General features: G+C 40.6%; 1 protein-coding gene across 3 annotated transcripts; it reads left to right on the top strand.

Annotated features, from left to right (window-relative positions):
• Nucleotides 1-12650: 12650 nt before the first annotated feature.
• On the top strand, nucleotides 12651-62568 carry ctif (CBP80/20-dependent translation initiation factor). Of its 3 annotated transcripts, none has more exons than XM_061062154.1 (14): nucleotides 12651-12808; nucleotides 21336-21561; nucleotides 21839-21910; nucleotides 23869-23991; nucleotides 25482-25555; nucleotides 27605-27709; nucleotides 27862-27940; nucleotides 39368-39444; nucleotides 43311-43391; nucleotides 46585-47191; nucleotides 49174-49470; nucleotides 52975-53130; nucleotides 58600-58653; nucleotides 59616-62568. In XM_061062154.1, the coding sequence occupies exons 2-14, from the start codon at nucleotides 21394-21396 to the stop codon at nucleotides 59847-59849; spliced, it is 2127 nt and encodes a 708-aa protein (XP_060918137.1). In that variant the 5' UTR covers nucleotides 12651-12808; nucleotides 21336-21393; the 3' UTR covers nucleotides 59850-62568. The 3 variants fall into 3 exon arrangements, with proteins under 3 accessions (XP_060918137.1, XP_060918136.1, XP_060918138.1); XM_061062153.1 differs by having other exon boundaries at nucleotides 12652-12808; nucleotides 21336-21570; XM_061062155.1 differs by lacking the exon at nucleotides 43311-43391 and having other exon boundaries at nucleotides 12652-12808; nucleotides 21336-21570.
• The last annotated feature ends 9521 nt before the right edge of the window (nucleotides 62569-72089 follow it).

Raw genomic sequence — 72089 nt, 5'->3', positions numbered from 1 at the left:
CCCATGTGTTACACGTTTTATCCATGTGTGAACACATGTGTGAGCAGTGCGTGCTTGTGCTATGTGACTGTGTGTGTAATTATGTGTGTGTAATTCTGGGCCTATTTGAGTAAGTGTGTGTGTGTGTGTGTGAGAGAGTGTGTATGTGTATGTGTGTGTATGTGTGTGTCTGTGTGTAGGGTAATTATACAGTAGTGGACTGGTGGTGGGACAGTAAATCAACTGTAGAATGACTTGGATAGGTCCGCTTTGCCGGCAGAACTCCTTACCCTAACCGGTCATCAGGGAGGGATGCACTCTTAGAATAAATACTGTGCATGTGTGTGTATGTTTGGGCTTATGTGTGTAAGTGTCTGTGTGTGTGTTTTGGAGCAGGCATTTATGCGTGTCTGTATACATCCATGCTCTGACTTTAATGTATGTATTTCTGCACATTTAGGCACCTGATCTGTCGGTATAAAATGTTTTGACTGTGCGCGCGTCATGCCGTGTGTGTTTCTGTGTGAATATATGTGCACGTGCAGCATGGGCGTGTCCGCGCATAAGTGTAGTTGTACGTGCATAAATGTCGGTTGTGTGTGAGCAGAGCTCCTCATCCAAACAGGTCATGAAAAAGGGACTCTTGACTGCTGCCTTGCCACCGCAGCGGCCACTCGGCCTGCAGCCACACAGTGAACTGTGAATTAAAAACACTCTCCACAAACCCCGAGTGAAGGAAATATTTCAGTGCGTCACTCACAATCTAAAAGCATTTCTCAAATTTTATGAGACGGCCCGGCCTACACGAGTGCAGCCAGTAACTGTATATCTTTTTGTTGTTGTTTTAATCTTGAAGGATCGGTTCACCGAAATTACAAAAATAACAACACATTTCTTGACTTACCTCATGTTGTATCTTATTCTGGGGATAGTTTTTTCTTTTGTTAGTCCAGGTTTACGATACTGAAACTGTCCAGTGGGTACACTTTGTTGGGGCGGGGTTTCTCACAAAGGGCTAGTTCATGGGTAAGTTGGTGCGAGGTATGATATTCAGAATTAGAATCAGAATCAGAATCGGGTTTTATTGCCGAGTACATTTACACATACAAGGAATTTGACTTGGTGTATTGGTGCTAAACAATTATCAAGGAAATAACGCAGAACTAGCAACAACTTAAATAATACAGTATAAGAAGCTATTACAATATATTTAAAATATAATTTAAAAATGTAAAATATAGAAAATAAAAAATAAAAAACACAAAATGTACAAAATTTATTAATATGTGTATTTCCATATTTCCATTCTAGTCAAAATTATTGGTAAATAAAGCTTTAAATTGGTGAAAATGGTGAAAAAGTACCACATTTTACTCAGAAATGTAGTTTAACAAGCTAAAGTCTGCAAGTTAATGAAAGACCAGCTGCAGTAAGAGGTCACTGCCATTCAACACCAAAATGGCAAAATGATTCTTAGTGGGTGCATTTTAAAGCCTACAGCCTTTTTTTTATGTTCTCATCAGGAAATACTAATACCACAGTTTTGCACGACAAGACTAGCTAAGAGATGTGACGTACATGATGTTTACACGTTGCATTAACGTCTGTCAGTCCTGATAACTGGTGGACAGCCTTTAGTAGGGGCGTTTACACTTTGCATGAACAATGCGTCTCCAATGAGTATCTAAGATTAGAACTAACTTACCTGCCTCCCATGTAATTAAATGCCCCTACATCAATCTCGTTTCAATTGACTGACTGTGTTGTTGTTTACACCTGGTATGAGGCATTATTGTTCTCCACTTTGAGGGGGAGGTCTTAATGTTGCCCATGATGCACCAGCGTTTAGACAGCTAACCCAATTTGGACAAATGCGTGCCAGACCAAATCTGTATGTGGATCTCAATCTGTCCCCAGGACGCATTGGGGTTTGGTCACCCCCGCTATTAAGGCTTTTTACTTCTTATTAGATGACCTAGGATTGATATTATTGCAAAGTGTAAACAGCCTCACCTTGCGTTTGTCCACAGGGGACGCCAAGAATGACACAAAATAAAACCTTCACAGTAGCTTTAAACGGTCCATGCTTTGTTTGTCACTTGCTGGTTCCTGACATTATTTAACTTCTTTTAACATTTGAACACTTTAACTTTAAAAATTGAAGTAAAAGTACAGATAACGTCAGAAAAGCACTGAAGTGCGGTATTAAAAGTTTAAAATCAAATGTTAGTACATGTAATGAATGAAAAAGAAAATGTCCTGACAGCTTCATGGTGTCACTGTCATCTGTTTTTTTTTTTTTTGGCCCTACATCTGAAGAAGAAAACCTGATTAAAACCTGTCGACTGTGTTTGCGTATCTGTGTGTACTTGTGATGACAAAACTACCACTTCTGCCAAAAACACGAACGTGACTGATAACAAAACTCTAAAATCTAAAACACAGGCATGTTCCAGTGTGAGTCACAAACGCACACACACATGTACACACACACTGTCCAAAAAGGAATTATTGGCAAAAACACCGATTAGCTCATACTTACCCATCCTGTCGGTGTATGTTTAAATTGTCCTTTGCACAACAGGAATGGTCAAACTTGGGCTGTGGCTCCTTGCTCATTGTGTATGTTTTTGTCGAGTTTATTGAGCGTCAACAAACTTAACTACTTGTCTTGAGCATCAATCAGCATCTGGTGGTCTTGTTGTCTTTGCATGCGCTTGGAAAGATTTGAGGTCGAGTTCACAGCAGTGGAGAGTTGTTTCTGACCTCGGCACAGTTTACACTTTACCATCATATTCTTGTCCTTTTAAGGAAATAAATCGAAGTGGTGTGCATATCTCCAAGCCTCAAAAGATGTCTTGATCTGAACAGCTCTGCCATTTTCCTCCTCCACGACCTCCAGTAAGTAATGTCAGAGTTGCATATAAGGCCGTATAAAAGGGATTTGATTTGATTTGTTTTTCTGTCCTTCTGTTATGCACATACCAGTAGATAAAGAACTTAAAGTAAAGCAAGTAACGAGATAATTGTTTATTTTGTAACAGTAATGTGATCACTGTTACTTTGTAGCTTGTATTGAGTTATTCCCAACACTGCTTTTTAATCACATCTTCTGCCACAGCTACAGTGCGGCCCCCACCCTTCCGATGTCAAACCCCTAACACATACACATATTCACACACACACGCTCTCATACACTCACGTCCAAGGTCTCTAGAGAGCTGTTATTAGGGGTCTGGATTTGGGTTCACGCCCCACAGGTGCTTCAGTACTTAAACTTTGTCCAGCAGCCATGTCCATCTATGATTGAACACTTACTGTCTCCTTGCATTCATGTTGGAATACATTGTGTTTAATACGTAAATGAAACCCTTTTTTTCCTAAAAGAACCTCAAAGCATGTAATTAAATGTTTCATCAGTGGTCAGTGTTGTTGAAAACTTTGATTTGAAAAGTCTTTTTAGTATTCTTCTCTTCTCGTGTATGTGACAATATGTCATCATGCAAGTTTTTGAACGTGTTCTTTTATCTGCTTTTCTGTTATTTGTGAAACACCTTGTGAAGAAAAGTACCGGTATTACAATATATTTTTAGAATTGTAAAATATCAACATCTATTCTGCATCCCAGTTCAACACCAATGCAAACTAAAACCTTAGATAAAAATATGTAGTGAAATAAAGAGCTCTCTTCAGCAAAACAAAAAAAAGGTTAAATAAGCTTCACAAAAGTACACTACATGGCAGAGGTGTTGTATTGAATCACATCAGATTGTACAGGTGAACCGGTGCTTGTGTGTCTTACATTGACGCAGGAAACGGGTGTAAAAATAACTTCACTAACTAAAGATAGGTTTTCTGTTCTAGCGAATACCATAGCAACTCTGAGCTTTAAGAGCTCACCTGAGCGAGTTCAACGTGCATTTGAACCTTCTCATGACAGCGCTTGATCCGGAAACTTTTATTTGTGTTATTTTAAGAGCTCAGCCTGACATAAAAAAAAATAAAAAAAATCAAGTGTTATAAAACAGTTGATACCTGCACTTAAAAAAAGGGAGATGAAGACAATAAGGTGAACTGTGGAGCTGATAGAAGTTAGTGTGGGTTTTTTGGGGTATGCGGAAACTGAATGAAACAAAACTTCACTGACAGAATTTGATGGAAACAAAATCAATGATAGAGTATGTATTTGGAAACACAGCTGTCATTTTATTCTGAAGACATATTTCCTTTATTGTTATCTATCTTTGGAATAGATTCACTCGGTTTAATTATCAATGGTTTTTATTCTTTTTTTCTATGTTTTTTAATTGAACTAAAGATGATGAACACAAAAATGACTTTAGCGTATCAGTGATCTGTACAATTTGACCTTTTAATCTAACAATATATTTTTTAATTAAAAGTGACAGTAGTTCATTTAGTTTCAGCACGTACCACACTCACAGCCTTTTAAAGGCTGGAAAGTTATGATATCTCGGCATCAGTGCAAACTGAATGCATTAAAATAATTAAAGCCATGACACATACACACTCACACATTTTACACACACACACACACACACACACACACACACACACACACACACACACACACACACACACACACACACACAGTGAGAAGAAAGTGAGGAGTTTTAATTAAAAAAAGGTCCAGAGGAGCCCACAGTCTCTCAGCCTTGTGTGGGATGGAGTTTGACTGGGCATGAACGCGACATAACCAGACACACTTGTTTCATTTTCCCCTCCTAGAAAAGACACAAACAAGCACACACACATATCTATCCAAACACACACACAGATGTTATGTTGGGTAATTCTAACACCCTTCTCTGACCTGAAGGCACCTCATGCTATCACTGTGTGCACTGTACAGTTCAGACAAGGTCAGTCAGTAGGCTGAGATTTCTGTTTTAACACCCCTAGTTGGATTCCTCAACTCGCACACTTACACACTTATCTGTCCTTGCATGCTCGCGCACACACACATACACACCCATGCAATCAGGGAAGGAGTGAAACCATGTAGCCACATCATGCAAAAAAATATGCATGGGAGAGCAAGTTACTGTAAGACGAAAAGCAACTTTTTCAACAAAATGCAAGACAGCACAATAAACCACGTTCATGACAATAAACAAAAGGGAAAAGGGACAATGAGAAACTACTTGACAGACATTAAAAACAGATTTATCTACCCAATGTTTTTTTTTTAATTTAAAGAGAACTAAAAAAAATATGATTACATGCTTTCCAAGAATTCCAAAATCACTTTTTCTATAGTATTGTAACGTGGCTGTAAATGTTCCTCACATTGTTTTTCCCTTTTCCTTTGTCTCCAAATGGCTGAAATTACTCCGGCAATTACTCACGTCCAGACAGTATAATGCACACTCCATAGCCCATAAATGAGAAAGACTAGACTAGATTGAACTGCCAGCGCATTGACACGGGGGAGTGGGTATAATGAAAAATCCCCACAGAGTGACGTAAATGAACAGGAAACGTGTCATCGACATCTGTCACAAATGTTCAGACACACAAGTTAGTTAAATAGATTTGAACAAACACATGACACTGTATTGGGTAGTGTCTGTTTTTGAAATGTGGTAACTTAAGAAAACAGATCTGGAAGGTTCTATGGTTAAGTACAACATGTGCTTTCTCAGTGGATCGTTTAGCTTCACACGGCAGAATGATTTTTGTTGACTTCAGCTGAGTATAGGGCTGGGCGTTATGGCCATTTAAATTTTTTTTTTAAAGACAAATAAATGACTAAAATCAAGTTTGCATATATTTTATCAATACAATTCAACAAAAGCCAGCTGAATTTCCCTTTGAGGATGAATAAAGTAACCTGAATTTTTCTTTTGGGGTTGAAATGCAAGCCGTAAACCTGTAAGTAAAAGTGCACTATGCAGTTTCAGGGTACAGCAAAAGATAGATAAGGCAGAGTAACTTCAGCAAAATACTTGTGGCTGGTTGTCACATACAATCTGCAGGAAGTAAAAGAGGGCGGGAGGATGGGAACTACGGGAGCCCAAGGCGAGAGGTGGAGTAAATTAAAGAGAAAATCTCGATTTTGTCTCTTTGAGCTTGTTTACATCCAGGGGCTAGAGCAGAGAGAACAGGCCCATTAACTGGAGCTACAGCCAGTCTTTGCTACAGCCTCCTCTGGTAGTGACTGCATTGCAGTCTGAATATAAATTTGACCGGCATCAAAGGCCAACATATAGTAATATTAATCAATCAACTAAATACAATCAGAGATTATATACAAATCCTTGAATTTTCAATAATGGTGGCGGACAAATATATTTGTAAAAGTTTTTTAAAGGTCAATTTACCATTTTTATTTTTTACTGGAAAAAAATAACTGGTCAGCAGAGCAGCCTAGATACATTACATGTTCAGGCTACAGTTTCAGGTTTGAATCTCAGGTTTGGCCTTTTAATGCAACTCTAACTCTCTCCACATTTTCTGTCTCTCTTCAGCTGTCTTATCAATGAAGGCAAAAGAGCATTAAAGATAATTAAACAAAACGCATTTATGTTATTAATACAAGTTTTTTTTATGTGCTTTTGTTCATTTATTTCAATATATTTTTTATGTCTTCAACACAATAAATAACATTTGGACTTGACTGCCATTTGTACTTTTTGTTTGAGAATATTTCAGTTTTACATTTTGCTTACATCCAACTTTTGTTGAAGGTCAGAAGAGCGTCCGCCCCTCCCTCCTGTCCTCCCATCATCCACCCATCCCAGCACCCACCTGCACCTGATATCATTATCACCCCTCAAAGCCCGACTCCTCCACCCTCCACCCCTACCTGCCACCATCCCTCCTCCATCCCCCCTGCTGCTCGTCTCCTCTCTCACCTCTACCCACTGGTACCTGACATATCTCTCACCTCTCCTTCTCTCCTCTCCACCCTCTCTCCTCGCATGTGGCCCCCTCATTCTCTCCACCTTTCTCCGTCCCTAGTGTCTCTCTCTGACCCCCCCCCCCTCTCCGTCCCTCTCCACTTTCTTACACTCTATACGTGTCGCTGATGAACTTCCTTCTGTGTTCCATCTGCCCCTTTCCCACCTCTCCCACTCCCTTCCAGCAGACCCACCTACTCAACGGGTGCTCAGTGCACACGCAGGCGGGTGCACACACAGCCCGGAGCTGTCAACACACAGCTCAGACGGTCCTGAGCTCTACCGCTCTTCAACAGCAGGGGGAGCAGCAGGCTGAGGAGGGGGTGAGAGGAGGGTGGACTCTCTGATCCATATGGAAGCTGAAGGACAAAGAAAAGAGCACATAAGTTATGCCATTTATTTTGGAAGAGTTATGAAAACAATTGCAATCTTTAAACTTGAATTATCAAATGTAAACTTTTGATGAATGAATTGTGAATTGTTGTGTTCTTTCAAGCTCTCCTCATCTTCCCCACTAACCTGACAGTAACATCCATCCATCCAATGCTGACTGACCAAAACAAACACACTCACATTTACACCGACGGGCAATTTTGAGTCACTAAGTAACCTAACGAGCATGTCTTTGGATTGTGTGAGGAAGACAGAGTACCGACACGGGGAGAACATACAAACTCCACACAGACAGACCCTTATCCGATTGGTGATTCTAACCAGGAACCTTCCTGCAGTAAAGCAACAGCGCCAGCCACGACACCAGCGGGCAGCCCAGACAATCAAATACCAAAAATCAAAAGAGCTGCAAAAAAACTTCTGTTAATCAAATTTATTTTTATATAAACGAATGGAACCTATTCTACAGGCTAAAGCATTAACGGCCTAAAATTATTTTTAACGCCCTTATAGATCAACCTTTAAAATGCACATCCAGACAGTACAAAATATAAATTAGACATCAATATATATATATAATGTTTTCTTTTTAAACAAAAACTTCATCACTTGTTAAAAAACATTAACTGTTTAATCGTTTAATTCTTTATGTCATTATTTGATCAAAAAATGCTTTAACAAAAAATAATGGTTGCAACAAAATTTGACAATTTTATTGAGCATTTCAGTAAATATATATATATTTTTTAAGAATTGGTCTGTTAATTCACTCAAAACAAACTATAAGCCATCTCATGTTCTATGTGATTTTTTTTCTTGCCTCTCTGGCTCTCTTGTGACTAAATAAATAGACTGAATGTTAAATGGTAATAAAGAATTTAACCAGCATTTGAATCAGTTTTCAAAATGATTGTATGTTGAAGTGTTTGCTTTTAGTGATTAGGATCTGTTCTAAAAGTTTACCCTATAGCAACCAAACCTAAGAATAACTGAAACTGACCCATATATATGCACAAGCTTTGCAGAAAATATACACATTTCCACCTATTTCCATTTGTTTTTATGTTCTGTTAAAAAAGCCCTGTTGTTACAAAATAAGAAACTGTTGTCACTGGGATTTTTTGGATCCATAAAAGATTAACATGGTTAGACTTTTTGAGCGATTGCGATTTTAAAGGATTAGTTTGAGTAGAGATTTCTTGTCAGTTTGTTCTTAATAAATAAGTTGAAATCAGTCTTAAAGTTGTATTATTTGAACTAAAGAATTGAATCAATCCACCTCTGACAGTCTGAACAAAAATATAGTTCAGTTGCACAACAGCAGAGTTTATTTCAGGGATACAGTTTTAAATAGATTGCATTGAATGTTAAGTATTTCATGATTTTCTTTTCCAGCCCCTGTGTATGTGGGATAAGTTATAATAGCACTGCTCCGTGCTATGATCTGTCTGCTGCCCCCACCTGCTGGTTAGAACGCTATCATGTTTTTGTTACTCAACAAATTGAACCCTGGCCAACATCAGTGTGTTTATTTGAGCGTTATATTGTGTGTTTGAGAAGCTGTGTGTGTTGTTTTTTTTTTTTACACAAAGACATGTTCAGTCACTTCCACCCACTTAGTTTCTCTCTTTCTAGTTCCCAGTGATCTTTCTCCCACACCTTTCTCCTGCACTTGCTCCACCTAACAATAAAAAGAACAGAATCATCGCGGACCTCTGCAGCACCTAATGAACTTCACAAACTAATGAGCACAAATAATCAGCCCACCGACAGTTTTCTGACCGGTGTTGTTTATATCACACCGTTGCCCTTAAAGCCACAGGAGGGGGAGAGTCTGTGACCTTAAGAGCTGCGGGGCCTGCAGCGTCTAATTCCATGTTTATGGTTTTGCCTTTTATAACACACAGACGGAGCTGCCCCGGCCACAAGCACACGGAAATATCATCATGCACCCTCTCAACTTCTAATTGGTGCCTTGGTACCATCCCTCTGGTGGGGACTGAGTTTTGTGCAGGGCGACCTGGGGAGACGGGCCAATTTCAGCCTCATGCTTCTCTTTCAAGCCTTTGCCTCTGGCGGCTCAGAATTTACTGTACCGACCATAAAACAACATGAGAGAGGACATAAACTGCAAAGATCACTCTAAAGGGAAGAAACCTCACAACTAGTTACATGATTCATGATAATGTTTCAAAAACTTAAGTTATCCAAAGACATTATCGTCATACTTAAGATGTGAATGAACTTCTGTGTTGGTGGACATTTACTTTTCATGTGTCAGATCTATAAAGCTAGGAATTCAAAGTTTAACAGTGCATTTTTACAGTCTTGTATATTGTTGTTTTAAATGACAGTGTCAAATTGAAAATGTATATTTAGTTTGACTCTCCGAAATCACGTCTACTTTATCTGCCTGAGTTACTTATTTTAACAAAATATTCATTTCTGTGCTTCAAATAACCTAATAGTGCAATGATGAGTTCATAATCTATCCCAGCAATTTACTGATGTATGAACAGATGTTGGTTCTGCAGTCTCTTATTGGAATTAAAAACTCTAAAACATAGATTTATTCAGTCCTGTTTTAGATATTTGTAGATTTTCTTTTATGTGTATAAAGGCTCCAATTAAAATAAATTTGTTCCACAGGCATTCGATCTAATAGATCAGCTATAGTCCTACATATGTGACTGGACACAATCATTTTTTTTAAAGGAGTATCTTTTGTGTGGATGTCTCAACATCATTAAAACACAATACACTAAGAAGAGGTCAATTTGGATTTTTTTCCCCCAGTATTGCCTAAATTGCATCAAGTGTTGGAATTTTTAGAACAAGGAAGTTTAACATAATGGTTTCCTTGGCAACAAACTAAAAATAAACGTAACAACTCTTTCACCATAACTTCACATACGCCTTAAATACCCTATTCAGTAAATGCATTGATTGAAAACTAATCTGCAGCTGACTTTTGCTGAGCTCAGAAACAATGATTGTTTCACATATCAGGCATATCAAAAGAATGTGTCTTTTGGTGAGTGCGTGTGAGCTGATGTGAAAGGAAAAGGAGCAGGAGCACAGCAGTATGGGAGGGGAAAAGGGAGATGAATAGCTTGTGGTACTGTGGGTGATGTGAGGAGGACAACAAAGTAATTATGGGACTACTAAGGATAGACAGAAGACTGGGCGAGGCAGCTGAGAGGAGAGGGAGACAGAGAAGGAAAGGAAGATGAGGGTGTGTGTGTGTGTGGGGGGGGGGGGGGGGGGGTGGGGTGGGGTGGGGGCGTTGAAGTTACCTGCTGGAGTCCTCATCACACCATAGTTGTTAATTAGCCTCTGACTGTGGTGGGGGACATTGTGCAGCTACCGTGAGAAGGGAGGTTTGAGTTGAGTTGATATGTTTCTGTTTTCTGTGTCTGACTGACTCTAATTTAAGTTCTGTTCAATGTTTATATGCAGGTCTATTATATTTAAAAGTGACACTTATGAAACCCTGTTTTTTAATATGCACACGTTCAAACAACTACAGAATAACCCAAACACTGAGAAATGTAGCAGCCTAGTCCACCAACTGTGCTTTTCTGTTTGTCCACAAGGGGTCATAATTACATCAAGATATTGTTCAGTGGGTCATTTGTATTTGCTTGGAGGTGTAATCAGAGTCAGTGGATTTTAGTCTGAACAAAGATGTTTACATTTCTCTTTCTATGAGAGGATGTATAGGTCAGGATTTTAGACGGATAAATCATTTTTAATTGTTTTACGTTTTATTTGATAGGTACAGATACAATATACATAGACAAACTGAAAACAGCAATCCAATGCAAGTATCATAGTGTTTATAGCGGGTGCTAATTTGCAACACTTGTTCCCTATAAATGAAACAACATCTTTGAAAGTCAGTTTTAATGTTTATTACATTCACGTGTTTTGTTGTTTGAGCAAACTACCAAATTTATTACTTTTAACAACTACAAAAAAAAAAGACCCTTCATAAATTTGAAAGAGGGGAAATAATTCACACAGTGGGACTGGATTCAAACCCGTTACAAGCACTAGATAATCTTTGCTTCTGTGATACATTAAAGAAGGTAAATAATTTCACATTATAGGCTTTTTAACTTAAGGGGCTGCCATCATATGTGTGTATTTTTTCGCTTATTTTATTTAACACATATGAAGAAACTCTTGAGAACGAAATATGCCCAAATATGTTTTGAACTAATTCCCAATTTCCTATTTTCAAAAAAGGGTAGATCATAGTTTGTGAAATTGTCCGTTTCAGATAAAAATGTAGGCTACAAATATAATTTTGATGATTGTGATAGATACTTCTGTCTTTTTTTCTTGTAAACTGGTAAGATGTTTGGCTTAGACTGACATGCCAGGGCACTGTATCATAATATAATAAGCTGGTCTCATAGATAGATAGATAGATAGATACATAGATAATACTTTATTGTCAGACGTAGTTTTAAATTTGCCTTGCGTCACAGCGGCTCCGTTTGCGGCACAACAATTAAGACAGGAAACAAAGATACAAACATTTGACACAACACTCAAACACAACACAACGCTCAAGATACAAACATTTGAAACAACACTCAAACACAACACAACACTCAAGATACAAACATTTGAAACAACACTCAAACACAACACAACACTCAAGATACAAACATTTGACACAACACTCAAACACAACACAACGCTCAAGATACAAACATTTGACACAACACTCAAACACAACACAACGCTCAAGATACAAACATTTGAAACAACACTCAAACACAACACAACACTCAAGATACAAACATTTGAAACAACACTCAAACGGCAAACAAATGCCCAGAGGCCCTAAACGTGCTTTGGTTGAGGATTCAGCTCCACATTCAATTTTAGGATTGATTGGTGAACAAAAAAGTGTTTCAGTCTGACCTTATTAAAACGTGGGACCCTGTATCTCCACGAGGGACCCTGTATTATGTTTGATCATTTTCCCAAACAATGATAGGCTATATTATTCTCTGGCCTTTCATGATTGGTTTAGGCTATATTACATTTAGATCCATGTGAGGGTTAGTAGCTGGTGAAGTTTAAAATTAGCCTATATGGAAAGTTTTGTTAATTTTTCATATAATAGAGTAAATCAGTTTGAACTGTATCAAAACTATCATCCTATCAGGTAGTGAGGCAACAATACTGGGTGTGTAACAGCTATAACCAGTTATTCATCAATTACCTTCTCAAGTAGTGCTCTCTTTGTTATTGAACCACGTTTCCCACAATGCTTCACTCTAGAGTGCACGTGTCAACGCGGCCAGCAAACCGGACTGAACGTCACATTCCTGCATTCCCCTTTTGCCTCTGCCTGGGACGTCGGAGTTAGCCGCCTCTAGACACCTAATCCTCTTCCCCACTTTTCTTGTGGAAAAAAAACACACCCATGACAAGGCGGAATTGAACCCGGGTGGTGAACCCAGCTTCCCCAAAGGAGTCGAAGCTCACTTCGGGTAAGGATTTATCCCTCTTAAAGCCGGGGGGAGGTATCTGTCGGTATGAATGCTTTAGCTGTGGGTACCATAACAGTTTCAGCTAGACGACGTTGTTAGCTGTGACTGACGTGTTTTTTTGTCTTTGTCATCCACCGACAGACCTGTTGATATGAGCAAAGCTGACGGAGAGTCGGTTTTAGTCGTATTGGGCGACCTGTTGTTTACTGTTTGACTTAAGAGCTTGCTAACGGGTAGCCCCGGCTGGTTAGCCCGCAAAGCTTGCGTCACCTTTGTTACCCGGTGATACTCGGGCGGACACGCGAGGTTGTGGAGGCGCCTCCAGATGTGGCTTTGTTATTAGTTGACAGGGACATTATGGTGCTTAAGTTCATGTGCTCACCGTTAATACCTACCATGGTATACCCCCTTGACTAGAGGAGGCATGCACTGCTAGCATCCCAGGCAGCATGGGCGTGGTTACACGAGTGCAACAGAAAGGGAAAACTACAGCGTGTGTTGTGATTGAATAATAACGGGGCAGTCGTAAAAGATCATCTTCACACCCAGTTTTTTGGGAACACGTCGTGTTATAATAGCCGGGGATGGAATGACAGGAATGGCCATTTAAAAAAAAATGCAACAATATGTCAGCATTGCCCTGGAAAGGAGCTGAGCTAGCTGCAGATCAGCAGCCTGTCAGCTGTTGACCCTAAACGACAAAGAGTGGATCACATATGCTGCTGGACTGTGGCAGGACTGGACTGTCGAGAGAAGTCAGTAACATACCCTGAATCGTATCTGACAAAAGAACAATCATCTCTTACAGAAGTGGAGCAAACACAAGCAGTTGTTTGGGTGTAGTTGATTTGTATAATGCTTCATTAATAAGCAGTTGATTGGACAAGCTTGAACCATGTTCAGTGTGAGCCGGAAAGGAAAAAAAAAACACCCTAACACATTGATGCAAGTAGGTTTAAATTCTAAGCTCACAATCTTTAAACCAAGTTGTGCCCACTGGTGCTTTTAAGTTTTATTTAAGGCAAGTTTGCTCATAACATTCCTGGGATTCCTACTGTTCACAGACTGATTGGATCAGAGTGACTTTACTGAGGTGAAGGAACGTTTGCGTGCCACCGCACAAGTCACACGACAGAGACCCTCCTGACTTACGAAACACGAATGTGCCCCAGTATGAAACAGCGACATCAAATTTGCCCGATCTACATAGCGTTTTGGGTGAAGAGGGTTTTCTGCATCAATGAAATCCAATCCAATCCTGAAAATGGAGCATATCTGTTTACCCTGTGTGATCCTGGCCCAAGTTGCCCACACAGCTGCGGTGCCTCAACTTGAGGCGTCTGCTATTTCATCAGACTGCCTTGTTGCAAGTCAGGTTCTGCCAGTGTCTGTCACCCTTATTTATCTTGGTGTGTCTATCATCTAAAGCCTACCCAAGTTGATGAAGTCATAGTTAACTGGATTCACCAATTGTGATCATGGTTCTGTCAAACCTGTGTTAATTATTTACAAATCTATTATTTATGAACTCGTGTTACTTCCTCTATTTTGATTTTACACGGACAAAGGTATGCCTAGCAAAAGAAGAAAGTTTTGATGTTGCATGCAGTGACATGTTTGTGTGTGACAGTGTCAGTGCTGGAACAATGGGCCTGTACTTGCAGGAAATTATAGTGTATAGCAGGATACAAGAATGTAAGAGAGCACTGAAAACATTTTGTGACACAACTTAATAACCAACTGCTAACTTAACAAGATCCAAGGATTTTTTTTTCTTCCTGCGAGACGGTAGCCTCATCCTGAAAAAAATAAAATTCCTTGAAGAAAGCCATTATTGTCAATGAATCAGGATTCAGTTAAATCAAGATTATGCTGACAATCTTGATTTGCATAGAGTGCCCTTGTGGCTGCTCAATAAAAAAAATGACTTAACCACATATTAACAGGTTTTTTAAAACCTTGAAGTTACAGTGTGTGCTTGATTACAGAACTGCTTAATCCCATCACAGTTAAAGTGTGAAATGAAAATAAAGTAGCACTTTGGTAAGTGTCCTCCTCACAAATAAAACTGATCTAATCTGTCATCTTATCTCTGACATGGCTATGAGTGGTTGATCAATAAACTCCACTGTATCATGTTTCCTTTAAGTGATTACATTGCAGCAAAAGAAGAGTTTAATTATGAAAGTTAACAATGAGCAATCGAAAACTTAAACTATCATGGCCTTGTCACCGTTAAAGAACTATGGGTATGCCTGGTGGTTGAAATTGGCTAGAAATACAGCCTCATTTGGGACTTGTAAGCAGACACAGTGCAGTGCATCATCAGACCAGTAAACTGCAGCCCAAGCACATGAGTGCTACATTGATGTGATGATTATGTCTGTGAACTATTCCCTCAGAGGTCAAATAGAAATAGGACATAGAAGAATGATCCAAGATAACCCGGAAATAGTAGTGCCGGAATTGATTTCAGTAGCAGCATGTTACTTTTACCTCTGTATTTTAGGCTTGAGGAAGCGCTGTTATGTGGGGTAGTTTTAGGGGATTGGACTGTGACGCATCCTTAGTTCAACGCATGCAGTATTTTGTAGAGAGTGGGGGAGTAACAAAAACAGCTTCATGTTATAGAGAGTGTGGGAGTAGCCTGTAGAAAACTGGAACACCCTGACTCAGCCTGTATAGCAGAAATCTAGCCTCATTTCAGTGGGAACTGCTGCTCATTATGGGGCCTGAAGTGTATGGATGAGTGAGTGTGAAATGAGGAAAGATAGAAACCGAGTAATGATGAGGGAAACATACAGGAGCTCTGTATGAGGTGAGATAACAGGAGGTGGCTTTAAGCTGAGGAAATAAGGCCTCAAGCAGAAATGTAGTTCTCAGCAAACGACATAGCCTGTATGTTTCAATGACTAACTATCATAGGACTATTGGTGCAGTTTTGGTTTTTCTATTGCTTACCTTTTTGTTCTCAGCTACGTGTTTTGACATCAGCTTATGTGTTCAACAAATAATGGCCACCATGGCTTTGCTGCACACTGACCTTTGTTGTTTCTCTTTTCACTTTTGTTCAGCTTTGAGGGCTCAGAACTTCTACTTTCACTCCATATATGTTGTAAAGCTTTCAAACCCCCCCTGTGTGTTTGTCAGGATTTTTGTGGATTTGGACAGAAAAGCATTGTTTGGCTATTGTCCTTAACAGTTCCAGACTTTTGAACATGCCCAATCCTCTCCCATTCGGTCACTACAGGGGCAAAGGGGCACAATGGGTCTATTGTTTTAAGTGTACACTCACATGCACATGCTCTTGGACCCCCCCTCTGCAGCATGAGCAGACTCTCTTCTACTGGCCCAAGCATCTAGAATCAGGGCACCCGGCCCACACTGTGTGAGTAAACACAGTCACTCACAACAGCTTGTTACAGTGAATGGATACAATTGATTCGCTCTCCCAGCAGAGGAGTATTTTATTTTACACGTATTTCAGTGACATTCTGCATGTAAACTGTGATTTTTAAATGATAAAGAACTGAGGATTTCATATCCTGCCTATAACCGTTGAATTCAACAGTTCAGTTTCACTCTTTATGTCCTCAGGCTTTTTGCAGGACTAGGATCAGGTTCAGTGAAAGTTTGGGAAGGATACTTTGGAGAAAGAAGTCAAGATTAAGAGCAATGTAGAAATTTTCCAAATGGAAAAATATCAAAGAAAATTGCCCAAACATTTAAACATGCACTTCCCTCTACCGTTCTCTGCCCTCCTCGTGGAACTAGCTCGCTAGCTTTTGCTTTTTAAATTGTAATCAGGCCCAGGCAACACAGATATCAGTTTTGTCCCTGCTCAGGATGTAGATAGAATTGCAAGAAAAATAAAATGAATGCAGTGGCTACATAAAGCCTGATATCCCCGTCAAGCAAAAAGGCTGCAAGCAACTCAAACGTAGCCCCTTTAAAACTATTTCAACATTTTGTATGGGCACCACCCACCAAAATCACACTTTGCACTTAATATCAAATGAGCTCATAAACAACAAGGTTCATGTACTTTTAGTCACAACATCATACAGAATGCATTATGTGAGTTTTTCCCAACCAAATTTTCCCACAGCTGTCACACTTATACACCTGCTTTATTGCTATAGGGCTTTCATAAGTAGACTACTCCCGATTATATTTAAGTCCATGTGTGAGTTTGTTAAGCCCGCCAGTCAGTAGTAGACCAGATTAGCTGTATGAGCTGCTCACGCTGCATGGGGTGAGAACATTGACTTGGTCTCCTACTGGGGGTGACTGGGTCTCATGTTGTCTCTGTTTGGGTTGTCTGGATTATGGTATTTAACTCTTTTAGTTGTTGTGTAACCACTTCAAAGGTTGTGAAAGGCTGTAAAACGTTGCCTATGATATGTTATGTTGTTTTACTCTGCCATGATAACTTATGTTTATAGGCATACTGTATACAGCAGCAACATTGTTTTAACCCTAGGTGACAATTATTTACATCGCTGTCATGTCTTTTGTTGTAGAATTATGCAGAAGTGAATACTTTATTTTTTATTAAATGTATAGAATAGTAAATTGATTTCATTATTCACAAACACAACATTTTCTTCAACATTTGAATCACAGAAACATGATCATTGAAGACAATATAATCCTTAACATAAAAAACAATGGGCAGTCTATATATTTCAAAACTATTAGTTGAGCAATTTTTTTATTTAAGTTATCGATCTACTGTCTCACCTATATGTTGATTTATCCTATCATGAAGTACAGATGGTATGTATTGGTGCTTGTCTCTGCCTCTCAAACAAAGGAAACAGTGTGTAGTCCAGTGCCACGCTGTGTCTGTCTGGCCAGTTTAATATGTGCAGCCTGGATGGTGCTTGGCTCGGGCAGATTCTTCAGCTAGGCTATACAGCCATACATGCTGCTCTGCATTTTACAGTCAGTCATCGACCTACCTGGGCCTTCCAAGGCGTTGATAAGTGTGTTTAGTTTTGAAGGTTGACGACAACAAAGATCAGGCTTTCTCGGCATAAAAGTGTTGCATGTTGATATCATTAATATGCCAGTTTGTCGTCTACAGCAACATTGAAGCTAAAGTGTGCAGGCAGCTCTTTGTTGGAACAGCTGGTAGAACTGAGGGAGGAACAGAAAAGGGTGGAGACAGGAAGAGGCAGGGGAGGAGTCAGGGTCTGTGGGATGTAGAACTGAAAGATGTTGTTTGTGCAGGGGAAAAGATGGTGGGACGGACAGACAAAGATCAATGCTTTGACCCACTTCCAAGCCAAATAAAAATGCTCGCAGTGTGATGAAAACTGCAACATATTTCATCTTCAGACTAGAGCAATGTCTGACTGACTTTGTCTTACTCAGACACAGTGAGATAAGGGCACTGGTACTCTCTAAAGAACCTATTTTGAACGGCCTTTAAATGTTAGGATTAGCTGATAATTGAAAAAAACAACAAGGATATGTTTTATTTTTTTGGCGACATTAATTGATCTACAAAAAATGGATCAAGGAGTACAAAGCTAAGCACTGACTTTTATAATCTTGTGGCACTCACGATTAACAGTTTAATAAAAAGATATCCTTCATATAACTCTTACACTTCCCCATTAATCAAGAAGACAAATAATGGATAGTTGAAATTATGTTTTGTTGCAAGACTTACTCATGTCATTATTTTAAAATGGTAGGCTTAAGTCATAAAACTGTTTTTATAATGCGTCTGCTTTCCCTGCTCATTGCATCAGTATCTTATAACTTGAGAACCCGTATCACTGCTTTCTCTTATAAGTGTGTCTGTTGGCCTTTTCTTTGATTTAGGTCTGATGAAATCTTTGCCTTAATCTCAACCACAACATCAGCCTACCATTAGCACGCTACAGGGTTGACTGTGTTTTGTGTTGTTGACTGTTGCATTAGCTATGATGTGCTACTCTGGAACATCAGTCTCATATAGGGGTAGCACAGCAACGTGTTTGCTCATCCACCAGAAGAAAATCAAAGCTAAAATGACAAGCATAAAGGTTTTTTGAAAGAGCATTGCAGGTTTAGAATTATGTGTTGTGAAACGCAGCTTGGTGAAAAGGACTTTGAGTCAAGATAAAGACACAGAAAAAGTATTTTTTGGGTATTGACTATGATGTTATTGTGGTTGACCAAAATCCTTGTACATACCTTGTGATTTGTTGGCTCAGCACATGATTCTCTTGGAAAGTCTCACTTAAGGTTGATGTGAAAAAAAACCTAACTAAGACCGAAAGACAGAGGTTTAGATGAGAGCTGCATTAATGGACGGGTCAATATGTCTATTGGCAGCAGTTTCCCCTCAGGCAGTAACTCTATACTACATGTCAAGGACAGAGGAGGACATCTGACTGAGCTGCCTGCAACCACCTCCACTTTGCATCAAAGAGTTACAAAATCCAGACTTCTATTATCGAATGCGTCTCTATTCATGTGCTGTGATAAAAGGAGCTTTATAGTCGACACAAAAAAGTTTGAATCCATGTGAAATGGTCACAGAGTTTATCTCTGCACCTACAACCTTACATTGGTTAGGAGTGGACAAAATTAAAAACAGAAGACAAAGCAAGTCCACTACTGAATGTTGTACACATCCATCAAAACCTCCCCGACACTATGAAATATTGAATTGAATCCTTTAAACCTAGTGTGACAAGATTCAAAGCTAGATCTCTGCTTTAAATGGCATTACAATGTATAAAAATAGTTCATAAACTGCTTACCAAGTATTCTGTATGATTAAATCAAGTTTTTATTTTATTTTAAAATGATTTAACCGGGAAAGCCTCATCGAGATTAAGAATCTCATTTATCAGAGTGTACTGGCCACTCCTGGAGACGCTGCAAAATAAAAAAGTAACGGTCAACTGAAAAAAGACACTTTACTTTGTCAAGCTGTGAAGGCAGCAAGCGTACATTTTTGGGGATATATATTTTTTCGCCATGTGCACAGTTCTCTAAGGAAGCTTTTAGTACTGAGACCGGAATGGCTGAGAAACTGTATTGGCATTGAACTGGTTATTATACATATCTAAAATATATTAGAAAATGTGTTTAAATTAGTCTGACATTTGGTGCATTGCCTTAGACAATTTTTGAGGCAGCACAGGAGCTTCGAGTTTATGAGAATAGTTCCTGTGTATGTTTGTGAAGACATACTGTATATGCTATACTGTTGTGCTTTTTTTTTATTTGCCATATGCAGCAACTCATGAGTGTCATGCATCCTGTGTGCTGTTTGTTATTTAGAAAATGCTGCAGCCTGACCCAGAGCTAATGCTTGTGTAGCTGGCTAACTGTGATCAGGCTAATCAGCGCACCGGCATCAATGTATGGATGGATTATACTACTGACACTACAGTAGGTCAGATTAGGACATGTTGACCCTGCTACATACTATTCAGAGATTAAAGCATTAGTTCTATTTGTACGTAAAGAAAATCAGCAGGGTTGCGATTAATAGGGAGATTCTGAAGTGCAGATAATGTCCTGATTCAGATTCCAGGTTCTTGCTCAGCAGGGAAGCTGGTGCTGGCCTTTCACTGAACCTGAAGTCAGATTTCCCAAACGAGTGTTTACTCAGTAGTTGTGAAAGTGTTAAAATTGTTATTAGTCTTTAAAAAGTACAACTGAGAACTTATTATTTTTAATGTTGTACTTTTTGGTTTATTTGGCTTGCTGTTTTATTATTATACATAGTGCAGCAGTTAAAGACATCATATTTGATGTAAAAAAACATAGACCAAAGACAATCTGTAAGCACTCCTCGTGATCATGGCATTAGTAATTCATGTGGCCCAAACCAAGACAAAGGGTTTAAACTTGTGTGAGGCGACTTGTTGGCTACAAATGTACCGGGCTCCCCCAGGCGAGTCCCCAGGGCTCAGCAGATACAATTCTGCGTGCTCCAGGGCCATAAATCCTCTTTGCATGGCCGGTGATCAAGCCATGGTGTAAAGGAGCTTAGTAGCAATAGACAGGCAGGCTGGAGTGAAGCTGCTTCCCTGTTGGCCAGGAGTCAGGTGATCACAAGCACTGACAGGAGAGACAGACAGCAGGGAAGAGGTGGAAAAACAAGGAGGGAAATGGACATACAGCGGTGTATGAGTGGCAACACCAGAGGAAGTTTGGGGAGAGGAATTAGCAGAGATGAGTTGAAGGTTTATCAAAAATATTGATTGGAAATAATCTGGATGAAAACACCGGCTGTGCCTGCAGTAGCGTCACACCAGCACAGTCTACCTTGAAGCAAGCATTGCATATGATTGTGTTGAGAGCAGTGAGATCATGTGCCTCATTGAAGTGTTAAAAAGTTGAGGAGGACCAAAGTAAGAGATGTGTGAATTATTATTGTAGTACTTTCAGATGCATCAAGGATTATTGGGTTTAATGTAATCAAAGAAAGTAGACGTCTTAACATGTAAGATACTTCTCATGCAGGACTGTTATTTTACCTTTCTCTGTATCTCTCTTTCCCTCTTCCTCACAGGTCACTCTCCTCCTTCCCTCCCCCTCCTCCCGGTCCACCCGTCACAGCGCCAGTTGCCATGGAAAACTCCTCCGTGGCGTCTGCATCCTCTGAGGCTGGGAGCACACGCTCGCAGGAGATAGAGGAGCTGGAGCGCTTCATTGACAGCTATGTGCTGGAGTACCAGGTGCAAGGGCTTCTGGGAGACAAAGCAGATGGAGAGTTAGAGTTGGACAATAGTGACAAGGTGCCACAGGTCAGAGTCTTATTACTTAAATGGATGACCTGCTCTTACTGGGCTCATATCTGATAAAAGCAGTGGCTTTATCTGGTAGAGTCCCTGATTTTATCAGCTCTCTGTTTTAATGTAATTGTGATCTTCCATCACTGCTGCTATATACTGTCCTTTTTAAATCGGTTATAAAATAAATAAAGCCCAAGAAAATTGCTGTTTTTCATTTCATTTTTTATTTACCCTACCTCTGTGTTTGGTTGACTATAAACACCTTTTTTCTCTCCTTCAGTGGACTGATGACTGTAACAACAAGAAAGATGGCAGCTGGACGTCTTCACGGGGGAGAGGCTCATTCAAGCCAGTAAGTGTGTTTGTCAGCATTCTGTTCATTCCACAGCTTTACCCTTTAATCCATAAATGTTAATAATCACTTACTCTGAAGTTTTGCGTAGATTCATTTAGATTCTGATCATGGGCTGTAGAGGCAAAGAAAGGGGCCGGGAACACTATTCCAGAACATCCATTAAGAGGGCTTTATGGTTTCTATTAAAGATCAATGTTTGGACAATGACTGACACATGAACTCTAAAGTCACCCTTTGAGAAGAAAAATGAACATTAAAAATAGCTTTTTGTGTGTTCCTCAACTGATAATGAATTAAACCTAACTGGGTCTACTGCTTTGTTTACAAACATGACTGATTTTGTGTCAGTTTCTCTCTCTTGTTTGAATCCTTTCTTTTACGTCCTGGAGATGTAAAAAAGCTGTATTATTGGCATTGACAAAACAAGACTTAAACATTCTTAGTTAAACTTGAATGAAATATTAAAACACAATTTTGTTATGGTGTGTGACTGTAGATCATACTACATTAATCTACATTACATCAGCAACAAGTAGATATAATCAACAAGTGGCAAAACAGCACAAAGGACCTGATCGTTAATGTTTTGCTTTTAAAGCCTAGCACATATCTGATAATGTCCTTCATTCATCAATTGAGGAGTGATTCATTTGTCTGACCCTGAGACAGCTTCTCTGACTGCCAGCTTTAGTGCAGAGGGTATGTTGGGTTTGTTGTACGTTTTGTCTTGCAAAAGTTGGTGGTTAATGCGATTTGGCAGAAACTTCAGGATCCAGCCTTAAAACATGTAAAGTAGTCATCCTCCACTACATCCCTCATTCTACTGCCCTGTCTTCTCTCTGCTCATCCACGCAGCGTGATCACTGGAGCATCGCATTAACTAAAATGTTCTGTGGTCTGAGTTCTGGATGTTTGTGTTCATCTCTCCCTCTCCATCAGCCGTTGAAGTGTATGATTAGAAGAGACTGTAACAGGCTCTTTGAAGCTACCCACAGCTTCACTGCTTGCTTGTGGTTACTGCAGGCCAAGTGCATTCTTAATGGGAAACATGGGATAAAGTGAGGCTGGAATCAGTAATTGAATAATCCTAAATGTATTATAGGTTAGTTAGTCTGCTAAACATCACTATGTCAGTGTGTGTGCTCTGCTCTGCTGTATCCTGACTCTTTGGTCTGCATTGAGGAATAATTACTCCCTTGAGATTCAATGGTATGATTCCTCAGGAAGTGAGTGGTGGGAGAGAAACAGCATGGGTGAGAGGCTCACAGGGGAGTGATCAAAAATATCAGGGTGGTAAAGGGAGAGGCTGAAATTAAAATGTCAGTATTAATATAAATTAGGGCTGTCACAGGGTATGTTTTTTTAAAATTGCGGTTAATGCTGAAATTAAAAAAAGTTAATCTCAATTCATCATGTTTTTAATCCAATGTTTAAAATTCTATTATTTTGTATTTCAAACAACAATTGTTTCCCGGAGCAGTAAGGCATATAACTGGTCGTAAAGCTGTAGTTGACTTATTGGAGTTTTTAAATGGTCTGTTGTGATTTGCGCACTACAGAATAGTTGTCTTTGGGGATGCAGTTACCCGCTGACATCAGCCTGATTAGCTGCACCTGTATGTTGATGCTGCTGTTACACTTCTTATATGCACACAAAACACATGTACAAATAGAGGAAAGGAAGAGCAGCAAGCAAATTGATTTTAGTTTTCCATAAAGCAACCATTCTGTAAATGTGCCAGTTTAGCAAACTTACTCATTTATTATCTTCAGTCCTTAAAAAAAACAGAGAAAGAAGACACCAGGAGAGGCGGAGAGGTGTTTCCGGTTAACTGCAAAATTAGAATTACAAATGAATTAAATATTTATGTGTTAAATATTAAATAAATTGACAAACACTTTACTCAAACATAAAACTCAGCCCTTGTGTTTTGTATCTTCTTTTAACTCTGCAGGACGAGTGGGAACACAGCAGTAACGGCAGCACAGGTTCCAGACCCAGTTCAGGGTCTAGACCAGGATCTGGCTCCCGCTCCGGCAGCAGAGGCAGAAACAACCAGTTCAAAGGCCCTGCAAAGGTACAGATACATCTGTGTGTATGCTAAATGAGTTTATCACCTCTGAAAGAAATTAAAGGGAAGATGTTGGAGACTCTGAGTCTCATACTGTAGCTAAGTCACATGCTCATTGTACTCGGCAAGCACTCTGGTCCAAAATGACCTCAACATGTGACCACAAGTCACCACAATGTGGGCATCTACCATGCAAGATGGTTTAATGTGTGGTTGTATTATGGGAAGCAGTGATTCCCACAGAATGACACTGTACTGGTTCAGTGTCTTTCTGTGGCTGTGGTGACCGGGGGTGAGGTTATCAATTAAAATGAGATTAGCTTTTAATAATAATGTTGCTTTTTTCTCCTACTTATTAAAGTAATTGTTCATAAACAACTTTAATCTGCTCACCTTACCATCTATCAGTTTTATTATTAAAACACACACACACACACACACACACACACACACACACACACACACACACACACACACACACACACACACACACACACACACACACACACACACACACACACACACACACACACACACACACACACACACACACACACACACACACACACACACACACACACACACACACAGGCAGACATTTGCACTTCTCCTCTCTAAACACACAGTAGCATGCCCCGCCCTGCCTCCTGCTGTTTATCTATACTTGTAATCATCCAATCCTGTGGCATTAGGCTACTCATCGGTAAAGACGCCCAATTAACACAACTCACATTATGAACATTTTCACTTAATATTCCGTTATCACAACTGGGGGTCCCTGTGTGGTTGAGGCTTTTTAATAACATAGTGAATCAAAATGATCTAAAACCTTTGAGTGCAGACTGAAATCAGCAGCACGAAACTGCACAAAATCAATTAAGACAGTGGAATGAGATGGTTCATAATATACGTGAGACGTTGTTCCTCAATCAGTGCACTGACAGGAGAAGACGTCTCTGTCTCTTATCTCCTGCACAGCATGTGTCAGGCACGGCAGGTTATCAGACCTGATAGAAGAGAGGAGGGGAGTTTGTGATCACTGATGTGGATCTGATATGGATATAAAAAAAATGGTTGGGAAATATGCTTGTCGGCCTGCCCTGGTATTGTGTGGGAGAAACGCTTGGAAGTGTTTTCAGAGTTTGCCCTGTAATAGGGACTAAAAGTCAGGTTTTATTTAATTTTACATTGTTTTTGTGTGACCGTTGTCTTTTTCCATTTGTCTCCCTCAATCACCCCAATCTTTTTAAAGGATAACTGTATGTGTACAGATACAACCCACAGTCTCAGGAACATTTTTCTAGGTAATTTAGTTGAAAAAAATCTACTTCAGGATCTATTATTTGCACCTTTTTTAAATTGAAAGGATTTACCAAAGGTGTGTCTGTTTCAAAATGTTGAGAACAACTTATTCAAGCTAGGGATGTCATAGATTGGTAAGAAGTGTTTTGTAGGCATAAATTAAATATCCACCTTTCTTTTTTCTTCTTCTCTAGAATGGTAACAGAGAAGGATCCTTTGACATCCTGGGGACGGACATATGGGCTGCTAACACAATGGACTCACACGGGTATGTGCCTTTATAATAACTCAAACTTGATATGATGTACAGTCTGCTGGGTCTTATGTCTATCTATAGTTACTTGAGTGCCTCAGTGAGTATCATGGCGTTTTCCTCTAGTTATGATGTAGATTATCATTTAAGCCTTCTTTTCATCCGACTTGGACTACTGTAATTCAATTTTCACCTGGTTTAAGTAAAACATCCCACAATCCCACAATGCCACAATTATTACAAAAGTCATCCATAAGTCCACATGTAACACCAACTCTGTTGTCACTACACTGGCTTCCCATACATTTTAGAATCCAGTTCAAGGTTCTTATTTTCACTTTTGAAGCCCTGCATTGACAGGCACCTGTCTGCCTCAAAGTTCTTCTACAGCCTTACATTCCAGCAGGACCCTGAGGTCCTCTAATCAGGACTTGTTGGTTTTCAGCTCTTCAGACTTAAAACCAAAGGAGACTGTACATTTGAGGTTGTAGCTCCAACACTCCCTTAGGGTTTAAGATCTGTGGACACTGTTGACACTTTTAAAAAGCAACTTAAGACCCTTTTGTTTGAACTTGCTCATGCTTAAACTGTTATGTATATGGTGCTTCTGGCTGCTTTTGTTTTTATCTTGTATCTGGCTTTCTGTGGCTTGCATGTGTTTCTTTCATCTTCTTTGTATAACACTTTGTGACATCAGGTCTTTGACTTCATGTCAGCTTGAACTTGCTAGTCTTAACTAAAATGTATTTCCCTTTTTTTCATTAAGATCAGAATAATTGCTGGCATTCAAAGAAAATAATATTCAGAAAATGAACCTTTAGGTGGCTCAGTAAACTCTGACTCTAACTGAACTGTGGACTTTGTGCTGATGTTGAAACGGTTTTAGTTTCAGCGTGTCTGCCAACAGCCACATTTACAGAACATCAATTCACCAGAGGCTTGAGTGCTTCCTCTGAAAACACCAAGTGTCAGTGCTTGAAATCTTGTTAGCAAGGCGTAATCTGTGTGAGAAAACACTTTCTCGACTCCTGTGTGATGAAATAATTTCTCAAACAAGAGCTAGACATAAAATTTAGACGAGGGAAAGAGGAGGAAAGAAAGAAAATGAGTGAGACACAAATCAGTTACACTGAAGGGAGGATCTGGTTGCCATGGTAACAGCTGAACAGCAGCTTCTGCTACCTAAGATCCGGCCACGTTGGCACATCTGAGCACAGAGTGAAGGAGCCGGCACAGTGGGATGATGTAAGCAGCCCCCCCTCCATGCAGACAGAGATTAACTGTAGTTCAGATTGAATACTGAATAAAAATGGACACTGGTTAGATTTGAAAACGAGTTATTTCTGTCCTCCTAGTTAGAGGTTTGTTGTGGCTTCAAGAAGCAGAGGTAGAAAATGATGTTTGGAAGTTATATTATAACTGAGTTGATATTGTTTGGTTGGCCGTTTGTTGTAGTGTTAGTGATTTTCTACTCAGCTCTTTCAGTCAGTGTGCTGAAGTGTTTATTACCAACCTGTTCGACCATAAACTTCTCTCCATGTGTTTGTACAGTATGAGTAAAGTGTCATGGACAAAAGTGTTAGCTCAATTGAGGAAATGTAGAAAAAGAATACATGTCTAGTTAAGATACTACACCAAACAGTGGCACGGATACATATTTCCACATGTTAAAATCTGCTTAAGTTTGATTTCTATATCAGTGTTTATCAACTGATTATGGAAATTACAGTCCCTGTTAACCTACTGTTATCAATCAGCTTCATACTATAAATAATGTGAACTCACCTGCCTAAAGTTTGAATAGTTTTGGCTATTGCACATTGAGTCGTTTCTGTATTTATGTACTTCCTTTGTTTGGTGAACAAAGGAAGTGAAACAAATGATATGAATGTCTTCGCTTTAAATATAACTGTTCCAATTTGAAACCAATTTCTGGAGGGATTTTAAGGCTTTCCATCTGAGATTAACTAACTAGACAGTGTCTGGAAGAATTTTCTGCACAAACCTTGTAGCAATGCGTGGATGCAAGATGTATCTAATCTTTACCTTGGCTCTTGGTTACAGAGGTGCAGGCTGGGACGTGCAGCCAGAGAAGCTGGACTTCAGCCATTTCCACAGGAAACACTTAAGAGGAACGCCAAAACACCTGCCTCACATTGACAGAGAGGGGTAAGACTCTGCTTTAGGCCTTGGGCTTTTATGTCAGTGTGAAGTTGTACTGTAGTTTTGTGTATAGGATTAAGACTTTCTGAGTTTTGTATTCCTGATGGCTGCAATCCACTGATTCTGAATTTGTCTCTGTTTGTTTTTTTCTGATTTAGGATGAACAGGAACAAGTTTGAAGAGGATGACGGTATAGACATGAATGACATAGAAAGGTTTCTTCCAAATCTGCGCTCTGTAAGTCACTTCTTTTTTTTTTATTATTCTTTGTAGATTGTTGTCTCACTCAGATCACCTCGTTCTCATAGCAACTTCTCTGTTGCACAGAGAAAAAGCCTCTTACCAGTCTAACAATTGATAAGTTGTTAGAGAGCGACCTCTGCTGGTGTAATGAAAGCATAACAACATAATTCTGGGGCTGTACTGAGGTTCATAGAGAAATCACGACAATGTAAAATATACAATACAGCAAAAATAAATAATATAAAAACATAGTAGTGTTGACCTTTTCTACATAAGGGGGAAAACATCATGTAGGGCCTTCTTTCTGTTGAGGAATAAAGATGATATTAGTCCATTTAGATGACCATAATCTTGTGAATGGGACTTGTCTATTATAAATAATCCTTTGCTGCCACCTGGTGGTGAGATGATGTAGTGAGTTGGAAGAGGCATAACCATGCATAGAATGTTACTCTGATCATGGGGTTGGTTTATGTATGTAGAGCATTTACTAAACAAGCCTGTCGTATCAACAGAAAAGTAATGTAGACTGTTTCTGTGTCAGTTTAAGCCTTTTTAAAGTTATGTATCATTTGAAGTTGATTTAAAACATGTACATGCTCTTCTGATAGAGTTATGATTAGTAAATGCAGTTGTTTCTCTCATTTACTTTCTCCATGAATGTAGGCCTTACTTCAGAGAAGTTAGGAACATGTCTTTGTGCAAACAAATATTCTTAGTTAAGATGAAGATAATGTGGCTATAGGAGTCCGAGTTAGCTACAAAGTCTGCCCTTTTATCTTTCTCCAGACACTGTCTCCTAACCTACAGTTTACTTAGACTAACATTGTAGTAAAGAAACTGAACTATAACTGATTTTTCACTTGAATGGCAGGGTCAGACTTTGACTTTCTTGTCGATTATAGTTTCTCTAAATTTGCCCTCTGTAGTCAAATAGTTGTCAAAAATATTTGTGTTGAGTTTTGCAGCTGGTTAGACCACTATGGGCAGCCAAGTATTAAGCATTGTGTTTTCAATGTGATTTGTTTTTCATTTCGGTGGCAGAGTTCACTCGGGTTCACCGATGTCACCCTCGTCTCTTCCTTCCCTGTGTTCCGAGCCAAAATGTCTTCCATCTTTCATAGTGTTTGAGCCACAGTTTCTTCCTCTTTCCTTCCCCTCTTGGCTGCTGAGCGGAGCAGCGTTTTTTAATGGCATTCTGTTTCAGATGGCCTAGCAGTGCTACCAAAATGGCTTCCTTATTGTATAGTTTCTGGGCCGAGATTTTCCATTTCCGTTTATTCAGTTAGGGCGAAATGAAAGATGGGGTCAACTGGGTTTGTCTGGTTGGCTTTGGATCGGACGTGTGGTAGCATGGGGACACAGCAAGGTCAGAGACACGGAGCTGCATCCATTGTGTTATCCACAATTTCTCTCCTTTTGTCGCTCACATTCCTGAGCTTTTCCCAACCTCAGGCTGACTCATATAGTTTCTCATTATATCCCATCTGTACCCGATATCACTCTCTGCCATCTTAAAATTTATCCCAGAAGCTCTGCCAGCTGAGTATGGGCATAGGTGATGTCAGGCCGGTCACTTACCTTTTTTTATTTAGTTTATATTTTTTTTCTGCCTTCCAATGAAAACATCTTTCTTTGTCCAGGACAGCTCTCAGGACAAAATGAGGGCACTTAAGTTTGAATTCTACGTCCAGGGCTAGTTGTAGAGGAACCACACTGTAATAAAAAAACCTACTCTTGATTATAGAACATAGTGTGGATCATCTCCAAAAGTTATTCTTAGTGTCATGCCAGTTGAGCAAATGGATATGTTTACCTGTACCAATGTCAAATGTATCAACAGGAATCACATCTGAAATGAGAGAAACATTTTATAAATCTAAGAAGAGATGGAAATCTTAAGTTTTACACAGGGATGTTAGCTCTATTTTGTATAAGGAAAAGTATCATCCCACATTTATACATGTATAAACAAAACACATCTCTTTCCCCGAGTCACCAACTCCAGCTCCTGTATGCCCGAGCTACATCATCCTGAGTCCCTGTCTGCGTTCCACACTATGTGCCAACGTTCACTTCCTCTTTCCAGCAGCCAGAATAGACTTCCAAATAGCCCTGGGATGTGGAAAAAAATCTTGTGTGTGTGTGTGTGGGGGTGTGGGTGTGTGAGCAGCACTGAGAACAGGGCATCCTAATTTTGCCCTCAGATTCTGCTGCACCCTCTCCGGCCTCTCTGGAATGCCAACTTGCAAATACAACACTGCCATCTTCACGTCCAGTGTCAGGTTGTCTCATCAAAAGCATTCATATATATATTAAACTGAATCCTCCACTGGACTGTAAATTTTCAGGAGACGGCAAGTTTTTTTTTTTACGTTTTCCTAGGAAAAGGATTCAGTTTGGTCATTAATAATTTCAAGCCACAAAACAAAATTGAAAAGGAGAATGAAGAGAAACAAGATGACACAGATGATTGAGATAATAACTTAAGGATTCTTTACAGTTGATATCAACCCCATTGGATGACAACAAATCTTGAGCAGAGGCTTTCTATCTCCCAAAAGAAAAAACAGGATTAAACTGGCACATTTAAGAGACGTTTTCCCACTTAAAACAGGAGATTTTTTCTAATATCCCCCTCACTATTTCCACCTTCATGACACATACTGTACACTGGTGTGGACACTCAATCCCCCTCACATGCTGTTTGGCTCATCAACACGATCATATCAGCACGATCCTCGGTGTTGTGACAGACACAACTCGTGGGCCTGTGTGTGGGCCTTCTTAACACTCCCACTGCTTCTGAAATAATGCTAGCAAGTGATTGCTTTTTCCACTCACCAACAGCTTTGTGTGACTAATTATCTGTGCACAGCATGTTGTTCATTTTTATGGTAACATTTAAATAGTTTGTTACTAAAATGTTATTAGTTCACGATTCACAAACATTTTCTTGACCTATTTTGATGAAAATCTGTATTCAGTCATAAAACTTGAACTTGTGGGTGGTTGAAATCGAGTGGGTGCTTCTGTTTCAGTACAACATGTGCAACTGTTTTGACCTGATGTTCTTTCCTGTGATGTAATGTGATGGCAGCCGAGCTCATGTCAGCTCAGTGTTACACGGAGTAGTGATAAGGGTCAGTCTCAGCTGGGTTACAGTATATCTAAAAGACATTTAGTGATCAACATACAGTGTGTTAAAGAGTTGTTGTTTTTACTTTTTGGAAACACTCATTTATCAGGGCATTGTTTCGCGATTGCGAGGTGCATATGTGCTATAGTTACAACGCAGGATGTGCAGTGTCAGTCAAGGGTTACTTGTGGCTCGTCATGCTGCCATTTTTGATGCAAACCAAAACAGACAATTTTCTCATTTCCATGACTAATACAAAATAAAGATCCGTCTGATATCAGTCTAAATAGTCACAGAACTGACCACTATGCCGAGTCTGTGATTCCAATTATGTGAACATGTAGGCTACAGGCGACGCTGCTCCTGTCACAGATGCACCGGCATGACACTCCAGCCGCTTTGGCAAGTACCTCCATATCCACATTCTCCAGTGAGTTCACTATGTGTTACCCTTTTTTTTAGAAAATGTGATTCCTTGATGCTCCCTCTGATGAGATTGGGGACAGCTGGTTTATTTGTTGACTCTCTCATCTTGGTTGACAGTGGGGTTGTTGTTGGGACGTCCTCTCTACAGACACTCAATTACAGATTTGAAATGAGTGTAGTTCCACTATCAGCAGCTCCTCCTCACGGTGCTCGTTAATGATGTGGCCACATATACAGATTGTTGATGGAGCAGATGTGCCGCTGATTGTTTGCTTTTAGCGGTTATACCTGCAGCGCACACAGAGAAGTGTTGTATGAGTCACCGGCAGCTCAAGACGGTGAACTTTCATTTAATAAGATATAACAACCACGGGGCTGGTCATGTAGGATTAGGGTTTATGAAGAAGCGATGTCAATTTTTCCAATAAGGTTCGCCTCTATTATTTATACCTTCTTGAATAGAATCAACTGAAGAGATCCCTTTAAGCTTCAGCCACCAGCTGGTTAGTTTAGCTTAGCATAAAGACTGAAAACCAGTCAAAAAGTAAAACAACATGAAGACAACAAAAAGAACCGCCCCAATAAGTCAATAAGTTAGAGTCAGGAAAGCTGTCTTTTCATGCTTCCAGTTCATGCTAAAGCTAAATTCAGTTAGCCTTACGTGGATATAGCTTCATATTTATTGAACAAATAGGAGAGGAAACTAGCCTCTCATTTAACCTCAAAACGTGAGTCTAGTTTCCTGTTGATGCAATATGAGTCGTAACATATATGGACGTATACTCTTGAGTTAATGTCAATTCTGAGAGAATTTCCTTTCAAAATGGTTGAAATCAACAGTGTTTTTTTTACTTCAACATCATCTGTGACTTAATTCAAAATATCCTCCTTCAAGAATGGAGGGCACCAGAAAAGGAAGAGAAGGGCAGGGGGAGACCACGTAGAGAGGGAGAAAGCGTCTAGTCATTTAGGAGACATCCGGTCCCTGCTCTGTGAACAAAGCAGTCCAACAGGGGAACAAAGCCGGAGCCTGGAGCTGGGATATTACAGACTGGTTGGCCCCTGTGTCTGGAAGTGTACGTGCCGCAGAGCAGGACTCCGGTTGTGAAGCGACACTGGGGGCGGGTTGAGCTTTTTTGGCTGCCTGTCTGTCAGCTGTCAGTCTGTTGGCGACCTGCATTCCACTCCTAGTTATTACTCGCGCACACATTTACCGCTTTTGTATGTTTCTGCTGACTGACTGCATGTCCATTCTCTCTTCCTCCTTATCTCCCTCGTTCTTCCTATTCGCTATTTCCTTTTTTTTTATACCCCCACTCTTACCACCATCATTACCCTCCTCATCCTCACACGTCGTCCTTCACTCCTCCCCTCCATCCTTCAAATGTTGGTGGGCAGCAGAACAATATCCAGGGGGTCACGGCGACCGGCAGCCCCTTCCCTGCGCTCTCTTCCTGCTATTGTCCCTGGACCCACTGCTGCTTGGCTCCCTACACTCTATTAACCGCACACATTCAGGCTTAATCACCACCGCACACTGTTCTCCTCTGGCCTCAATCATGGGAGACACACTGGAGACCTGAGAACTTGCATGAAGGCAGGATATCTTGGGAAATTTATGACTGATTCCACAGAGGAATTCAATAAAAGTTCCTGAGTGACCTCATAGGTTAAATTTATAATTTGAAGCCAGAATATGTAAATATGTACAAATAAACCACATTAGCTAAGTTATTTACATCGCAAACACAAATTAAGGAAACTTTGTTAACGGTGGAAGATGAGAAATAATGAGACTAAAAATGTTATGCTATTTTCCTTTTCCTCCTCTTGAATTATTTAACGGATTTAAGTACGGAGCATATAACTGGTAGTAATGTTGTAGATTTATATTGATATAAATGCAGTAAAATCATCTTGTCCCTCTGGAAGTAGTGAGTTAAATTCACTCACAAGAAGAACTGTCATTAAATACGTACTCTTCTCAAGCATAATTCAAAATCAGACCACCCACGTACACACAAAGCATCAGGCTGCGCCCTGCAGAGAGGATGAGGTGACTGTCAATGGAATGTAACACAGAGCACTTTTGATTGAAGTCTTTTTTTCATCATTGGGTGGGATGGCTAGGACAGAGCAGTAAACACGTAAAACCTGCTGCTGCAGCACTGGTTGTCGCATGATTACATTTCTATAGGGTACTACAGGCTTTTTTCCATTTTCCCCCGTGACACTTTGATCCCACAATGGCTCCATCTCCTCCTGTAGCTAGACCTCCGAGTTCTTTGATGTACCTGTCTATCTGTCTGTGCTCTGCTGTGGCCCCAGCCTCAGATCACTTATTAAATGAGACAAGGATGTCAGGACCTCACATCTTTGCCTCTTATCAACGATCAGCCATCATACCTGACTGTGGCAGCTTTAAATCTCTGCTTTTGGCGCTGTTGGCAGGCATCAAGCTGCAGAGTAATCAAAGGCCCAAAGGAGGGATCGTGAAACAGGGAGCTGTATCCTTTACTGCAGGGATTTAACAGGAATACAAATGTAGAAACCCTTAATTTAACGTTTATTTCAGAGCTGAGAACGCTAGACAGATCCAGGATCACAACATCATTATGTCTTGTCAATATGGAACGTTGTAGCTTAATCCTGAGGGGAGAAATGAACATGCTGTCGTCACTTTGATCATCATCATCATTTGATCAAGATCCGTTTATTACTGCGGCTCTGCTGATGAATCATTGGATGTCATTTTTGATTTGAGTTTGATAAACTACAGACTGGGCTCAATACATTTGGAAATTGGAGTTTTTATCTTGGGCAACTTAACTTTAGCATGCTAGATCAATGCCTTGTAGCAATATTTCCTAAAGAAGCCATTGTGACTTGCACTCAAACAATCGGCAACTCTACTTCAAAATATTTATTAAGTATACATTTAAAAAAAATTAAGACAAGACCAAGAGAAGCTCTACAGCTTAATAAAACACGTGTTGCATGTTGCTGTTTCTAATATTAAAGAAAGTGAAGAGGTACAAATATTTTTCACAGTTGCACAACTCCACAACATATGAAGAAGATGAATGGCTATATTTTATTCAGGAGAAAGAACAGCGCTACATTATTCATTGAGGCTTAGTAAGTGGGCAAAAAAAAATATATATATATATATTAACATATATTCAGGCAAATCATTAATTCCTCCCTCTCAGTATTTAACATGCTTACTCTCATGTATTGACAGTCTCTCATGACTGCTCTCTCTCTCCTCGGCGCTCAACAACCTGTCCTGTTATGCCACCCCTGGGGCAGTTTTAAATTTATTGCTTTTGGCCCAGGGCCCTCGCAACATAAATAAGCCAAGAGAAACAATAGAGTGTCTGAATGAGCATCATACCAGAATTGTTACTTACTAGAAGAGACAGGAAGGCTTGGCACTTCACTTTCCATGCTATTGCAGAGAAAGTTCTATAATAGTTATTCTCCGTTTCTATTCTTCCCATTTCCATCCCCGTACGCATTCCTCATTTCCCCACTTTCCTGCCTTGTTAGTCAGACCCCCTTCACACTCAAGCAACGTCATTGTTATGAGTGGATCAACAATGGTATCTGACACGGGTCAATGATCTTTTTGGCAAACCCTTTCGAAAAATGAAAACCCTTTTTATTTGCTACTGAGGGTAAGTCGTAGCGTTTGACAGAAGTAAGCTGCTTCAAACCTTTATGATCTTCAGAGTGAAGATGGAGCTCAGGAGCTATGTGGCTAATGGAGTGTTTGTAATAAGAACATATCCTCCCTGTTTCCGTCCAGGTAGCCTCTCCTAGTGACCTCTGATTTTTTCCTGTAATGCTACGGGGTTTGTCAATTTCATTTCAACGTGCGACACCCCAACGCATAGTACGAGGCACAAAAAAAGTTATTTAAATACTCTTCAATTCAAACTGGAAATGCTATATTTAAGCATTGGCTGAAACAAATACTTGTTCTGCATTTCTTTTTAGCTAGAATCTACTTACTAACTAATCTGATAATTATCACCAGCTGCTCCATCATACTTGACTTTCTGAAGAACCTGGATGAAAAACGTCTCACATTAAACCATCATGAATCTGAAGTCATCACTGTTGGTCCTTTCTTCCTCAACAATTGGAATTCCCCCACCTCCAGTCATTTGTTTCCTCTTGTTTTTTTCCATCTCAATTGAAGTCAAATTGTCCAAACTCTCCCTTATATTGAAAAAAAAAACCCATCTACATTCATTCCTTCATTTTCTGCTCCTACAACTTTCATCGTTTTACTAATCTTTGTCCCGGAATCCCCTTGGTGAAAACCAATCAAATACGTGCCAGCGCACATTGATGCTAGATTACTTTGTAGAATTAATGGGGTAATTCCAGTGTTTACCTTGTAATTGCAGAGATTAATGACAGAAATATTGTAGCTGTGATAACTTCCAAGCATTATAAAATCTGGACCTTGTGCTATTAAATATCATGCACTTTTAATATTCTAATTTCTACATCTGCAGTTCAATTTTAGAGCTATAAAACATAAACGGTGCTACTGTTCTACCTTTTCTTCCCCAGCTTTTTTCATCACTCACCACTCCAACTTATTCTGCTATTTTAAAGAGAGGGCTCAGAAACACTCAGCTTTCCCTTAAAGAATCTTTTTGTTTTAAGTCTTCGATCCAGCACTTTTACTTCAAACATCCAAATAGAAACAAAACCACAGAGAAAAACTATCTTTCTGTCCGTTTCTATCTCCTCATGGTCCCTCACAACCCTCCCTCGCCATCCTTGTCACGTCCACAGGGCTCGTGCTGGCTGCCACGAGGTGAGAGGTCCTCTGGCTGGGGACCAGGGCAGCACACAACTCTCTTTGATCTTTTCCGCAGTGACTGCTACCTGCAGATAGCATATTCACGCACACACCCTGAGCACTCTCCGTTCCAGCCATAAAGACAACTCCTCATCTCCAGCTTCCTTCCTCTCTGATTCTGTGGGATGCATTATAGACCGTGTGGGTCGGGAGCGTCTCTCTAGTGCACTGCTAGTTTCCAAATTAAGCTCTCATTTGAGAACTATTTATTTTTATTTTTTAAATCTGAAAACGAGTGGTGAATGTAACGAAGGGAACGACTTGAAGGGATTTCGTTCAAATGTGTAGAGTGCATCGTTTTGCCCTCAGTGTGTTTGTGTGTGTGTGTGTGAGTCTGTGCTCGCCTGCGCTCGCTGTCATCTGGTTACCATTTGAAGGCAGAATTACAGCTAATGATATCCTAGAGGAAAACTACAGTAGCTAAACGTGCAACAGCTCCTCCGCTTCTTTCTTTCTCTCTCTCCGCCTACTTTTCCTCCCCGTCGGACTGGTCGACTGGCAAGAAGTCAAAATATGGAGAAGAAAAAGACAAATTCACTGTCAGGAATACTTTTTATTTAAATTTGAGGTATTTAATACAATTCTGGTAAAGCTTTGTACTACTAGACAGTTTAAGTGCGTCTGCCTTTTTTTTAGATATTACTTTGCCACACGAATAGAGTACCCTCCCACACTTTGTGTCTCTCACATCTGGATTCAATCAGAACCCAATGATCCCCCAGCAGCCGCTCTAAGAGAGAAGTAGGTTATAGCAGCAGTGTCAAATATCAAGCTCTCTCTTAAATTCATTTGAATATCTACAGCATGTTTTTCTGAAAAGTCTGAATGAACGGTTTGCAAAAAGAGGAAAATCAAAGAAGAATGATTCCCAGTGCTTTAGAAAGAAATGTTTTCCCCATTGATGCGCATCGTCTGTATGTATGTACACAAGAATGCTGTCCTTTGAGATTGTGGTCAGCTTAAAACGATTTCCTGTGGCTCTCCATTCCTCTCATCTTTCTCTGTCTATTTAAACTGTAGGGGTTAGTATAAAAAAAAATACTTTTTCATGTGTTTAAAATCAACCACAACCTCTTGTTATTTCTTTACAATTGCCCCCTCCGAAAAAAAACCCCATCATCTTCAAACATGTGTCTGATTGAGATAACAAACTGTAAATAATCTTAATGTGCATGTAGGCAAGATGCAGGGGGATCTAACTATTTGGTTTAAGGCTTTTCTTTTGCTCTAATAAAGAAAATAAATATAGAAAAAAAGGGCCAAATACTTTACTAAATGCAAACAGAGCACAGAGAGAGTCCTGCCTCCTCCTTACATGCTGCGGTCACCTTTTTGTACAATGTATTTGGCTGAGAGTTTGGGAACATTTGGGGCTTTTTGCCTGCATCAGCCTGCAGCTATTTCTTGCACAGCACACACACACACATGCATCCCTGATCCCTGATTGACATTGACACAAACAGACTCTGGTCACTGAGGGGGCTCACAATAACTCTTAACAGCCACATCGCACAGGCATTTATGCACCCAGCCTTTCCCTCACACCAGCTACCCTTGCATAGTATATGTGTACATAAAAGTCCTGGTCCTAGGTCCACCTGTAACCATGGTAACAGCAGCATATAGTGATGTCGAGTGAAGGGGGAAACATGGTGTCTGATTGACAGAGCTGATGTTTAATGGATAGCAGATAGACGGACGCTCATTTCCTTTTCAAAGGAAGGGGACCCTATAAGTAAGGAATAATACCTGACAACTTGTACATTCAATGATAATATCATACATAACATTCACATGCAACCAACACGAGCCAGTGAAACAGGGCTCTGAATTCTAAGTAATGTGTATTCATACATTATATAGGACCCTTAAAAATGTATTGAAAAAGATGGTTTAGGGTATGTGCATAATGTCCTATTGACAATTGGAAATGCATTCTACTGCAAAATATTGATGGGAAAAAAATACCATTATTAGACCCTACACCTGTCAGTTATGCCAGCCAATAAGAAATCAAGAGTCCTCAGCAGCTGTGGTTATGATGCAGTCATCTTCTGGAAACAGGATGTTTGACATTTCTTCGTTATAGACTTGGGCTGTCTGTTGGATGACTTCATTAAGGACATTTTGAGTTGTAGGCTATAATGCAAACAAAGTTGTCATCAGTGCAGCCCACCAGATCTGCATCAGTGCAGTGTGCAGGGGAATCATTAGTACTCCTAAAGCACACAGCAGAGTTTCCAAACAGCTCCAGCTGGTGACTGGATGGCTGAACATTAAAAAACATTTCCATCTGTCACGTCACTGTCACTTTTTTGACCTTGGTTTTTTAATGTGACCTCTTACAGTACAAAGGCTTTTAGTCATCAGACATCTGATCTTGAGATGTAAAAATAAACAAAATGAGCCAGCTAAAGAGCAATAGAGAAACACTGAATTCTAATGTGAAGCTGCTTCATTCACTGTTTTACTTACCCAGGTTTTTTTTGTTCTTGTTTTTTTTTTTAAGAGACTTTTGTGGATATTTCAGCGCTCTGTAAAAACCTTGTTAATGATGAACTAAGAAATCCTAACAACAAAACAGCAAAGAACCCTGGAAACGAGCAGAGCTTAAGGCAGCAGCCTCTTCCAACAAAGAGCAATGAAAAACAATGTTTTTACATGCTCCATTCAGTGTTTGAACTGATTTTTATTATTGGCTTTTGCTTAAAAAATGTGTGATAGGCAACTTAGGGAACACACTGTTTAGCACCCCCAGCCACCCCTGAGATGTGAAGCAGGGACCCCTTGTTGTAAACATCTTCCTGGAGAAAGGATTGTAGAATTTGTCTCTTTAATTAGAAAAAGAGGCTCTGTATGTGCTTTTAATTGTACAGACGTGAAGTCTTGTGAGATTCTTTCCACAAAATGTTCTATGTTCTGGTCTTGACAGCAGAGATTTAACCGTCTAACTGTTCGTTTCTGTCTCCAAAAGGTCTTCCCACCCCTTCCTAACGAGGCTGAGATCGCACACACCAAAAAGCTCTTCCGACGCAAGAGGAACGACCGACGGTAACCAGGCACACTCTCGCAAACACACTACTACAAACGCGCACACACTTACACACACACACACATACCTACCTCAGTGAGAGGGAATGTTTTCACTGTTGATGTCACATGTCAGTGCACAGCCAGTCCCATAGACCGAACATCCCTCCTCAGCCAAAGCAATGTCAACACAGGAATGCAGGCTCCACACTTCACTGCAGACAGGAAAAAAGAAAAGAAACTCTTTGGAGACGCTCAAGGTTTTTCACTTTTAATAGGTCACTTAACAAAATGAAGCCAGTTATTCAGTTGCCTGTGTTTGCCCACAGTAATCAGGCTTTCATTCTTTTTTTCTGATTAAGGATGAACTTGTACTTGGCTTAATTTAACCTATCATTCAGTCCCCCAGCTCCTCACTTTGTCACTCTGGCACTTCATTTTTTGCACTGCCACATATGCTCCAATTGTACACACTCAAAAATCTAATTTTGCCCAACCCTGACTTAATTGAAACCAGGTCTTTAATAGAAAAAAAAACACATCTCTCTTTCTTTCACACCCTGCCCTGATGTCACTGGAAAACTGCTCTTCAGTTGCTAAGAGACAGGCAAAGAGAAAATATTTGGGTTATATCTGTAGTCAAAAAAAGAGGAAATTTTAGCTGTACCAAATGGACAAAAGCACTTTCATCCCTTTTAAGTGCAGAGAATAACTGTTTCTGTGCAGAGCCATTGTTTTATAGTCGGGCCTGGCAAAAAGAAATATGCATTTGTGAACAGAAGTTAAGAGTGTGACAAAACAGTAGAAGGCTGCCACCACAAAAAAAACTGTGCAATTTCAGCCAAAGTGGGAGTGAAAATATTTAAGATTTTGAACGCTTTGTTTCGCCGAGGCATGATAACCATTAAAACATACCAGACTTGTTTGAAGCCCAAGGGCCGTAAAAGAGAGGACTGTGTTGCATGACTTTCGTTCAACAAACACAAAGTGAAACATATCATTGCACAATAAAACACTGCCTGGTGGTCAATAAATGAAATACATATTTACTAACACTGGAAAAAAGTGCCGATGGCTTTTATTTTCAAACATCTGTGCACTTCAACTGAAGATGTTTTTTTTATCTAACCTTCCTTACCTACATTTAACTTTTTTCAGTCTTAAGTTCTCTCCATTGAAGGGTTTGATGTTGACCAGGCTTCAATGTGTATCCAGCACCAGCATTGTAATCTATAAGCAGTCTTATGTGGTTATGTTTTGGAGAAAAGGCATCGACTGTGAAAGCATAAGAACCTAAAAGAAAGTCAAAGAAAAGGCCAAATGTATTTGCACTGCAGAGATGAGGAATGCAGGATGAGGGTTTGGATAAAAAAGTATCAAAGAATAGATGAGGCAGATGGTAGCTTAAGGAATAAACAACAAAAATTGAGGCTTTCTGAATTGACACTGAAAAAAATATAAAAAAATTAGGTAAAGGTTAAAGAGACTATACAGTATACTATATAAGTACAACTTATAATAAAATATCAAGCAAGGCAAATATGAATGCATGCAAAATGATACATAAAAACTGACCGTATGAAACATGACTAGAAAATTGAATACAGTATTCACTTTAGGAGAAAAACACCTTTTTGAATTAAAGATTAAAAGTGAGTCTTTCAAAATTGAGCACATCCTTTGCCGGAGCGGGATAAAATACTTCTAATTTCAAAACATCAAAAGTTATGGTAAAGTAAGCTTTTGTGCACATGTACAAGGACACTGAATATATATAAATGTCTGTTAAATTGTCAACTTGACTAGCCAATGCAGCAGAGTGTTCTAGGATAGGATTGGTATGAAAGTCTTGGCCATGTTTGTTAATGTAGAGGCGCCGAATGGTAAAGAAAATGGCCAATGCAGCTTCCCTTTCTGATGCTTAGCATGTTTGCTTATCAACTACATTAACTGCATGTGTTTGTCTAACGAACGTGCTAATCCTCTTATTTTGATCTTGTCTTCAGTCTCCTGACAGAACGCAGCAATGAATATTTATAAAAGCCACACAGATTATGTTTTATATCTGGATGTATATGATCAAATATGAAGATACATTCTGATTATTTGACTGTACGTGCAAAGAATGAGGATTGTTACGTTGAATGAAAAAACTAAAGTAACAGAAGCAGTCTGTGAGATCGAGTAAAGGAAAAGTGTAGGCTTGCTGTGGCAGGAAGGAAAAGAAAGGGGAGGTAGTGCATGTGTTTCTACTTTAGTATGCACGTCAAGCAGGGCTGAAATTAGTTGTGATTTACTGGAATGTGCTGCTTACTGCTCTCGGCTCCAAAACAGCACAGGGGCAAAGAAGGCGCTAATAGGCTTCTTCTTCTTCTTCTCCCTTTTCGCTGCTGTTAGATGAGGATCTGTTCAGTGTGAAGACACTGTTATGCATTTAGACTTTATCCTTTCTGTCCTACTAGAAGTTGGACTGTTAGAACCTCCGATTTCCATGTGTTGTTGTATGTGTGGATGGATAGAAGGACAGGTTGATTGATGGATGGATGGATGGATGGATGGATGGTAGGGCTGGGTATTTCCTTCAACCCCGTGATACGACATGTATCACAATACGGAGGCCACGATACGATACATATCGTCAATTCAGGTCCTCAGAGGTCCTAGAAATACATTAAACTATTGTAACCCCAGAGCTATGACTAAGGTGTTATTGTGAACTTTATCATGGGTCAATTTTCTTTCAAAACTGTCATGACAGCCTACAGCCATATTGATTCTGTAACATCTGCAACGATACATGTATTTGCAAGGAGCACATGGTGATATATTGCCATATCGATATTTTGAGCATGGCCTAATGGATGGATGGATTGATAGATATAAAGATGGAGGATATTGATCTGCAATCAAATAGGGCTGCATTCATTGATTAATTATGCAATTCACAATATATCATGAATCTTTAAGTTGTCTTCAATCAAAATGAATTGCTTTTAATTGTCTTTCAATTTAAATAATTAAACCAGGGTTTACAGGGATAATTCTTGAGAGTTAGTGCAAGCCCTGACTTTTTTTTTCTTTTTTATTAAATCAAGATGTAATGTGGTTATGTATATATGTATTTATGTACTCGAGTCAAAGCACACAGCTGAGCTGCTTGTTTCTCTGCACCGACTATGAACCGCCTGCTTATCTGTGTTTATCCTCTGGCAATGATGACTCATAATTATTGACTGTAATCTCCAATTTATGCATGCATGTTTGCACACACATTCACATGTTCATGAAGTTTGATTTTGCAGCTTAAAAATGCTTTAAAAAACGGTGAGCTATTCAAATGTGCAGTCAGGCAGCCGAAACCAGTCTCCCCACAGTCCATTAAACCAGTGTGTTGTGGTCTGTATGAAGCTCTGGACTGGTTATTGACCGTCTGGCCTACAGGCTTCTTGTCCCCCGGGCTGATGATTGATTTGCTAGTCTGGGTCAACCAATGGTCCAATGGATCCACGAGTTCTCCATCCACATCCACAGCAACAGCAGGGATTGATCATCAGTCCCCTCCCTCCTCCCTCGATCATATCTGCAAATTCATTTCACCTTTTTTTAGATTCCACTTCTTGTAGTTCTATGCATGTTAATTGAATGACATAGTTACCAATCTGTAGTTTTTTGTTTTTTTCCCCCCCCTTTTTTCCTTCCATGCTTTTTTTTCCCCCTCACCTTTCATCTCCTTTAATGTTCCACTCCTCCTTTACATTTTCTTTTAAAAAATCAATCGCCGTTTTCCTACAAATTGTTCTGCCACTTTACTCCACTCTTCATCTTTCCTCGTCTCTTCATCCCTCCAATCACCTGCACTGTGGCGCACCTTCCTCTCCTGCTTTTAGAGCGATTGATCAGTTCACCCGAGACCAGTTAACCATACTTCTGCCCAGTGGCCCCGGGGGAAAGCGACACGTCTCAGCCAGGTCAGTGACAACATACAGTAAGCCAGATCCTGAGCACTAAAAGTGGGACCTGGTTGGTTGAATTTTCAAGAATTAAGTACTTTCTCTTGTTTTGTTTTTTGTTAATTTCATTTAATACTTGTAAACCTTAAAGAAGGGCAACCCAGTCATGCAACATCAAACAATAATTTAAACACTAATGATACCAGATTCATCACCTTAACCATACAAAAAAAATCTCATTCTCATTTTATTAGGTGATTGATCGCGCCAGAGCCGACCTGTTTCTAAGTAACAATACATCATGGGATGAAATTTCATCATCGGCCCCATCAGTTATCCTTAATGCAAACATCTCCCCAGTCGGTCAATCCGAGCAACACTCAAGCTACCGCGGATCTCGTAGTCATTAAATATGATTAACATTTTATTACTGTCTCACTTTCAGCTCTCTGCATCAGCAGCAGATCAGGAGAAGAGCTTATCAGAGCTGAGCCTAAACTAACAGCTAGTGCAGAGATCAAATTAATCATCAGATGAGTGAGTGTGCGTCTGACAGAGCGAGAGACTCTGAGCAGTCTGCAGCTTTGCAAAAGATTATGAAATCTCACCCTCTGCAGTCTTATTTAATGAGATCTCGAAATTTCTGCCACTCAACTTTAAGCTATTATACTTTTATGATGAGGTAAAACATTGGTTAAACATTTATAAGCAGCTGTGTAGTTTTGAAAGTTGGCTGTAGATAAGAAACAGACATGGAATGATGCTGATAGGGTCCCTATCATTTTTGAACATGTGATGAGAAACATTTGTCAGACTGATGAACACATGAAGAAAGATGCTGCAAACATCTGCATAGAGATGGAGGCAGGCTCTTTGGTAGAGCAGAGAGAAACAAGATGAACTTTCTCCAAACCTCCCAGAGAGAGTGGAGCAGAGGGGGCAGACGACACATCATCCAAATGAACACACACACAAAAAAAAACTATAAATACACTTGGACACATTTACTGTCCATGTGCTTTAGAGCGCGCACACACATTACTCACAATTTCCAAGAAACCACTGACCACTTTCTCACCACTGACTATTTGCCCAATTTGTCACTTAGTCTATGAAATGTTTAAATAATTCGATAAAGATGCTATTCAAATTTTTTCCAGTGCCAAATATGATCTCTTGAAAGTGTTCTGCATAGCGGACAATTCAATTCAGAGATATTTGGAGAAAACCATGACATAGGCCCTTGAACATAGTGATGGTTGTTGTTTTTCTTTACTTAAAAAACGGCTCAGTAGACTAATCCATTTTCAGAAAATGTGATGAATTTTTCCGCTTCAGGAGAAATATTTGCAGTTCCTAAAAAAATCACATTTAAGTGATTAGTTCTAGTGAGTAATTTCTTGATTTTGTCTTACAACAACTGTGCTCCTGCATAGTTCTGTGAACCCTCGTCTCTAGTTTTCCGCCAGTTTTTTTTTTTTTTTTACACAAATGTAGTTCGCTAACTACATTTATTACAAGATGACATCTATGTTTTTGTAGTTCGCTGCTTCCCCTAATGGTGTATACTTCAAGTCATTGGGCACAACAACATCGATTCAGAGGTCCTCAACCAGACCAGTATCTTCCTTTTTTTTCTCTCGCAGCAACAGAGCTGCTCAGACCATACGAAGAAAACAACCCGTACTTGAATGGAAGAATCCTTTTTGTAATGTTTCTCCTTCTCATTGGTGCAGGTTTTTACACATGTTAACATGGTGTACGACATGCTAATATTCACTACACTAATCTTTCCACTACAACAATACCTCAAAATAATGTCAAAAGACTTTTTTTAGAACCCGTTTTTTGAAAGCGTTTTCAATTTCTCCAATAAAAACATTATATCTGCACGGTATCAGTGCTGTCCTGCACGGAGCAATAAATCAGATTGAACTGGTGCAGACTCACACAGACCAATAGATCTCACATATTCTGCCTTTGTGTATCCTCTTTTTAACATTCTCTAGTTTAAAGAAAAAAAAAATTCCTTGGGTTAAACCTTTACTGAAAAAAGCTCTGAAGCATTTTGAACCTTTTTTTCCCTGTGACCCTCACAGATGTGTCTTGTAATACCTCGTATGTACAGACATACCTTTATATGACTTTACTTCAAAATATCACATTATTGCTTAGTACTGTGATTATTCATGTTCTACTGAATCCTCAAAATGGAATGTGCTCTCGTCTCTTTCTCTGAGGAATTCAAAGTTATTGGCTGGATGTGGCTTTTGTGTACTCATTTATGTTCTTCGGTTTGCACTTATTGGTCTTTTTGGCAATACACAAGGTTCAATTCTGTTTATTTCTCTGTGCTAAGTCTACTACGAGATCTGTGGCTGGCTTTTAATTTTAGTTTTGAAGTTGGATCTCTTTCCCCTAGTTCTTGAAGATGTATCTCATTTATTATAGTGTTACCTGTTGTCTGTAACATGCCCTGCCACTAAATGTCCTAATTTATTCTGTGAATTGAGGGTAAGGTTTGTTTTATTGGTCGATTGTTAATACATTTGTGGTGGCCAAGTTTGACTAAATAGATCCTACAGTCACTTTCCAGCCAGCTCAAGATTGTTTTTTAACCTTTAATGTGAATGTGTCTCTGATTAATTATACAAAGACACCAGTGATCACACATTAAACATTTCCATGCTTTAAAAAAAGGACTTTTGGACTCGGATGTGTGAGTGCATCGGTGTGCTAGCTGCTGCTGGTGGAGGTTTTTTTTTTTTTTTGCGAGTTCACAGGCTCAGGCAGATAATAGGCTGCCTACTAGGTGCCAGGGTGACTAATCCCCTGGACCATATGTCAGCGACTTGTCAAGCCCAGAGCCAGTGCAGCAGCAGGACAGAGCTATGCAGGACAGGCAAACACAGAAACACTGTGCATCCACATGTAAGCAGCCATTGGGTGTTAGATTTTTTTCTAAATTGTAGCTGTAGATTTGTGGTTGTGAATCGTGAAGTTCAGGAAGGCATTTGAGATAAAAAAAAAAAAAAAGGAAATGGAAGATTTTTACTAAACTTGTGATGAGTTAAAGTGAGTTTGAGCCTGTAGACCGTCATGGTGCAGTGTGACACAGCGGTGTGTTCCAAGTGGAGCAGAGCAGTTTTTAGGTACAAGCCAGCTGATGTAGCATCAGAACGTAACTAAATGTACCCGGTTGTCATTTCAGGAGACAGCAGCGGCCTCAGGGAGGAGGTGGAGGAGGAGGAGGTGGAGGAGGAGGTGGAGGAGGAGGAGGAAAGAACCAACCTCAGCTGATACAACAACAGTCACCACAGCACCTGAGGGACCAAACTCAACAACAGTCCCCACACCAACAGCATCAGAGTCCATCGGAACTGGGAGATAACAGAAACAGCAGCGCTGGTCGGCCACCTCGTCAGTATCAAGGAGGACATGGGCAGCGCCAGGGCGGAGCCTCACACCACGGATATAGCCAGAACCGGCGTTGGCACCCTAATCAGAAAGGTCAGGGGCACGGACAGACGAACGCTCCAGGCGATAGAGGAGTATCCCCAAAAACAACCAAAGAGACTGAGAATGTAAAACCAGCTGACGAGATCAGATCACCTCAAGACTACAGAAATATGAGTCCCAATGAGTCACCGAAATCCGAGTCAACGCCCAGTAAAAACGCTTTCCCAGATCTGCCAGTTAGCAAGGAATCTCCCAACCCACCAGGAAGTGGGAAGGCAGGTGAGGGCCAGTCGGAGCGGCCCAAAATCAGTCTGCTGCAGTCTTCAAAGGAGAGGTTGAGGAGGAGGCTAAAGGACAAGGTACTGAAAAGCTGCTTAGAGCCTGTCACTCAGTATTAAGCCAATCAGGGCTAACGTGAATGTTCACACACACGCTACCATTTAGCCTTATAATTACGTTCATCATTTTCATTCACACACTTACAATACCATCAATGTACACACACTTTTCCTCCGCTGCTTTGCTTCAGTCATTCATCTACAAAGTCACTTAGTATTCACATCGACACACCCAGCCTGGCAGGGAGGGGGAGTGCATGTTCTCACTCGGAGGTGAAGAAACTAAAGCGGCATTAGCTTAACACTTTTTGATGTTTTTCCACTGTTTGCACTACACTGGTAAGTCAGCCAACTATGATGCTGCTCTCAGCATCCTCTCTATACACCTCACTCATTACCATCAGCGAGGATTTAAAGTGACAGCACAGAACTCCCCAGCAGGAATAAATAAACACATCCTTACTGACACCAGTGAATCAATTCATCCAGAGTATGAAACAGGGTTTTTTTTATTGCTCTGCTTTTGCAATAATTACTGTATAATCTATTTTTGAATTTGTTTTAAGCGGAATTCTTTTCATGGTTTACAGTCAATGCAGACTCCCACCTTTAAGGTATATGAAAACTACCAAATTCAAAGATTTAGATTTAAGATTATTAAAGATGTGCATTCTCTGCCCCCCCTCCATATATTAATACATGTCTAAAGCTGTGTTTAAGTTTCACCTCTTGCTGATAAAGTTACATACATTACAAACGTTCCCCAACTAAGTGTTATTGTGCACTTGTCAGGTGGTATGTGTAAAGATTGTTGAGTTACTTGATCAATTATTGTCCTATATAACAAATGCACAAAAAAAACCAATAGACCTTTTTTTATATTAACTTTACTATGAACCCTCTAGCTTAAAATATATTTAAACTAACACATTGTGAACGTGATGGGTGGTGTCATTGAAGTACTGGGAAGTGGGATTTAATGAAATCAACACACATTTCAACACGTCGCACCTCAATAGCACAGGGACTTTTGACTTAGGGGGAAATCCCCCCCCCCCCCTCTGAATTGTTCACATAGGGGGCATTTTTAAAAGAATGTTCTTGTTTTGTTTCCATAAGCCGTACCATACTGTAATAAGTTTTTATCTAGTCAAGAAATAGACTGAAATAATACTGATGTGAGCAAGACCATCAGAAGAACATTTATTATTTCTATATTTGTATTTTAATGCTTGTCATGATGTCAGAAAAAGAGACACACAGACCAAAAGTGCATTTGATTACAACTTCCAAGTGTGAGACATATTATTGATAATTAAAAGTCAGCATGATTCTTTTCCTAGCATCATATATTCTATATACTGCAGCCTATGTAACGGTCATTTATGAGCCAGTCTGTCTTTTCACTGCTTAAACTCAGAAATGTTTTAATGTCTGATGATGACATGACTGGCATTATATCATTAGTATAAGAAAGAGGAAGAGGAATGATATAAAACTTTACTGTTATATATGATTATATTATTATTATTATATTGTAATAGATATTATTATATGTACTACCCGTTGATATTATGATAAAAGCTTTTCCCCCATACAAACAAAATAGCCATTTTACCAATCAGATAGAATGGGATAAATCATCAATAGGCTACATGACCCTATTTATAAAAGTTAATATTATGTTTTCTGTTAATCATGCTTTAATCTGCAAATTCTTTTAGGTTTTATTTACACACAACTTGTCTGCTTCCCTTCAGTTCTATTATCCACACACACTTTTCTATCCCGCTCCACCTCCTCCCTTGTCTCTATACCTGTGTGTGTGTGTGTGTTTGCTGTTTGTCCATCCACTTTATACAACCCTTTTCATACAGTCACGCTTAAAACTAGGATCTAAACTTTGTTTTTTCTAATTTTATTAGGTCTAATTAACGTCATCAAAATACATGACAAATGAACACTACTCATTCGTATCTCCTTTCACCCACCTCCCTTCTCAGGAGGAGTCACGTGTGGAGGCAGGCTCCGGTTCGCAGAGCATGGACCGGCTTGTGGAGCTCCTCAACAGCATGAGAAGCAACAGCAGCGGGGTGGAGCAGCAGCTGGCCTCCTTCATGGAGGAGGCGCAGTGCTCCGCCCGATCGGAGGAAACTCTGGCTCAGGTGGTCAGCACCATCTACTCCAAAGCCGTGTCAGATCGGAGCTTTGCCGCCACAGCCGCCAAGCTCTGCGACAAGATGGCGCTGTTCATGGTGGAGGGGACCAAGTTCAGGTCGCTGCTCCTCAACATGCTGCAGGTAAGAGAGCTGTGGGGTCAGAAATGTGGAGAAGTCTATGCTGATATAAGCTTATCTTATCTCTTTTTCTTCAGTCTGTTCTTCAGTTTTTAAATAACTCACACTCAGTATAACAATCCATCTACTCTCATGTATCTGCTTCACACTGTTTTAATATCAACTCTCTCCTCCCTCTTGACCTGATTTGATGAATTAATACTGTTCGTGCCAAGCTAGTGCAGCAAGGACATGCCAAAAAATATGTTTTCGAAATCATGTAGTCATTTGGTAACAGAGTTAAAACAGTGTTGTGAGGAATCTTTTTCCAGTCAGTTGCTCACAAACCAAAATCAACCACACAAAACTTTACTCTTAAGTTGTGGCATAGGAATCTTGTGTGGTAGGAAGCTGTTATATATCCTAGTGTTTTTTTCCAAGTTGCCAGTCTTTCAACCACTTCCTAGGTAACATAAATGTTACAAGGTGCTACAATGGGGTAGACATAAATTAATTTTAACATTCTGTCACCACACTGAGGAACAGTGTTGTTGGCTTGGAAGTGGTAGAATGAACATTAGTTGTTGTATTACAGTAGCTTATGTCTGATATGAAGTATGACATGAGGTCCCTCCAGTTGTCCATAATCAGTTGTTTTTCAATCAGGATGGATTGAATTATAATGGAACCACAAAGGAATGACATGGTTTGGTCAGAATACCAACTTTATTAAGGCTGAAAGCTGGAGCACTGCTGTTCAAAATGGCCTCAGGGCAGCTCTGGTTCAATGGCACAGCGGGTCGTCCCTCATTCCAAAGGTTGGTTGGTGGTTTGATCCCCAGCTCCTGCAGTATACATGTCTAAGTATCCTTGGGCAAGATAAAGAACCAGATGGGTGTGTGAATTAGGGGTAGAGAGTAAACCAGTTTCAATACAGTCACCAGTATAACATTCTGCCACAACATGGATCTTATTTTAATATCATCATTACCGCTTTAACACACACATTTGTTTGCAGTGCACACACAAGACAGCAATGAACATTCAGTTCGTATCACCCACTTCTAGTTTGAATGTGAATGAATGTGTGTCCTGATGGGCAGCTGCTACGCGTGTGTGTGATAAAGGGTGAATGCAACATTTTGTGTAAATGTGCTTTGAGTTGTCAGAAGCCTAGAAGCGCACTCCATTTAAAATGTACCCCTTAAATAACGGGATACAAACTAGTTTAAAAGCAATACAAGGTCGAGCAGCAGTTAGCCACATAACTGTTATGTCGCTGAAGTCAAGAAAAAAATAATTAAAATTGTGTGCACACTGATATTGAATCGCTGAAATCGTTTTTGAAGTTAAAAGTTGAGACTTGCCATTGTTCCAACATTGAAATGTGAGAGTTTGCTTCTTTCTCCGTTTATAGAGATTAAAACTAATTATCTTTGTATTCAGACTGACAAAATTAATCTATTTAATGGCGTACACCTCCCATTGTGGGGATCATTTTTGTCCTTTCAATGACATCTTCTTGTCTGAATAATCAATTAATGAACCAAAAGAAGAGGCCATAGAGCGGTAACGACCCTGAGTCCTTTTTTCACATTTGAATTGAATAACCTTTCATTCTTTCCCAAAAGTCTATTCGCTTAACGTTTTTTATTTTTTCCCCTTCCCTCTCACGGCTTCATAACACAGCAGACATGTTTGAACAGAATCCTCTCTGGTGTTTAATACATTCAACATTAGTTTGAGGAGAAAGCACTCTCAGGTGGAGGCCAACTGTGCGTGTGTGTGAAATGTCAGTGGGCAAAGTAGCTAATCCAAAGACCCAGGGGAAAGAGAGAGAGCTGCCCCCCTGATTCACCCTCCATCCCATCACTTAACAGCACTGTTCCAGTCTTGCGCCCTCATGGAAACATCCTCCCAGCAGTTGTATATTTCACTCCCTTTCTCCCCTCCTCCCTGTTCCTCATGAGCTCTCTATTACTGCGCTACCCCCCCCCCCCCCCCCCCCATATTTGATCGCCTCCCCTCACCCAGAACGACACGGGCCACTGCCTCACTACCTCTCCCTGCGTGCTCGCCCCCTCTCGCTCTCTTTTCTTACCACACTCTGTCGTGAAAGTCAGACAACCTCGCTAGAGCCGCAGACTGTCCTGAAGAAAGCAAACAAGACTTGCACGCCGTCTTCAGATGGCTTTCAAGGTTTAAACGTTAACCCGGCTGCTACAAGGCTGCATCTCCGTCTTTTCACTCCTACTTCTGCTTCCTTCTCCTACTGGTTCTCTTTTTAAACTACACTCCCACTCTTTTCTTTCTCTCTCTTCCTTTCACATTTGTTTTTTCTTTGATAAACCTCCTTCTTTAGGTTGTTGATTTTCATCCCTTACCCACCTTTATCCTTTTATCCCCCGTTAAAACGTTTTCTTTATCTCTCCCCACCTTGCAACATCTGTGTGGTCCCTCCTCTTCGCTTTAATTCCCACTTTCCCAGCCAGCATGGACCCCCTCCTCGTCTTTGACATTTTGGCTCTTTCGCTTTATAACATTTTTAAATGTCACAAATGTTCTCATGAAGGCTGTCATTAACGGCGTTGCTCCCAGACCCCTGGATCTCAATGTGGGTGCAATTAGTGTGTGGCTGTGTTTCTTTGTAAAGAAAAGGGAAAATATATATATATATTTTTTTGCTTTGATTAAACAAAGTCAGTCTGCTACCTGTGCTGTTAATTCATCATAGAATAAAAACAATGTGGCCTTGCTTTAAACACCTTCCTCATCATCTTTACTTACATGAGCTCGTCCTTTCTATTGCTAAGCGTCAGTCACTGCTCGCTTGTTTAGGTGTTAAATACAGGCAATGGCCTTGGAGGTGTTTGTTTTTGACTGCATGAGGTTTATTGTGGGATCCATTCAAAGCTGCATATTCTCTGTATGTCTGTGTACAGAGAGGCCTTCAGTGTGGTTGTACCAGTCTGTGAGAATGTATTCTGCTTGTGTTTCTAGTGCACTTCAGTCCCCTGTAACAGGCAGGAAAAACCAGAAGCAGAGTGTTGTTGCGCCTGTTAATAAAGTTTCAGTTTAACTTACCGTATGACATCTTTACAAGTGCGCATTAAGCATTAACCCATATTAACCCCAGCTCTTTTTTTAACAGCCCTGACACAGTTCACTACTCTTCACTTTCAAACCACATTAACATATTCTCATCTACTTCTGGCAGATAAAAAAAAAAATCCATGAATTTGTTTAATGTGTTTTTCAGCTGCTTTTTTTTTTTTTTTTTAGCTTGAAGCACTTTAAGTCGAAAGGTTAATACATGTGCCAACTGCAAAAAAAATCCCACCAGAGAGATAGCAAAGATGTTAATGGCGATTACAAGCACTGCTGATGAATTTATGAGACACTTTAATATTCTCTTACCAACGCCTACCTGCAATGTGTATTAAAAGCTGCATAGACTTGAATTTTATTGTATTTTCCAGGGTGTTTTTATTTATTTTTTCAGTGTGTTTTTTTCCTTCCATCCTACAGAAGGACTTCTCCCATCGAGAGGAGCTCCAGCAGTCAGACGTGGAGAGGTGGTTGGGTTTCATCACCTTCTTGTGTGAGGTGTTTGGGACCATGAGGAGCAGCTCCGGGGAGCCATTTAGAGTGCTGGTGTGTCCCATCTACACCTGCCTACGAGAGGTCCGTATTCAGATCTACACCTTTTTTCTCTATTTATCAATAACAAATCGATGAACCAAATACGGGAGAAAAACACCTCCAGCTGCGTCTGCATATCGTGTCACCTCAGATTGGTTGGTGCACCAAGCCGGTGTTTCCTGTTTTAGTCAGACCTCGTCTAGACTTCAGACACCGCAGCCGGGTTTGGTTAGTGGCGCAACCAGTCAGGACGCCATCAGTTCCAGTTAAACATGTGACCCGGGGTTCAGTTCACATCAGCTGGTTATGCTTCTCTTACATGCGCACACTCGGTCACCATGGAAACCATATAGGGTAGCCACAGCAGACGCACAGCTATACAGAAGTGGTAAACGACAGCTGGGATATCGAAAGGGGAAGCGAGCAAGATGGGGGGAGAAGAGAAGAGGTGAGGAGGAAGCAGAGGAGACTGTGGTCGGGTTGACAGTTACTGCAGAGGAAGTTTAGTCGTGACGGGACAGGTAGAAGAGAAAGACAGCGGTGAGAGAGCCGACAGAATCTTGAGTTTAAATAGTTTAGATTGAGAGGTAGAAGTGAAATAATTGCAGGGTTGCTGCACATGCCAAGTACATTTACAGCTTTGTTCACAACTCGGCAGGTCTGGCACTCACCACACACCCTGCATCTCACTAACAAGCACAACAATCATCACACAACTAATGCCATCCACACCCTGTCTGAGTGTGTGCCCAGGGCATTATCTCAGCTTGTTAGACAGTTCTGCAACATGGCAGAGGGTGTGTACGTAAAGCATCAGGAATACACACAAACACACCTCCATGTTCCGGTGTCAGCGGGGTCAAAGTTAGCTTAATGATGCACGAGATAGAAACACACCTATTTGTGTTGCTCTGTCCGTGTGAATATGTGTGTTTGTATTTGAGGATGTGACTCGAGCCTTTTTTTCCACCCAGAGCCATTGTCCCTGATTTTGATCCATCTGTTGTTTAGTCTATCCTGCTGTAACATGTATTTGTTGGATCCCAGCTTCAAGCTATGTGCGATAACATGCGCACGCCACTGTGTTTGCATATGAAAGCATTTGTGCCTACTGTGTGGGTGTGTGTGTGTGTGAGTGTGGCAGATCTTTTCACAGCGGCTCTCCTCTGTAGTTTCAGCCAGCAGAACATGATTAGGTAACAACTGAGGTGTGTTACAAAGTGTGTACATGACAGCTGTACATATAGACGGAGCAAGCTAATGAGAGGTGACGTCATCCATTCATGACTCAAGCAGCCCAACCATGTTCTTAAAAAAGCCACAGTCCACCAGTTAAGTTAGATAATCCCTGACTAAACACACACTGAAGCACACCTTGAAATACATTACCCCACGTTGGTACATGCCAACTCTCCAGAAACATTCATCTACATGGGGGAGGCACCTTGGCGCAGCCAACCATCTGTAGCATTTTCATTCTTTTGAAGCTGATTTGTTTCAATTTGATAAATTGGTCATCAGACTCACCGCCATCTTCACTCTCTGACTTTTACTTTTCTTTGCTAGTAGAGGTCGGACAAAATGTATCACAATCCTGACTCGTTTGATACAATTATGGAAACCCTGGTGCAAAATGTCTGCAATTTTATTTACAAAAAAATGCAAGGTAATAAGTCAACGAAGAATTTGACTGCAGGATAAAAGAACAAGAAGAAGACAGCGAGGCAAAGCCATACAGCAGTAAAGGAAGTTAAAGAATCAGAAGTGGTGAAGCTGACAACAAATGTATATGATTAAATACATGAATCCTGCACTTTACCTTGTTATGTGCATCATTATATTCTTTAGTCAAGATATCAGGATTCATTATTATATGATCATCTTGCAATATGAAGGTTATCTCAGAAAGATGATATTATTTTTATCACGGGCCATGGATTGTGATTTGTTTTGTATCTTGAGTTTCTCTGCCGTTCCTCCATTAACCATCTACCTGTAGTTTCTTATGGCAACATTTTCTCCTGAAAACAAAAACTATATGATCGGTGAGACTGAACCGAAAACAATCAAGGAGCGGGCAAAACAGCTGAACAATGAGTTTATACTACATTATCACAGTGAAGATACATTGTTATTTAAAATGGAAATATTCCAACAGCTTTAAATACTCGACATAGCTTCAGTGAATCAGATGTCCCTCAGCCATGTATAGAATGAAGCACACTTCACATAACAATCTTAACTTATTGGGCTTTTTTACATTTCATCATGTTACCGTGGTTACATAGGTTGTTACGAAACATTGTGGTGAGAGTGTAATTTTAGATATCTGCATGAGACACACAACACGTGCATTCGACTATTTGAATACACCCTCTCTGGAATATTAGACATTCATATTTACTCAGATTGACCCAGCCTTTAATGAGCTGCACAGAAAAGAAGAAAAAAACAAAACAGAAACTGTGTTTTTAAATGTAACCTTTTAAAAAAAAAAAAGACACAGAGATAGAAGAGGAGAAAAATATTCTTTCACAGCTTAATATTCGTTGAAAACCAGAGAGCAAGGAGCAACACTCGATCAGATATACCATCTTTTATTGAAACAAACAACGTGCAGGAGCCCCAAAGAGAACTTCATCAGGATGTTGGTTTGCAGACTGTGAGCACATCTACTGTCTGCTGGTGACCTAGGAGCTATTCATACTCTGCCTTAGTATTCCTCTCTGAAAGTCAATCATAGACAAAGATTCAGAACATACAGCCTATAACGACAAATATGTTCATTTTACTTTACACAATATGTAAATGCATAAAAATTGTAATTTTGTTTAGTTTATAAACCTCTTTATGAAGCAGTTATTAAAGTACAGCACTGATGCATTAGAAACAGGAAAATATTCTGTAATGTAACCAGGGGAATTGCCAGTCTTGACGCTAACCCTGCTCTTGCTAACAGTTAGAAACCACATTTAAAGATGAAGTCAATGTCATTGTAAATGAAACCTCTGCGTGTCATTAGTATCCGTTATGAGACATGTTTCCTCTCAGCACTCTTTTTGTAGCCAGCACTATGATGTAAGGTTTAAATATATACAAATGTATACAGTATGTGCTTGAGTAATAGAGTCAGACTGAAAGAGTGATGAAACCTCAGCACGACATTTAAATGAATAATAATGTTTTTGCAGCTGACTGCATTGAGTCACTCAAGGTGTTGTTGTCATGTCGGATGTACTTCTTCTATTTGTGCGCTGAAAGAGGATCACAGCTGTCCTAGTTTCGGTTGCTTTTTTTATGTTTCCGATCAAATGCCTTATAAGTGAAATTACAGTAAATGGAAATCATGCAGAATCCCCGGGTTTCTGCACGGTGCACTTTGTTTCTTGATGATGTAACAAACCAGAGATGTGGCAGCTTTCAGCTTCAGAAGAGAGACAGAAACAGTTTTTCTCCCCATCTTGTGATGGTGTAGGAGCGACAGAGCTGATAGTCGGACTGATGATGAGTATAGATAAGATCATTTTAAATGTATTGGGTAAGAAAACTGCACCCCGGACTCCCTAGAGAACTCATTATGAGGAAGTCCCACTTGTCACACAGCTCTTCTGCTCTGGGAACGACGAGACTCGAGTTCCCACATCAAACAGCCTCGCTGTCACCACACCCATCTAAGCTTAGTGAGGAGCTGACGTCTGCATGATAGAAGGAATACCATTAAGCTTACAGCGTGGAAATTACAGGACAGCTGGTACTCGATGTGGATAGTAGCATAGGATGTGGTGATCTTTGTTTCCTTTTTTTCAGTTATGAAGATGCAGATGTTCTTTACAAGAGGATGTGTGCACATTAGTTTGTCTCAATACAGTCACACTCTGAATCATACAAACTCACCATTATTCAGATTGATCCTGTTGTAAACTTGTAGAACTGTTTTTTGGGTGACGTGTATGTATCAGGAACAGTTGTGAACCCCAAAACAACACACCAAAAAGTCTACATGATGTTTGATAGTTATTAGGACTAACTCCTAAAAGTTCTCATTTTGAATCATTGGTAGACAATCAGGAGTCCACTTACTCTGTCAGCCCTAAATGTTTACTCATTATGAAGAAGTTTACAGAGCATGACCATCCTCTGGATTTGTGTCTCAATAAACACAATGCAAGGCAAAATAGAATATGTACCTTAAAGAAGCTACAGTATGATTACCTGGAAGGTCTGTGATGTTGTCATGCACCTCTTAAAATGGCATAATGATCACTCAGTTGATGAAGTGTGCGATCACTGTTAAATAGCTTTAAGTGGCACAGGAGGTCCATCCATCTGTTGATAGCGCAGCAGCAGGTGCAGCAGTTATTTGTGCTCAATCACTGCTCCTGTACGCCAGTAAAGAACAAGGACCACGGCCTGGCTCATGTGAGCACATGACGGGACGTATGCCAATGACACAATGCACTGTGAACCCAAAATGTCCCTACACAACTGATTTAAAAGAAGCAGGCAGGTCTTCTAGCTCCGCCTTGTCATGCTAAATTACTCTTCTTCTTGTGTTTTGTTGCGTCTGCTTCCTTTTCTGTGCTTGTTGTTTAATAGTAGTTGGCAAACAGTTACGAGCATTACAGTCCACCTGCATTGGGGAATGGATACTGCCATGAGTGATTGCCTTTTTACTGTATAACTGCATGCACCAAACTGTGACGCCCGTTGTGGTTGAGGAAGAATACAAACATCGTTACACCCCTAGTGTTTACCCTGCACTTTTCACTTATTTCACTCATTTGTGTGTCAGGTCTACACTTTCAAGATGTTTTTCCTTCCTCCATGTTACTTTATTTCCCTCCTTTAATCAAAGCAGCACTTTAGACACGTCCTTGTTGGAACTAAAACAGCCTTGTAGCTGGAAAACCAAATTCCTCTCTGCTCTAATCTTGCACTAGATATTTACACTCTAGCATGGGAGGCTGTGTGCCGCTCTGCCTCCCTTGTGGCTGCCCTCCCTGCATTGTTTGAAAGTACCAGTTGTATGCCCATCTGTGCATGGGGCCACTGTTAGGGGAGGAAAAGCCAGATAGCATGTTTACCAGCTCCACGGTTTGTTTTTGGCCTCCACTGTGTGTGTACAGTATTTGTGTGTGTGTATTCTGGGATATACTGTGTGCACAAAGCGAGCCTTGATGTGTGATGGTAAGCTCGCTTGCCAGGATGAAAGCCTGCTGTGTAGACTTCCAAGATTTAAAATGTTTACGTAGAAAATATTTACAATTGGGATTAGGTCTTTCCCTTTTCTTCTTCTCTTGTGAACTGATTAACACACACAAACACGCGCATTTGCTTAATCCCCCCACGCATGTGGCCTATATCCAAATAAACAAACACTAATGTATCTGCTCGTCTTGAACGGTGCTGGACTTCTTTATGCTGCTATGTTTTGATTTGTCTTTACCTTGGTTTATTTGTAGCTTTTTAAATCACTTGTATGTTGAAACCATGTATGTCCTTGTCTTTTAGCTGTTGGACTCCATAGATGTTAAAGAAGATGCAGTCCTCTGCTGTTCAATGGAGGTATGACACACACACACACACACACACACACACACACACACACACACACACACACACACACACACACACACACACACACACACACACACACACACTCACTAAGTTTCTCTTGGCCTTTGATTGAAAAAAATATGCAGATTCGAACTAAATCCAGTACAGTAAAAAATGTAAAGAATGTACAGTATGTAAGGTGACTAATCCTAAAAACAGAACTACTGAAACCATAGCCTGCATAACACATGGAAGAAGTTTCACTGACATGTTTATTTCTGCTGTAAAAATGGGCATTTTAATATGGTAACTAATGGAAATTCATTGGCTTTCTTTGTAGCTGGCCTCAAGTGGTCAATTGTGGAACTGCAGTTATTTTTCAACAGAGGATGCTGCTGGACTGAAACCCATAAAGCCCATGTTTTCTTTTAACATAGGAGTCTCCAGCATGCGCTCTACTCTTACAATCTCAAACATGTCTTTGATATCCCTAAACTATGTTTGATGAATATCAATAATAAAGAAGTGCAGTTAAATTAAAGAAGAATTATAGATTCAGGTAAAGCCTGAACTTTAAATGTATTTATGTAATTTATGTAGCAGTTGTGGTACAGAAGAAAGAAAGACAGAAAGAATAAAGAATAAAAAAAGTTGTTCACACAGGTCCCTGTTCAAGAAGATGAAGCTAACCCTCATACATGAAATGAAAATAAGAGAACACAAAGAGCAAAGACAGATGAGCGCTGTTTGCCAAAAAGTTCCATGATACTCACAAACTGTGCACACTTTCCAGCAGGCTCATATTCATACAGTACACACAGCTCCATGGCCAGGGGGTGTGTGAACCTCTGCTGTCTGTTTCCACGGTAACAAGGTGCCAGACACTGTGTTTTTCTCTTCGTAAGGAGGACACACATACACACTTTCTCTGACCTCCTACCTCCTTCTATCCCACCTTTCCTCTCTTCCAGCTGCAGAGCATGGGCCGTCTCCTGGAGGAGCAGCTCCCGGAGATGATGATCGAGCTCCTGGCAGCCGTCAGGGACAAGATGCTCTGTCCGGCCGAGTCCCAGCTGACCCGCTCGCTGCTCATGGAGGTCATCGAGCTGCACGCACACCGCTGGAGCCCGCTGGAGGCTCTGACCACACAATACTACAACCGAACCATCCAAAAGCTTACCACAACCACCTCAACCACTGCCTAGGTGCCAGCCCACTCAGGAGGAGAAGAGACAAGACCCCCCCAATGACGTCCTGATGAAACATTTTCTACATGAACTAATCATGGATTTACCAAAACAGACACCTAAATAGAATCAAGCTTTATATGGCTGTTCAAGTCAATGAACAATTATGGTTATTTCTCAAATATGGGTGACCACTGCCGTAAACAAAACAAACACTACCCTTTAAAGCGGGAGTCCTGAGCTTTTAAGACAACACTAGGTGTGGTGTTCAAATAGAACAAATTATTTTTGACACCCAGTCGAGTAATGTATGAAGGGCCAGTAGGGGCGTGCTTGGCCACACAGAGTCCTGGAGCTCGTCTGGCAGAGGGATAAAGGAGCGGAGAGGGGTCACCCAGTGGGGAGGGGGAGAGGTGGATGGGGGAGCAGCTCGCCCGCAGGGAATACAGAGATCCCTACCTAAAGATGAATGGAGGATGGAGAGAGGGAGGGAAGGAGGGTCAGGGTAGTCCGTGTCAGTCTGTTCATTGTGCTCATTTGCCCCGCCGACCTTCCCCCTTCCCCCGATCTCTCTCTTCTCCCCCCTCCTCTGTCTCTCCATCAGCCCCTGGGGTCTGTGTGGCTGATAAAAGAGAGGAGGAGGAGGCAGGGAGCAGACATGGAGCTGTCTGTCTGGGCTGTCTGCCCCGCCGGGCCAGGGGACCAGGTCAAAGGGCCTCACTAGTGGAGCTCCCACAGCGCTCCTCCCTGCCTTTGTCTCCCCCAAAACTCCCCCACCACCAACATCCCCCCCCTCCCTCAGTATGAAGCCTTTTTATGGGGATGAGACAGTGGGCCTGCTGGGCCAGGCTGGGCCTAGGATAAGGATCAGGCTGGCAGATGGCTGCTTGAGCCCATGTGAGACGACACACCCCCTCTGGCACCCCAAGTCCCCGAGCTCTGCCTGGTGTCATCCACAGGGGGGGGGGGGGTCTGTTTAAAAGCATTAAAACAGACACTGCTGATAATTCTTTTGTTTTTGTCCTACAGGGGAATGTCTCTTCTCCTCTGATAAGCCGTGCATGTCCACGCTCTGTTAACCACATTGTTGATATTACATTATTTTTTTAATCATTACGTGTTTTAATTGTTGTTTTATTTTGAAGTCTTGTTTTTATGATGAGTTGTATGTATGAGGTGTTAGCAGTAGGCCTTATTGCACAGGTGTGATTTGTTTTGCACTGTTTGGAGGTAAATTTGCTTTACAATTGAAAAACTAAAAGAGAGCAAACGTTTGAATTTTAATCAGTGCTCGTGGATGAACCTAGAACATCTCAGTAGTGAGTGAGATTTGCTGAGCATACTGAGGGATTATAGGATGTTATAATGGACTGTGGCCTTGTTGATTATACATTTTTATAGGAGCTCTCTTGTTTCAGTAGAGGGCATGCTGAGGACTTAACACTTGGACTTATTTCCATCTTTCTGTTGCTGAAGAAAAAAAGAAGAAACACATCCGAAGAGCAAAAACATTGATGTGACGACAAAAAGAAGAGCATGGCACACGGAGACACCAATAACGTTCTCCTACTCAAGCCATTCTTTGCAGTGGACATTTTGCAAGTGTTTAATATTGACCGTACTTGATCTTGCTTTTGTTTTTGTTTTTGTTTTTTTTGAGGAAAGCAACTATTAACTTGTGTATTTGAAGAAGACAATGACGAAAAAGAAGAAATCTTATTGTACGACCTCATTAGCTAGTCATATGTGGGACCGTACTCCAGCTTAAGTGTGAACTATGATATTGACGTACCAAGCCAATCATGCACCATTTGTAAATGGGCTCTATATATTAATCTGCATTCAGTATATTTACAAGTATTTAAAAACATTGGAATAGAGGGTGGATAGTGCAACAGAGATGTTCCACATAGGAAGGGGTCAGCCTGCTCATGCATTTGAATCAGGAAGTAGCTCATTGATTGGGATTAGTCATACATGCACATACGCACATGCTATGTTCCCCCACTGAATCTCAGTGGGCAGTTTTAAGTGTTTTTATATTTTTTTCTCTGTCTTGCATCAAGAATTACGATCCTGTGTGGTAGAAACACACCCCAAATAGTAGTTAAAGCTCAAACATGTCTCTGGAGGTGCAGCCTAATCGTCTCTGTGTGTGTATGTGTGTGTGTGTATGTGTGTGTGTGTGTCTGCTTACAAAGTGATATGTTTTTATGTTTTTTTGTCTTTATTTTATTTCTAGGTTCTATTTAAATTATATTTTGCTCATTTATATCATATATGTAAATATACATATATGATTTTGAGTGTGGTGGGTTTTTCAGACTTCTGAAACATTTGGGATACCTAGCTTGCTGGCAAGTGTGTAAGTGTGGTATTACCGTGTTTTAGTTTATGAAGAGAAAATAAAAACCCACCCATGAGTTTCCATTATGCAAAGAGCGACTCGCTCTCACAGCAGATGGGGGCAGGTGGAGATCCGTCTCCACCAACCCCCCCCCCACCCCACCCCTCCCCGTCTGTGCCCCGCGTGCCCTTAGACCCCTGTGCTCGGGTCACATGACTCACTCGACGATTGAATGAGACGCACCTTCATTTGCATATTCTCATAAATATTGAAAAAAAAATAAACTAGCTCCGGTGAGCGCACAGACTGTAGTTTGGTTTTAGTGGGTCGTCTGTGAGCGCTTGTTTGTTTTGTTTTTCTAAGCAACTGAAAAATAAACTAACAAGAAAAGGGAACAATGCTCTGTGTTTTTTTTTTCTCTATATATATGGTATAGATATTTAGACATCACAAAGGGCACACAATGGTACCTCGGCCATTAGCATTAAGACTGCGTAACTAATCCTGGCACCCCAGTAGGTCATTATGCGAACAATTCATACATGTGCACACTGGAAGTGCTCATCTACATGTCTTCGCCTTTACATGGTCACACATTAAACACACCACGCTTCAGAATTTAAACAACTCTTTGTGTTTGCGTGTGTGTTGCAGCTTGTCCTTGGGTCTATGGTTTGCCTTTGGTTAGCCCTGACACACGCCTGGGGCTCCCCGATTGTGAGCGTCCCGACGGGGGCTCTTAGTGTTGGGGTTGCCTCCCAACTGAGGACGCCATCACTACAACCTATAGGACGTCCTTCAGCACTCGCATCAGTCAACGTAATCCCCCGAGTTAGAATATTTAAATTCATTTAACATTATGAAACCCACTTTAAGTGCACTATAAACACCATGAGAAGCTCTTTTTGAAGAGATGGCTTCATGAATGATGATTTCTGTCTATTCAGAATCACAAAACATCTACTAGAAGCCTTTCTTTTTTATCTCAGGAACAATAGACACGATTATACAGGAATAGACCAATTCAGCAGCAAAAAGGAGGAGATTATTTCAGCAGCTGGAGTGGAAGATGAGGGGAAGAAAGAAGTAAGTGGGAAGAAATGGCGACAGACAAAGCGGAAAAAAAAGCTGTAGGAGGAGACGTATGGATATGTATATATATATAGAAATGGCTGGAACGCAGGGCAGTATAGGGGAGCCTATGGAGGAAGAAAATGCAAATGTTGGAGAGGAAAGAGAGCCGGTCCTGGCTGGCAATTAGCATCACGGTTAATTTAGCTCTGTGCAGTGAAAACAGGCGGTTGAACAGGCGTGTCAGCCCTCAGGGAGGATGTCTCAGTGGCTGGCTTAAACTGGCGAGGTTCAGTAGCTGTGTGTCTGATTTATAATCTGAACACATTACACCAAGAGGGTGTCATTTGTTTGAAAAATAAGTGACACAATGAGGGGAAGATTAAAAGATGTGTGGATGAAAGGAAAGTTGATGGCCTGTGTGGAGCGATGACGTTAATGTTTTATGTTTCAAATCTAAATCATTGGCGCTGAAATAAGTTGATTGAAAGAAAATGAATCAGACAATTTTTACCAACTGTTTTCCCCTCCAAAAAAAGCAGAATATTCAGCCTCTTAAATTTGTGTGAATTTGTAATTGGATGATTCCTGGCAAAATGAATCAGTAAACCTTTTTGTAATGGAAGAAGACGAAGACATGCTTTGTTAATCCTTGAGGGGAGGACATTCAGCCAGGAGTACACACACATGCACAAACAGGAACCTACGGGCACTAACGGAGAGATGTGAGAGTGAAGAGGGCTGCACACGACAGAGCGCCTGAGCAGTTTTTTAGCGTTCAGTGCCTTGCGCAAAGGCACATTGGCAGAGCTCTGGAGGTGAGCTGGCCTTCTATTTCTACCCAAGACCAACTATTTTTAACGAAGCAGCTATTCATTTCTAGTAATTGTTTTACAATATTCTGATGCTTCCCGGGCTAAATGATTGATTCCACAATGAAATAGTTCGCAAATAACCAATAATTTATTTTCTTGGTTTTAGCTCTACTGTGTACCACGGGATCATATCTGCTTCATGGAGCCAGATCATGACTTGAGCTTCCCCTGCTTTCTCCGCTGGCACTGATAAATGAATGGATTTGTGTGTGTGTGTGTGTGTGTGTGTGCCGGCTGACTCACACCATTGCCGTCCATTGTTGGAGCCAGACAATAAGGCTGCATCTCAGCTGGCCTCGATGACGAACCAAAGCCGGGGATGGAAGCCGCTCACGTTAAGATGACTGCTCACACACACTCCTACAAACTTTAAAAAACCCACAAACATCAAGTTTCAGCTCTCTGATGGCTCACACAGTGCGAATTTGATTTTTATTTGATTTTTTTTTTTGTTGCTACTGCCCTCTCGTCTGCACAGTGTGTGTGTCTCTGTGTTTGATCAGCGCACAAACAATCTAGAGGAGAGTGCTGCAGAATCTCTTCTGTTAAGGGCCGAGGGGTACAAGAGGGCAGATATTGTGCAAAACAAAGTGGAGTTAAAACACACACAAGCCTCCCCAGATGTTTTCCTGCAGTACGCTCTGCTGTGGGAGAAATCAATAACTGTGGGCTACCGAGTGGTTTTAGCTCACTCTCTTGACCTCTCCATCTCAGCAGCAGCTACTGCGCCGGAGTTGATTCTACTGCCCAAAAAACAGACTCCATCTCCACTGTATTTGGTCCAGACATTTCATTTGGACATCATGTACTCAATCTGCAGTCTGATGTGGAGCTCATGGCTACCTTTATTTATTAAAGGACTTGTAATAGTACATTCAGTTCCAGCATTTCTTTATGAATGCCTCCTATTAAAAATTGTTCCCATTTCTATAACTTTTCATTTCGCCTTCACCCTTATGTTTGACCTTTTTCTGTAAAAGTCATTTATACCAACTCAACCTGTGTCTCATCTTAAGAATTAGATTAAAAAGGATAGAATGACATTTTTTGTTTTTGTATGTGTCCAGTTTATTACCCTAATGTAACAAACTGTGTCTAATAACTCTGATGTCAATAAGTTTAACATGTCTTGATAAGCATAATCCTAAAGATATTTCTGCTAGGATACAGAATTCAACACATACATACACACGCATACTTTCCTAAAATAATTGGATTTCCAGGAAAAGTAAAACTCACGTGGAGCGGAAACTGGAAAGCTGTAGTCCTACTTCCTGAACTGGCAGAAGAGGAAGTGATGTCATGACCTGTCCACTTCCTGAATTAACTGTTTTCAGTGGTCGTTTTGGAAGAAAACCTGCTGGCACAGTAAATTAACCAAATGATTGGTTTCTGTGGCTGTAAGTGGATTTCATGAACAAGAAGTCAATCAACAGAATCAGATACTGTGGATGTATTTAACCTCAAAAGAACAGAAGAGAACATTTTGCAAAAAAAAACCTTGAATCTTAAAAACACATCGACTCACTCAAGTTTCAGTGTGAACTGAAAAAAATGTTTTTGTAAGGTTCAAAAACATTATACCAGCAAAAAAAGTTACAATAACCAAATGGTGGTGCACCTTCAACTCTGCAAAAAGTGAATTTATGCATCTCACTGAGCCTTAAAATGATTTAGTCTTTAAAACAGCAGAAATCATCACCCTGTGCACTGAGATTATTTTGACATCTTTCTAAAACACATCATCTTAACCAAGAAACAAGTGTGATTTCTCTTGATTCAAGTGAATCAATCTGTCTTATCGTTCCTTTAAAATAATAATACAAGGTTTATTTTGGGGCTTTTGACGCCTTTATTTAGACAAAGGACAGCGGATAGAGTCAGAAATCAGGTAGAGAGAGAGAGTGGGGAATGACATGCGAGAAAAGAGCCACAGGTCAGATTTGAAACCGGGCCATCTGCTTGGAGGACTACAGCCTCCATACATGGGATGCCCGCACTGACCACTATAGGCGCCCTAATCTGTTTTATCTTGTCTCAAGCCTTACTCACAGTTACAAAATCCTGAAAAACTCCAGATTTTTTTTTTAAGGTAAGCTGCATGTGTGAACACAAAAAGCTGAGTTTTTCACTCTGACTTTATCTGAAGATTCTCCTGCCAGCCCTCTGGCTATTTTTCAGCATGACGTCCGTGTGAGCTGATGTGAGAACGCAGCAGGATGTAATCTGGAGAATTCACCTCGAGCCAGTGGGAGGGGGTGCTGATGTTTATTCCCTGCGATTGGTGCACGACCACGGACTGAATGCAAGCGACTGTTTCAAACTCCATGCACGTACGTTGACTGCTGCATTACGTTTTCTGCTCACCAGTATGTTCTACTCCACTTTTTATTGATATTGTGATTCTGTTGAACTACACAGAGCACTGACATGAAGGCAAATCTGACCTTGAGAGTCTCGTGTTAGGTGCATGTGTGAACAACCAATCAGGAGGACTTTAGTCTGTCTGAAATTCATGTGCGTAAAAACAGCTTCTTTTAAAGATACAAAAAGTTTAAAAGTTCTGTGACTAAAGTAATTAATGAGCTCTTGAGCCCAAACACTGCATTGGTTTCACAAACGTGCATGACACACGTTCATGCGTGCCAGTGACAGGTCTTAAACCAAACGTGCTTTTAGGTGAGGAAACATGACGTCTTTGTTGTTCAGGAGCGTGTGTGCCCTCACCGTGGCCTGGCTGACGAGTGTGCTGCAGTCGGCCATTCTCACTTTGTTGCTGCCAGCAGAAACATACACGCTGCCAATGTACGTACACAGAGCTTCATACGGGCGGAGGAAGAGGAGGGCGAGGGTTAGTGTGAGGGGGGAAATAAAGATGAAGGAAGTGTTGGGAGAAAATAAACCGAGAGAATTTTTTAGGTTTTCTTTGTTCTTTTATCTCTTTTAAAAGGTTCATCTGAGCTGAATGCTGTACTTGATGAGGAAGGGCGAGTGTGTTTGTGCTTTTGCGTGTGTGCGCGGGCGGGCGGGCGGGCGGGCATGTGTGCGTGTCATTTCCTAGCCTAACCAGACCAGCCACCCAGAAGTGTGTCTTCCTTTGTAGCTGACAAGTTGGCTTGAGCAAAGCTTCCGCTGTGAGCTGATCAGTCAAGCAGAAATCAACATACAAACACACACACATGCACACACACAGACACGTGCACGCCATAATTAGAGGCAGTAGAGGCACACGGGTAGGACTCACTGGAGCAGAAGTGAACACACTTACTGTACACACACACACACACACACACACACACACACACACACACACACACACACACACACACACACACACACACACACACACACACACACACACACACACACACACACACACACACACACACACACACACACACACACACACACACACACACACACACACTGCAGCCGTCGGAGGCCGATGGAAGTGTCCGCAGACGAGCGGTGGGAAGTAACACCTGATGTCTTTGTTGCCAGACTCCCGCCTAGCAACGTGTCATTGTGGCAACCTGCTGCGACGAGCACGACCCTGTTGCTAAGCAACTTGAACTTCTGTGCCAGATAGTTGTAAAGTTGTGTGTCAGGGGAGAAAGAAGTGTGTTGGGACTGTTATAAAATAATCAAATCAGGAAACAGTAGATGAAGGTCTGCAGACAATTATCAGAGAAAGACATAAAACAACACGCTGATATTTCAACCTGACTCGTCTGTCCTTCTGCTCCTGCAGACCCGCTGCCCTGCGTTCCAGGAGACATTTGATTTGTGAGGCGGCATGCTGTGCGAGCCGTGTTCGCAGTATACCGTGTGTGTGTGCTAACACACACATAAAAGAGCTCAGCACACAGCTGGGGGATCATATGGACTCTTGTACAACACGCTGCTTTGTGTGTGGACATGCAGACTCTCCCTCTGCCACTGATGGTACTGATTACTCACATTCCTTACAGTATATACATACAGACTCAATACACTTCTACAAAACCTGCTTCTTCAAACCCTTTCATGTTCATGCTGCGTAAAATGTTTCTGCATCTACGTATCCCCAGTTTGTACCATTTCAGAGTGGCAGCAGTAAAACTCACATCGCATTTCTTATGCATCACAACTTATTGTCCACAGTAACAAACGACAACAAAAAAAGATCTCAAATGTAATTCACACAACCGACAGACAGTCACACACAACTTCTGCCGGACCCTTTCATTTTCAAGATTTTAAATTCTAAATATCAAACATGTTTGAAATAAATAGGGGCGTCCCAGACGATCGCCGGGCAGATCGGGGACACAGAAAAAGGACACAGAAATCTTCTAATACATACCGTGACGCTTTGTGTTGACCATAGACTGTAAATATTGGGGTTTGACTGTTGGAGGGCGAAATGCATGCTGGGATGTCCCCACTCTGAATTTCAGCGACCAATGCATCCTTGGAAAAAGGGGAGTGCTGAGAACGCGTCCGGAAATTTTAACCGTTGTCGAAATGCAAACTAGTGTTTTGGGACAGTAACTCGACCGCTAAAGATGAAGTTTCACGGGTAAGCAAGAACACAAGAACAGACGAGAACGCATATTGAGAAACGGCCCTCGAGTCCAAGGCTTCCCATGGCAACAAGCTGAGCACCTCCATACTGTAACCCCTGGTGTTGTTGGAAAACAGCTCTGCGACCCACTTTTGGGTCCCAACCCACCACTTGAGAACCACCGTACTAGGAGCTAGGGGTAAGATTTAAGTCATAACTTGTGCTGTTGGAACTATCTCAGCGGGTGTAACACCTTAAATGTTTTTAGAACTCTCCTGAATTAGAAATTACGTCCAAACTCGGCTGCGCTGGAACTTGCACATAGCTGGTGCGAGCCAGCGAGGGTAAAATGTTATTGAATTGAAATGACTGAATTCATATTTAATTTACTACATTAACTGTAATGTAAGGAAAATAAATGGAGTTGTATCTTAGAGGCTTAAATATGCAAGTTTTGGGTATTTTTGCTAAATAATAAGAAATAAATTGATGATCAAAAAAGTTGCTGATTAATTTTCTATAGATCACTTTTTAACTAATCATTACAGCCGAAATGTGTTTTTAATAACTCACCCACACAGATGTAAAGACGTCAGCTTTCTTCTGATTCAAAGTCATTTATAATATTTCCTGATCTGAGTCGAGTTCACAACTTAAAACAACTTTGTTCAATGCAACCCAGAAGCACTCACCTCACACAGCCCACGTCGATGAGTATGTCCAAAAAGCCTTCTTCAAACCCCCAAAGAGGACAATAAGCCACTTTCTTTTTGAGAGGCTGGATCACAACTTTAGTCGGTTAATTCAAACAGGAGATACGTTCAATCTGCCCGACATGACGGACTCAGACACCACACAAAGACTAAATGAGCTGCACGAGTCTTAGAGTTTTTTAGTCAAGGCACTTCTTAATATTTGAGTTTCTGCTTATATACATAAAAAAACTCAATAACACCTTTTTCATGATATATGGCCTTGTGAATGATGTTTGGTTTCACTGACAAAGCTAAGTGTCAATTTAAACACTGTATACATTTGGATGTGCTGTATGCCTGAAGCTGTAAGGATCGTTTCTGATATACTCTGACACATCCGGTGTGTGTCTGCTGTACCTGTGAGAGTGAAGACAGGCACTGACATTTCAGGCGCTATAACAAGCTGTAAAAAAAAAAATAAAAATAAAAAATCAGTACAACCTGACATTCCTAATATTGGCACAGAATGATTCAGAAAGTTAGTCGGCGGCAACGCTCCACCGCTAAATATAACTGTTACTGTCCAAACTCTATTAGAATTGGCATTGTGTGAATACTTGTGATGTGTGAGTCAGGGTGATTTTGACTGAGTGAGTGTCATTCGCCCACAGGTTCCGGGCATCACTGTAGTCTCACTGTCTAAATAATGCTGCGTTACAATACTACACAACCCACCATGAGTGAGGATGTAGTCACATGTATTTGTGCCGTCCTCACAAGGAAAAAGAAACAACTTCTGTGTAGGATTATTAGATTGTTAACCCTTGATATCATATATTCTAAAAGACTTGGTCAAATTTCACAGGTAGCTGAAGTTAAAAGACATTTTTTTTTATATAAGCCACTGGTTGTACAAAGTAAAGGCTTAAGCAGAAAGTCAACTATATGACCTCATAACTTGTCATACACCTGCCCAAAAATGCAGGTGCAGGTAAGGCCGGTAATACAGAGTCTGACTTGAGTCCCATTCTGACCCGATTTTAGAGTCACATGACTGATATCGAAGTTTGGCTGCACTTCAGCGATGCCATGCGTTTGGATTTGTTGAACCGTGTATAGGGGAGCAATCTCGACATTAAAGGTAGCCTACCTTCATCCTATGTCTTCTTCAAAGGAAAAGTCAACCTGAATGCCCCCCCCCCCCCCTTGTATTTCCTTGATAATGTTTTCATATCTTACAGAGGCAATAACAACGTACAAAATCACTACATGTACTAACACGGTATATTTAGAGTAGTTGTGGAATACTGTAGCTAACCACTAACGTGCTAGCTTGAGAGGAAAACTGTAAATGTTAGTCACAATTAAGCTAGCTTTGTCATTTAGCAAGCTAGTTAGCCTCAGTGCTAACTGGACATTTTGGTTCCTTCAAAGTGGGGTTTGCCTTCGTTCCAAGAAGGGTTTATTTTACAGCCCAAACTTAGTTCCAACATGAGCGGAAATGTTCTCAAATTGTGATGTGTGTGTTTCTGTTGACTGGCTGGGTTGTTTCTTCTTAACCATTTAAACACCAAGACTAACAATCGCCCAATTTCCTATGTAACATGTTGTTACCACACGCTTCAGAGTTCAATCTAAAGATCAGCAGCATACATTTAAATTTGTTCAAGAGTTTGAGACATGCACCAATTGACTTACTGATGACCGGAGTCGTCGACCCGGTCGTCAGGGATCAGTGACCAGCCAGTCCTCACATATACTGTATCGCCATTTCTGTGCCGATTCAAGATTTACTCACACAAGCTGCAAGTTTCATATGCACAGGGACACCAACACCTACGCAAAAGCCACACTCACAAGTTAACATGTAGGCAGTGAGGAGGTGAGGTGTCCATGAGCTGAGGCGAAAAAGCATCCACCTACAGGAGGATAAACAAAGACCTTTTCTCAGCACTCCGATTGCCACAAAGTAATGGCCTGCCCGTAGCTGATCTGTGCATCTTCACTGTCCATTATGTATGATCTGTGCACTCCCGCTGTCTCTCTTTCACTCCCATGGAAGGTTGAACTTAAGTGCAACACGACTAAAAAGCTACATTTGTTGTTTTTCAAGAAACTCTTTTTCTTCTATGTTCTGTAAGATTGACTTTTTACAGTTAACTTTATATTCGTTCACAGTAATTCCTCTAAATGTTAGTTTTATTTTAGAGCTTAACTTCACAGTTTAACAGTGGGTTTTTACCCAACTTTTAAAAAGCACATCTTGTTGTATTTCAAACAGAGATGAGAAAAGTTTTCCTGCTGAGTTGCAACCAAAATCATAAAACAGATATAGATTTAGCCCTAGCTATAAAATGGAGTGGAAACATGTGTTGTACTCCTCTATCTTCTCATTCCAGCTCCAGCATGGAGGAGGCTGCCGACTATGACAGCATGCAGGGCAGAAAACTGCACAGGTAGCTAGTCCATCACAGCAGTAATGCAGATAAAAAAAAAAACATTCAATCACAGCCACTTTCACCTCCATCTGGAAAGCAGAGTTCCAAATTCTGCTTGATTTGGATGTTTGGACTGAGCTCCTCTGCTCAGACTCACTGCCTGAGCTACCTACTCTACTTTTTCTTTCAACATTTGATTGTTTTATACCATCAGCCTGGGACTTTATAAACCATTTTAATACTATCTAACAATACAGAGAGTGTTAATGAAAGTGCCGTGGCTCAA

This window comes from Labrus mixtus, chromosome 17, assembly GCF_963584025.1.
Source record: "Labrus mixtus chromosome 17, fLabMix1.1, whole genome shotgun sequence".
In the NCBI taxonomy this organism is placed as follows: domain Eukaryota; kingdom Metazoa; phylum Chordata; class Actinopteri; order Labriformes; family Labridae; genus Labrus; species Labrus mixtus.
This window is presented reverse-complemented; position numbering and strand designations above follow the sequence as displayed.

Coding starts and splice junctions, on each gene's coding strand:
- ctif (XM_061062153.1), top strand. CDS start 21,394: ATGGAAAACTCCTCCGTGGCGTCTGCATCCTCTGAGGCTGGGAGCACA. Junction 27,710..27,861: donor CCTCACATTGACAGAGAGGG/GTAAGACTCTGC, acceptor TTTCTGATTTAG/GATGAACAGGAACAAGTTTG. Junction 53,131..58,599: donor TCTACACCTGCCTACGAGAG/GTCCGTATTCAG, acceptor CTTGTCTTTTAG/CTGTTGGACTCCATAGATGT.